This window comes from Dermacentor variabilis, chromosome 9 (assembly GCF_050947875.1).
Source record: "Dermacentor variabilis isolate Ectoservices chromosome 9, ASM5094787v1, whole genome shotgun sequence".
Lineage (NCBI taxonomy): Eukaryota > Metazoa > Arthropoda > Arachnida > Ixodida > Ixodidae > Dermacentor > Dermacentor variabilis.
Window position 1 is genome coordinate 59,584,788 of NC_134576.1, and position 72,089 is coordinate 59,656,876.

The following is a 72,089-nucleotide window of genomic DNA, read 5'->3' on the forward strand; positions in this document are numbered from 1 at the left end:
TGCGTCGCGCTCTTCTGGGGTGTCTTGAGCGCGTTGTCTCTTCCTCGCTTCATTCTGCCGTTGTGGCGTCTCTTTCGACTTCTCCATAACGGCTAAATACACGGAGGTGACGTGCATATATATATATATATATATATATATATATATATATATATATATATATATATATATATATATATATACATACACACACGCCCCGCGAGGCCTCATCTCCTCTTCCTCTGCCCCAGCGGAGCACATCTGGTGGAGCGAGTGGCGACGGCGGCAGGAATCGACGGTGGCGCCATCTGTTGGAGCGCGGCTGCGGCATTGCTAGGCAACGGCGGCTCAAAGTCGTTCGTCGGCCACGGCATATGGCATACGGCATACGGATGCCTGCATAAGGTATACGGCGCGATGAGCCGGAATGGCTCGCTGGCTGGCGTAGTGAAGCTTTGGCTTTAAAAGCATAAAGAATGCTTGGATTGATGTCAAATTGGTCTGGCAGGTTTATGTAAACAAAGTGCATTACTGCAGTCGAAACGAAAACGAGGTAATGTTCGCCCTTGGTCAGTTCGCCACGAGAGCTTTCTTTCTGTATTACCTTTACCGAAACACTACGTATACACGTATAAAGCAGGTCACTTGGTGCTAAACAATATTACCAGACGCCACGGTGGCTCCGTAGTTGTAGGTGACTAAAGTTGTGCAATGCATCCGTCATTGTACACGTAAAACGTGGAGTGCGTTAGATTTACTTTATTGGCCTCACCATTTGTGACGGGTGGGCACGACATTGCAAAAAAAGATAGCGATGCCTTGGCTGGCAACATTCAAGTAGAAAGTACATGCAGACGTAAGCGCAGTCGCACAACACTGTCACTACCGACATTCTTGCACGCACACCAAGTTTTACCGGTAATGTGCGCACCATCGCCTTCCACTCATTGAAAATAAAGTCCTTGGACATTTTTTTCCCTTTTTAATGCGATAATGGTATGGAGCTCGTGTCGCAGAAAAGCCGGTGTCTGCGGCGGCGTTGGCCGTGAGCTAAAGATCCCGGTAGGCAATTCATAAATAAAAACAACTTGGAAGATGGGCTGGGTTGGAATCGAACCAGGCTCTCCGGAGTGTGAGACGGAGACGGCACCACTCAGCCATGATTTCGATCTTAAAAAGCGCGAAAAAGCGCCTCTAGTGAGTGCGGTGTTGCCTTAGGAACGGGCCGTAGAAAGTTATACTGCGGTGTATGTAGATAATTACGAGCATGTAATTTGCAGAAGTCGCAGTGAAACGAGTAGCGAAGTACGTTTGCGCTACATTTCTTCTGCGTTTGGCGATCACGCAGAGCCATCTTGTGGCAAACCCAGAAGACCCCCTCCTCGCAATGTATGGCGCTGCCCCGACAGGTGGCGCGCCACTCACCCGCTTCTCCTCTTCGTCTCGTTTGAGCGATTGGGGCCGGGCGGGGACCGGTGCGAGGATGCCCCAATACCGTTGCGTTTATTGTTTTCTTGCTCTCTCCCCTCCCAACTCCCAGCGTGTGTCACTCGAATCCTCGTGTTTGGGCGGCGCTGTTCCTCTTTCTGCTCACAGCGCGATTCTTAGGTGCAGCGTCCGATGCTGGACGCCTCTGACGGGAGCGCTGCACCGTAGCGCGTCTAGTGGGGAAGCATCCCCTGCGATGTGTGCCGTACTGCTGGCGAGGGTCATGCTTCTGCGTGGGGCTCACAAGCGAGATAGAGGACGATCCCATCGAGGCCTCAGTCCCATGATCGCGTCCGCCTTTATGGCGCGTCGCGGCCCGGCTGTTCGTACCGATCACGACGTTTGGCTTGCGTAGATCGTTTCTGCCTGCGAGACACCGAGTTCTTTGCTTTGTTCCACCTGCCCAGACGCAAGTTTCGTTGGCGTGCCGAACGCTGCTTTGCTCGCGCTCACCGCGTGATTGGTGGGAGCAAAGTCCGATGCCGGGCGCCTCGTAAGTGATCACTGCGCCGTAGCGCATTGTCTTACACCCCATGGAGGGTCGACGGGAACGCTATCGCGTACCACTCTTGAAGGCGAAGCTTAAGCGTCCCCTAATTTTTTAATGTAGCAACCAGCTCTAAAGCGCTGCCAACGAGTCTCATTGGGCAGCGTTTATTTCCGGCAGCCCTCTTACGGTGTTCTCTAGCTGTCACTTGCACACTGCTACGAGCGAACTTCAGGGCAGGTTGAAGACGCATTATAGTCAGTAGTGTTTCAGTGCGCGTGTATTTTTTTTTTTTTGTCTTTTCCTTGCGCGAAAGATTTTCTGCGGTCCGGGCTACCAGTCTCGCAAGTGCCGTCTAGCAGCTCGTGGAACCTGCTGCTTCACAGCGTTTTACGCTTTCGACCATTCAGCGTCAGTTTTGCCCCATTTAAGATATTCATTTGTGCAGATCTGTCGCCGCCGCCTTTTAGCACGTTTTAGTGACGCGTAGCTTTAGCGATGCGTAGTTTCCACCTTCAGTACATAGCTTCCCAATCTGCTATAACGCGCATACTCGGTTCGTGCCTCGGTGGCAGCGTGTCCGTAGAAGCGGCGGAGGCCCCTTTGAGGAGATTACCAAGAGCATGGCATCCGACGCCGGCAGCGTGTGAGGGAGGCCGGAAGAGGAGGTAGATGTCTCTACTTAAAGGAAAGCATATAATGTAGGGATTTTAATTGAGTGGGCTCATGGCCGGGGCCACTTAGCCACCGCCCGGACCTTTAGATCGAATGGGAGGAGAAGAAGGATGAAAAAAAAAACTTTACTGAAAACTAGGGGATGGGGAGGTGGGAGCCGATATAAGGTGGCGGTGGGGATTGGGGTGGTGTACTGCTGGCAGCAACTTTCGCCACCTAGTCTGCCAGCCCGGCTTCTGTTTCAGTGTTTGCGGATTTTATTATGGAGTCCCAAACCTCCTGTAAGGGAGTTTGCTGCGGAAGATTTCATGGGGGTGGTTTGTTCCTGCAACCACATACAATATGATGCTGATCGGCTGGATCTGCGTCATAATATTTACATTTTGAATTGTAGCGACCTTTGAATGTATGAAATAGAATTTTGGAGGGCATAACAGTTCATGTTTGCATCCCGCGGACATCAATGGTTTGCGTTCTGCTCGAGGGGAATCCGGTGGTGGATTTATCTGCCGGTCCTCCCTGTAGGCGGTGTCAATTTCATTGTAGCCATGGCTGGGTGTCGTTCCACCTGGCAGCCGTCCCCGATGTGCCTCCCTTCCCGGTTAATTAAATTTTGGGCAGCACGGTGCGCCATTTCGTTCCCGCTATTCTCAGAGGCTGCCAGCATCCAGATAGGCGTAACCTTGCCAAAGGGGTCACTCTGTATATCGGAGACTCGTGCGCCTATTGACCCACGCACATAACGTTTAATAGCGTACATGAGGTCCGACATAATGAAAATGTATCACGGCCCCAAACGCCTGCGGTTGAGTGGTGCATTCTGTAGGCGCTGGTGTGAGGTCCATTTTGTGCAGGACCCAGTCTTAGTTTGTCTCTTTGCCCACATCACACTCAACATAGCACTTCCTAGGCTGTCTTCAAAGTGTCGGCAGTAAGCCAGAGTTGTCAGAGCACCGGCTTATACTTCGAAGAGGAGACTCTTTGCAACACCATTAACATAGAGTTTGACACTGATCTCTTGTTTGCATTCCTTATTGAGAATGTGTGTGGACTTTCCCTCCATGTTTCGGTGCCAAGTATATGTATATGTGTATATGTATATGTATATGTCCTTCGTAGCAGGGCCTCAACTGCTCTTGGCCGCTTTCACTTCTTCCTCTGATGTACAGGCTCGCGAATAAGCCGCATTTCTTGCAGAACTGATGCAGCCTTTCCGTCCACGTGCCATTAAGGTCCACGTAGTGAAACATTCCCCGTGTCCAGCGTTTTGGCTGCATCATGTACGACAAATTGCTGCGTGCATGGCGAGCATCAAAACGGGACCAGCCTAGGATCACTTGTTTCCGTACGTTGCCGTGGCAGCCCGGGGCCAGTCTCGCTACAGCACTCTGGCTGCGTTCCACCCATTCTCGAGTTGGCGCGCGGGGCTAGCGCCTGCTTTGGAGAACAGCAACGCAGAGACGTGCACGGTACTCCAGAGCTTCCGGACCATAGTGAAATGGCTGAAACAAGACAAGCACTTCTTACGGAGTATTTGTCCGGCCCTCAAGGGTATTCGTCTCAGGTGCGCCTCGTGGCTTGCCGTGTAATCCTGCTGTGCGCTGAAATTCACACCCAGGTAGCGGTACTCACTTCTTTGGGCAGCAGTGTTCCACATTGTAGTGCCAGCGAGCAGCGCTGGATTAAGGCGGCTGCAGCCAATGGCCTCGCCTCGGACAGTAAAAGAACGGGTCCCATTTACTCTAACGTGCTTAGTATACGGAACTTCGAGCGACATGTATGAAGCGAAAAAACCAGAACGAGCAGACGGGGCCCCCCGCCCAATGGAATAGCGTGCGTTTTGCCTGGTCATTCGAGGACAGCTTGTCGTGCTGCGAAAACAGGAATCCCCCGCCACCCCGGCGGGGCCCTATTTCTTAGGAAGCGACGTGCGTTTGCTTGGAAGGGTTTACGTGGTTTCCCGTCAGTCTGTTCGTCCAGTGCTCTCTGGAGAGGAGGGGCAAGGAAGAAGCACCTAATCATGTATTGTGGAATGAGGACCTAAAAACACGCCACCCTCCACCTCTCACCTAGTCTCGCCGCTGTCCTTCTCATGGAAAGGATGCGCAGCAGTACCCAACGGTCCATCGCATTAGACTTTTCTTTAAGGTGATGGTAATTTGGGCGGGGCAGGATGAGTCCGATAACAGATCATGATGAGTCTGATGGCAGAGTCTAGGCAGGAAAGAAAAGAAGACGTCGCATGTGCTTTCGTCCACGTGCCGAAGGGCATGGAATGTTCACTGTTCGGGCTACGGTTGTGGAAGAGTGAAGGGGTAGTTTGAAGTTGCAGCGCTGCACACAAAGGCCTGTCTCCAGGCCCATTCCTGCCTTGTGGCTGTGCACCCTCGCGCGCGCTCGACAGGAAAAAGTAGGTCAGACTGGCCGCCGAACTTTCCAGAAAGAAGTAGAAAAATATGACTCAGAGGCGGCAGAGGCGCGTAACTTCGCCCGCGATAGGAGTCACCCTCTCCCCTTCGTTCTCGCGCTCTGCGTCGACGGGGCGAAGGAAAAATCGAGAACCTCCCAGAAGAGACAATTGCTCCTAGCCAATCGGAAGAGAAATCGGAATAGAAAGGCGAGACCGGAACGGCAGATGGAGTGAGTTTGTAAGGAGAAGGAGGGAATTTGTACAAGAAACTCTATGTGTATGTGATTGCCTGCTTTAGTGCCAGTAACAGACAGACGCGGCGCGCATCTATAAAAGAAAATTGATTGCGGCCTGCGATTCAGCCCTGAGCCGCCGGTTAAGCTTACATAAGCCCGCCCGCTGAGCAGCTCCCGGCGGACGCACTACACTCGGCCAGCCACGGACCAGCCAGGCAGCGTGCGCCAGTCATCGGGACGGCCACCGTTGGACACCTGCGGTCGAGTCGGACTGACGATGTGCCCGGTGAACAATTAGCATCCATTCATGCGAAAATGCTCGGTCGGAAGCGTCAAAGTGGTGTGTTTAAACTAAAGGTGAAGGTAGAAAGAGAATAGCGTGAAATTAAGCTACTAAAGATGACAACGTACCTACTGAATGCAGTTTTAGTGGAGCAGTATGATCGCCCTACCCTGAGTCCGTGTCAAACTCCGAATAACACCGACTGTCCTTCTGTGGAGGACTTGCCAACTCTATTACCATGGTTTCCTGGCAAGACGCAAGGCTAGACTCATCTTCGTTGTCTAAATCCTGTAAAAACGGTGCCAACCTCGGTCGTCCATATTTCTGAGCAACCGACGCTAGCCGAGCCCTGTCCTGTTCCCGAGTCAGTAACGTCTATACTACTCGGCCGGACCCCTACTACAGAGTTACAGATGTCCGGTCCGCCACGCTCGATTTCTACTACTGCTGATCAACTGGTGCCAAACCTCTCCAATGAGCCTCCTTCTACTGACGAGCGCGAGGAAACAACACTCCAAGAACCGACTCACTTGTTTCCTGTTAGTTTGGCACTTGTTTGCTGTTAGTTTGGCTTCAAATAATCATGTTCCCACCCACAAAGTGTGCCTAGAGAGGACGAAAGAGACGGCTACTTTTTGCGGCAACAGAGAAGTGCAGACACCCCCACAGGAAGAGGTACGTTGTGAAGTTCTCAGAAGTGACCCTGCTAAGTGGCCGGACGTTATTACTGACAGCTTTCGGAGTGTAGGCGGGCTGGACGCCTACAGTCCGCCGACAACGCCACTCTACCCAATAGTAAGGCCGGTTGAGCTCCAAGAAACGGCGTCCTAACAGTAGGGGCACTGAACCTCAGATGCACCTTGTAAGCACATCGCTCCAAGCCACGTACATTAGCACGACGATTAGGAAGATAAAGTTCTGTGGAGGACCAGGTTCTTGGTAAAGTTATTCAGTGGGTACATGGGTTATGCTTCTATAGCATCATGTTCGATTAAATAACCGAGGTATGTCACAAGTCGAAGTTGGGCCTTGTCCAACAGCACGTACACAAGAATGAGATACGAAAATACTTTCTCTATTTAGTCGGCCCGCGTAGTGAAAGCGAGGCCAATGTTATTGAGCCCATCCTGACAGGCAAACTACTCGCTGAAATGGTTCTAGAAATGTTGAGAAGCCTTGAACTCGACATCGGCAGGTGCGTTCGCTTAGCGAGGGATAGCTGCAGCGTCATGGTGTCAGATCTATGTCGTGTTGTGTTCGAAATTGAGTGGTGACCCAAGCGCAGTTGATTCCTTTGCTTTAAGCACACCTGCAGCTTCTGTCTATCGAAGTCAGCTCGCATTCAAATTATGATGAGCGCAGTAGGAAATTTGAAGATGATTTTCTTCTGCCCCATGTTGCCAAAGCATAAAATTTTACTGGAATACACACTAGGCCCCCAATATAAATGCCTTTGCGATACGAGGTGGGTCGAACGACACGACAATGTCGCCGTTTCGACAGAATTGTGACCGTGTATCTGGATCATGAGACTCAAATAATCAGAAGAATAAGAATGGGCTGGTGTGCGTTAGGAAGGCATTCCCAGATCATCAACAGCAGGTTGCCACTATCCCTCGAGAGAAAAATGCATAGCAGCTGTGTCTTACCAGTACTCATCCACAGGGAAGAAACCTGCAGGGTTACGAAAAGGGTTCTACTTAAATTGAGGACTACCCAATGAGCTGTAGAAAGAAGAATGATGGGTCTGACGTTAAGGGGGATATGAAGAGAGCAGATTGGGCGAGGGAAGAGACGCAAGTTAATGACATCTTAGTCGAAATCAAGAAAAAGAAATGGGCACGGGCAGGCCTTGTAATGAGGAAGGAAGATAATCGGTGATCACCAAGGGTTACGGAGTGGATTCCAAGAGAAGGGAAGCGTAGCAGGCGGCGGCAGAAAGTTAGGTGGACGGATGAGATTAAGAAGTTTGAGGGGACAACATGACCATAATTAGCACATGATCGGGGTAGTTAGAGAAGTATGGGAGGCCTTTGCCCTGCAGTGGGCGTAGCCAGGATGATGATGATGATGATGATGCATGCATGTTTATTTCTAGTCTAAGTAATGTCATGCTTTTTGATGGAATAGTTGAAAATAGGGATCAGGTGCCTCAAAAAGGCTGCCTAACACTGCGGTAGGACGACCTACGTTCGTCAAAAACAGCCTTGTCATTCTCGGGTGGTGAGGTTTTAACTAACCTGCTGAGGATGACAAGGCCGGCTTTGATGAAGACAGGTACTCGGTATATATATATATATATATATATATATATATATATATATATATATATATATATATATATATCCTTTCCAGGAGGTCGACACTAGGCGACTGCGTTTAAAACGCCAACGCTGATTGTTAACGAGCGCAGTCCGGCGGAGTGCGTGAGCACGGCATAACGCTCTTTATTCGCTTGTGTAGGCGAGAGCAGCGTTTCATAACAACATATGTGTTTGAATTTAAATTCTGCTCCACAAGACTGCACAAAGTTGTGTTCACAATGTCTAACAATGATTGCCTCGCGTGTCTGAAAGCTGTTGCACCTGATAGCCAGTGCATTCGTTGCAGCGATGGTGATAACCGTTATCATGCCGGCAAATGTTCTGGTGTCACAAAGACTAATCTAAAAAGCATGCCAGTAGAAACTATCCGTATTTGGTTGTGTCCCAAGTGTGCAAATAACAAAACGCGATTCTCGAACGCTGGAGACAGGGCTGGCTCTATGCGTAAGACCTGAATGGCGGACAGTGAGCAATCTTCTTTGGTTGACGTCATGTCGAAGCTAGACACTATGCTACGCCGTTTTGATTAGCTCGAAAGAAACGAGGGGGAGCAGCTGGCTCGACATGATACCACCAACGGAAAACTTGAGGAGCAAGCATTAACAATACAGAGCACAGAAAAATCACTCGATTTGCTGTCTTCTAAGTATGATGAAGTGCTTGAAACTCTTGAAACCCAGATTCAAGCAGGAAAAGAGCTAAAGAAAAAAACGACAGATGTGAAGGATCAGCGGCTAGCAAAGGACAGTAGACTTTCTCAACTGGAAATGGAGGTGAATAGGATAGAGTCATATTCAAGACGTAATAATTTAGAGATACATGGGGTCAAGTGCCATGAGAGCGAAGACTTGAGAGCGGTTATATATTCAATTGCAGGGAGACTCGAACTCTCCATTCCCAGCAATGGGGAAGTCGAAGCAGTACACAGGATTAAAGGCGAAGCAGATCTGAGGCTCCCATACTAGTCCGTTTCACCAACAGAGAAACACGAGAAAAGTGGCTTGCGAAACGAAACACGCTGAAACATGAGAACATTTACATAAATGAAAATCTGACACCTCTAGCCAAGAAGCTTCGCGGGATGGCAAAGCGCCTGGCAACCGAAAAACACTATGGATGGATGGAAACAACTTTATTCTGAATCCGGCAAATTTGATGACCCGGGCTCAGGTCTCCCATGAGGGGACTTCGAACACTACAAATATGTTTGGGTCTGAAACGGTCGTATATTTGTTAAGAAAAATGAAGGTGTCTCAGTGATTCTTGTTGAGAACGAAGCGGAACTGCGCAAGATAACGTGATGATTTACAGTGTACTTGATTTTCTAAATGGATGAAGATACCTCGGTAATTCGTGTCAGTTGAATCTTGTATAAGTTTTGATCTTATCCATGCGAATGTGAGAAGGCTTCACAAGACGGGGAACATGTTACAAATGTACTTGGAGAATGTTAACTTTTCTGAAGGTCATAATATTTGCTGAGATCAATGTCAGCGAGTTTGAATGCGCTCTTATAATATACAGAACTATCAATCGTATGCCTTGTGCAGAGAGGGCAAACGTGGTGGGGATGCGTTAGCATTTGTGAACAATTGCTGGTTTTGTGAATGTTTGAATATTGAATTTGATAAAGCGGAAGTTATAGCACTTTACCTTTCAAACAATGAACAGGAATCGTTAGTTTGTGCGATTTAGAGACTTCCTAGCCTTAAACCTGGTTACAGACATTTCGGTACCTTCTAAAGTAAGTGGAAGTGAATACTTAACGTTGCTGGCCAATTTTGGCTTGAAGCATAAAATTCAGGGCTACACGCGAGAATTTCTAGGAAGTAAATTTACAGAGTCATGCATTGACCATATCAGTACAACCGTAACGCAACAGGAAACATTCGGCAGTATTATTAAAGAAAACGGTGCTGATCATTATTTTCTTTCACTTAGGTTGTGAAAAGATAGTAAAATGGCGGCACAGGCAAGACCTGCAGAAAGGCTTATAATTAACAATGAAAAAGTAGATAAACTAATTAAGTTGTACGAATAGAATTCCCTGTTCCAGCACAATCACTATATGCTTAAGAACTGCTTGTAGGGCAAAAAAATCAATTTACATTAACTCGAAAACTAAGGTTAGGACTAAACGGCGAGATCAGGCAAGTCCTTCAAAAAACAAAGAAATTATTGAGCTATCCTACATCAATAGTAAACTTTCAAGAAGGCGCAATGAGAACCTTCAAGACTTTTGACTAAGAGAAGAATTCAGGCAACTGCGAAATAAAATTACAGCAAAAATACGACTGGCAAAAGAACTGAACCAGCTAAATCAATATTCGGCATGCAGTAGGTATGTAAAAAAAACTTGAAAATTAGTGCAAAGCACCATAAGAAAACTATCCAAGAAAAACATTGATGATACTTTAGAGCTGGCCTTTCCAGATAAAAACAAAGTAGAATTCGCTACTTAGTTCAATAACGACTTTGTAGAATCTGTTACTTTCTAGTGTAGACAGGGATGCAAAATCTGCAGTCTTCGAGCATTCATTCAGCTTACATGCCTACTGTCAATGAGCCGGAATTGTGGGATGGGTTACAAACAATGCCATTCACAAAATCACCACCTTATGATAGTGTTATTATAAGGGATTCCACATTGCATTTTTACCAACCTAAAACTATATTACTTTTCATTATCTACGAAACTTTCAAAACTAGGCAAATTTACACGTGCATGAAAATAAGTGTACAAGACCATTGCCCAAAAAAAAGGCTCCAAAAAGGATTATATTAATTATAGGCCAATCGCAATTTTGTCCTCCCTCGCTTGTATCATGGAGAAAGTTATACATGCTAGCATGACATAATTTTTGGTTAAGTACCATCTACTAAATGCAGCCCAGTATGGTTTCCGCAAAGGCAAAAATACGGTAAACTTACTCGAGGATGTTCATGACCTAGTCTGCAAAAAATTAGATAAATATAACACTGTCCTTACACTTTTTATTGATTTGCGAAAAGCTTTTGATAGTACCAAACACAATCTATTATTATATATCTCGACAATAATGGTTTCAGATGTCCCTACATGTTATTTTACTGATCGAACCTGATTTTGCAACTAGGCTTACTATACAGCTCAATTTTGAACGTTTTGACATGTGTTCCTCAGGGCTCAATTTTAGGACCCTTGTTATTCATTACTTACGTCAATAATATCACCTGTCTTCCATTGAACTCAACGCTGTTTTTATACAAGGATGATACTGCCCTGGCGATAAAAAGTAAAACCTATGATGAAGCCTCCGACAGTATGCAACAGGATGCCCATCTTTTGCTAGAATGGTTAACCGCTAATCAGTTCTTTACAAATACTGCAAAAACCTGCCTACTTTGTTTTCATAGCCCATATGAGTGTTTCCATATGAGTGCCCATATGAGTGTTTCATAGCCCATAAGTGTTTAGATCATTATCAAATATATTTCAATTTCATGATCCGGATCCGGGGTGACTACCTGTCCTAAGTAGATGTATCCCTTATCACATCCAGTACATCGCTACCTATCGTAACCTGATGTTCCCTTCCGAGACTTTTGAACATTACTTTATTTTCTGGAGGTTAATGCTTCGACCCACCCTTCTGCTTTGCCTCTCCAGGTCAGTGAGCATGCATTGCAATTGGTCCCCTGAGTTACTAAGCAAGGCAATATCATCAGCAAATCGCAAGTTACTAAGGTATTCTCCATTAACTCTTATCCCCAATTCTTCCCAAACCAGGTCTCTAAATACCTTGTGTAAACAGGCTGTGAATAGCATGGGAGAAATCGTATCTCCCTGCCTGACGCATTTCTTTATTTGGATTTTGCTGCTTTCTTTATGGAAGGCTACGGTGGCTGTGGAGCCGCTATAGATATCCTTCAGTATTTTTACATACGGCTCGTCTACACCCTGATTCCGTAATGCCTTCATGACTGCGGAGGTGTCGACTGAATCAAACGCTTTCTCGTAACAATGAAAGCTATATATAAAGGTTGGTTGTATTCCGCATATTTCTCTATCACTTGATTGATAGTGTGAACATGGTCTATTGTTGAGTAGCCTTTACTGAATCCTGCCTGGTCCTTTGGTTGACAGAAGTCTAAGGTGTTCCTGATTTTACGTGCGATAACCTTAGTATATACTTTGTAGGCAATGAACAGTAAGCTGAGCAGTCTATAACTTTTCAATTCTTTGGCGTCCCCTTTCTCATAGATTAGGATTATGTTAGCGTTCTTCCAAGATTCCGATACGCTCAAGGTCATGAGGCATTGCGTATATAGCGTGGCCAGTATTTCTAGAACAAATAGCCCGCCATCATTCAACAAATCTGCTGTAACCTGATCCTCCCCAGCTGCCTCCCCCTTTTGCATAGCTCCTATGGCTTTCTTTACTTCTTCCTGCGTGACTTGTGGGATTTGAATTGTTCTTGATTTCTCGCTTTCATTATCGTCGTGGGTGCCACTGGTACTGTATAAATCTCTTTAGAACTCCTCAGCCACTTGAGCTATCTCATCCATATTAGCAATGATATTGCCAACTTTGTCTCTTAACGCATACATCTGATTCTTGTCTATTCCTAGTTGCTTCTTCCCTGATTTTAGGCTTCCTCCGTTCACGAGAGGATGCTAAATTTTATCCACATAAAACTTCCTTATGTCAGCTGTCTTACGCTTGTTGATTAGCTTGGAAAGTTCTGCCAGTTTTATTCTTGCTGTAGGGTTAGAGGTTTTCCTACATTGGCATTTCTTAATGAGATCTTTCGTCTCCTGCGATACCTCACTGGTATCCTGTATAACGAAGTTACCACCGACTTGTATTGCACACTTCGTAATGATGCCTATAATAATAAAATTTCTTCAATACTAAGGTCCTGTACCTGATTTAAAGCCGAATACCTGTTCTGTAGCTTGATCTGAAATTTCTCTATTTTCCCCTTTACCACTAACTCATTGATCGGCTTCTTAAGCACCAGTTTCTTCCGTTCCCTCCTCATGTCTGGGCTATTTTCGAGGCCTTACCATCCTACGGTCACTGCAGCGCACCTTGACGAACACGTCCACATCTTGAATGATGTCAGGGTTAGCGCAGAGTATGAGGTATATTCCATTTCTAGTCTAGCCATTCGGGCTCCTCCACGTCCGCTTTCGGCTATCCCGCTTGCGGAAGAAGGTATTATCCGCATATTATTCTGTTCTGCCAACTATACTGATAACTCTTCCGTACTATTCCAAGAGCCTATGCCATATTCCCCCACTGACTTGTCTCCAGCCTGCTTCTTGCCTACTCTGGAATTGAAGTCGCCCATCAGTATAATGTATTTTCTTTTGATTTTACCCATCGCCGATTCATCATCTTCATCGAAGCTTTCGACTTCCTCATCATCATCACTGGATCTAGAGCATAGGCCTGTACGACCTTCAATTTGTACCTCTTAAGTTTCACAAGAAGACCTGCCACCCTCTCATTAATGCTATAGAATTCCTGTATGTTACCCTCTATATCCTTATTAATCAAGAATCTGACTCGTAGTTCTCGTCTCGCCACTAAGCCGCGGTAGCACAGGACGTGCCCGCTTTTTAGCACTGCATAGGCTTCTTTTGTCCTTCTAACTTCACAGAGCCCTATTTTATCCCGTTTACTGCCCTCCAATTCCTCCATTGGCACTGCTAGGCTCGACTCACTAGATGAGGTTCTAGCGTTAAACGTTTCCAGCTTCAGATTCCAATGGCGGCCTGTTCAAAACCAGGTATTCTTAGCACCCCCTTCTGCATCACAGGTCTGACCGCCGCTGTGGTCAGTTGCTTGGCAGTCGCTGTAGTCTGAGGGCCGGGGATTGATTGTTGTATTCATATAGGAGGTTGTGGCCAAGTACTAGACCAGGGTGGCCAATCCTACTCTGGTGAGGGAGTGCGTTACCAATTCTGGTCAGTGGTGACCGGTTCTCGTTAGCAATTCGGGCCTGTTTATGCAATTTTATCAACATGCTGATTTTCTTTTTTAATCCGGGGAAAAATTGCGTGGCACCGGGATTCGAGCCCCGGTCCTGTTGCATGCGAGGCGGATATTGTACCTCTACGCCCCCGTAACTCTCATATATAACTATATATGCTATCTAAATAGCATATATATATATATATATATATATATATATATATATATATATATATATATATATATATATATATATATAGCACGAGCGACGTTCCCCGAGCAAGCGCACTTGAGACGTTTACCAACCAGAAAGCACTGGAGAGGTAGGCCCACTATAGCGTCCCTCTTCTTCGCTACACCTACCCCCTTGGACGAACGAAACTGGGTCTGTCCGTCGACGTAACAGGCTCTCCCTATAAGTTGATTATAGTACGACTTGAGGCGCTCGACGTTGGCCGTGTCTCGTCTACGAAGGCCCTTGTTCGAAGTCGGTTAAACGGATTCGACCAGGTAGCTGATGGGAGAGGCGCATCCCAAGACATGGCATGGCCCTTCATACTTCTTTAGTAGTTCTGAATAGAGACGAGGTGCACAAGAAGGAAACGAGATCTGCGCAATCGCTCCAACTTCATGATGGAATTGGGGCTCACGCTACCGCAACGACAGTGGTCACAAAAGTCCCCTTCTTGACGCAGGTTTTCGTCCTGTGGTTCGTTTTGGCGCTTCAGCTGGGCTTCATGGGCAGCCAGCTGTTCCTGGCTGATCACAAAAGCGCACCCGCCCAGATGCTATCCATGGCCCTTAGCGATTCTTCGTTGTCACCTCACAAAAGCCGTTCCTTGCGAAATAAAGTCGGCTTTTTCATCTGGCAACATCGAGCAACTATGTGCGAGAGACAACCGCATCCACTACGTATTCAGCCACCGGACTTGGGCGAGTTGGGGCGTGCAACCGCAACGACAGTGGTCACCAAGATCCCCTTCTTGACGCACGTCAGTTACCTTACGAACACGGCTTGTCAGCTCTGAAAAGCGCTGCTTTCTTACGGTGTCGTGCCCCCCTTGTGTTATTGGAACTTTTGGTGGGCTGTTGTGTGCAATCTTAACTCACTACATCAAAGCTCAAACAGTTAACCAAATGAAGTTTCACTGCCACCCATTGAAACTATTCGAAGGGCTATATCCCATCTAGAAACATCGCTAAGTTCCATTCTGCCCGAAATTTCTTTAATCTGAGCATCACACAATACCATCAAGACCCTAGTGAGCAGCCCTTGGGCTCGTGCAGATGCCCTGGAGAATGTTTTCCAGTTGACTGAGTTAAACGAAATAGGTTTCATGGCGGATGTGAATGGTAGCCTTGCAAAACTTTCCAATGAAATCAAAGTTCTTACGAAAAATGCAATTATGCGGAAAATCGCCTGAGTCGTTCGAACTTACTTTTTTTCTGGAATTCAAGACCCAAAACGGCAGACTTGGTTTCAGTCGCAGACAAAAGTAGTATAAGTCTGCTCCAAAAAAACTCGGTGTATCCTTAAGTACAGACGGCTTGGATCATGCACACCAGTTTGATCGCTACCAACGAGACAAAACTAGGCCTATTATTGGAAACTATGCAATATTTAAACATATGTCAAGAATCCTTACAGTGGCCTCTGAGCTCACAGGCACGAATTTTTCGATTGGCGGGGACTTCTCAGCCAGAGTTCGACAGGGGCGCAGGAAACTATCTTCATAAACAACAGAGCTGCAGAACATTTAAACTTCGCTTTTACAGGTTGCTGCTTGACGGCAAGCAATTCATGTAGAATGCTGAGTCTGATTGTATAGTTTACCTGAGGGCATACAGTCAGCTGCGTTTTTGCATGTGTGCGGTTCCCTCTTCCCCTCCCCCCAGATCTGCCTCGCCCCGATCACTGTTGTTGTTTATAAAAATATGTGCGCTTGCTCACAATCGTGCGTAGTTATCTGCCTGAAAAGATGCCATATCTATTTAGAAAGAAAACAATACTGACATCACCATACCTGCATAAACTTTTCTGCATCCAAATATTGCTGACCACGAGCTACTACATGATTTTTATTTTAATAATTACAGATACTGCAGACCCTTTCCGGGACCAAGCAAGAGTTGTACATCAGTGAGTACGAAAACAGTACAACGCATAAAAATTAATCAAAACAAAGGCAATCACTGCAGAAACGCAAACACTATAGAGATAGCACTGACACAACAATGGCACCAGAGAAAAAACACTCAGCTAGACGGAAATGTAAACTATTAAAACTTAGAAAACGCCGTTGCCTCTCTTTCCTTTAGAAATGAATTAAGTGGCATACAATTCACTAAAATGCTCGGTAATTAATAAAGGGAAAATCAGACATCCACCTAATCATAACACTTGCTACAACGGAAACCACCCATACGGGTTTCCTAGAAAGAAAAGCCTAGCAGTGGAAATAAAATTCGCCCTCGTCCGAGAATCGAACCCGTGACCACCGCTATGCCGGGGCAGCTGCTCTGCCATCCACGCTAACCAGGCGACTGGCAGTTGGCAGGGCGAAGTCGAAATTGTTGAACTCTAAGCAAGGACAAGCCTTTCACAGAAAAGTCTTGCGAAAACCCGTAAGGTGTAAAGACGTTTAAATAAAGGGAAAATGAAGACCTGGACCCAAACATTTCGACAACACAAGCGGGTACATGTATGGGACCAAGAAATTATATTTCCACATGCCTCACGGGCTCAAAAGAAACCAAACAAGCATGGTGCAGCGGATTTACCTTGGTGTGAGCATTCACCAGCTGTTATAGACACCTGATAGGTTGCAGTGATACTAGCCCAAACTGTGAATACTGTAAGATACCAGAAATACTTCATTATATATTTTGCGTTTGTCCCGCGTGCGCGCAATAACGACAGCAACGGCTCTCTTCCATTGCAAACATCGATAAGAGTGCGCTATCAGACGAGTTTCCTTTATGTCCTCGGCCTAATGCAAACAGTGCATCCCTGACAACAGGTGCCGCTATAACCTTTCTTCAAGCCACTGGGCAGGCAAACGATGGTCCTGTGGCGTTACGACGCATCATCCTCCAACCATTATCAACGCTGCAACTCCGCAGGCGGTATCACCGCCGCTATCTCTGGTGTCCGCTCCAGCCTTTTATGATCGACCTCTCAAATCTAGGAAACATTCAAGCGTGCTTTTCCATGACGAAATTATTTCTGTCCTTCCAGAAAAAGGCTTTTATGATCAGCCTGGACCTCGATCTGTCAGGTGTGGGAAAAATTCAAGCGTCCTTTCCCATCTTGAGATGATTTCCCTCATCATTAAAAATGCTGTAATGATCAGCCTGGACTTCGACTTGTTAATTGTTGGAAATATTCCAGCGGGCTTTCACATGTCGAGATAATCAACCTCCTTGCAGAAATAGCGTCACCCCTCTACGCCCTAAAGAGGCACACAGGGAAGGACCCAAAATAGAACACACAAACGGGAAAAGATAGTGGACTTCGCAACCTGACAAAGGCACTCACACTTCCACAAGTTCCACAAGCTTTCCAAAAAAAGAACATCGACAAACACAAGACTGCGAGGAATTATTTACTGCCGTCTTGGCCCCCGTGCTAGGCAGAACGCTGGAAACTCGAACAGAGTCACAATTATATACCCTTGAAGTGAATAAATTCTTGTCCACACTGTTTCTTCATCACCATGCCCGCCTTATTCTCTGTCTCCTGATTCTTGCGGTGACGAGCCACTTCACCTGATCCATATCCTATCAGCTGGTTGGCAGCAATAGGATACCCCACCCTCCGTCCTGGCATGAGCAGGATCGTGAGGGCTTCACTTTCTTAGAGAGTTTGTCACGTTTGATCTCGTGTGTTTTCTGAAATGCAAATTAGATTCTGTACATGCAGGCTCGCTCCGAACGTTTCCACAAGTCACCGCAGAGTAGAAGTCCTCATTCGGAACTGGCCACGAATTTGGGCGAAATGAGAATGCTAGGGTTGTTATTACTTTGTGAAGAACTGGGAACTAGGTTCCGGGAAAGTCAGAGAAAGCCGCAACTTATTGAGGTGATTTAGAAGTGCAAGGACGAAATTTCAGAAGGATGGGGAAGAGGTAGAGAAACGCGCTAAGAAGCTCAACAGAACACTGCAGAAGAAACGACAGGAATAGAAAAAGAAAAGCAAGAAGCTGTGCAAATGCGGCAGAAGAAAAGCAGAGACCTGATCAAAAGGAAACTGCAGAAAGAAAGGAACGAGAGGTACAGAGAGCCCGCAAACTAATGTTAAAGGAACTATACGTTCAGCGGGATCTGGCGAGGCACTCTGCAAATAACCTGTCAATCGATGAAAGACGTTCAGGCGAATAAGGAGTCAAAATAAGGGATCTCATGCCATCGCACACGGTGAGCGATGACACAGGCTGGCTTCTCGTCACTTCTGAACGAACCTGCGAGAAAAAGGGGTTGTCACTAGAAAGGCGCCCACAAAAGATTCTGACCGTTCTTCCTGGCGAAGCAGCGGAAATAACTATAAGGCTAACGAGAGGCGATGCATATGACTAGTAGAAAGTAAAAGCTGCGTTACTAAGGAAATATTGGCTCTCCACAGTGGCTTTCGGCCGTCGTTTTCAGGATGAGGCTAGGACATCAGGGGAGTCTTTTCAAGATTTCACTTCTAAGGTGAAAGCCAATTTTAGTGGCTTAAACAGGAAGATGGATTCGGCTGTCACGACAAGATTGTTGAATTAAACTGCAAGAAGCGGTTCTATGGGTCCTTGAGTGTATTCAAGATAGGTTGGGCGAAAGAGGCTCGGAACGTGCTACAGTTCTAGCAGATGAATTGGCCGCACATCACAAATGTTTAAATATACGTGTTAGGCCTTTCACTTAGTTCAGCAAAGACAAAAACCGGTGCCCCTTTCACAATAAGAAAGCTGGAGGTGGCACAAAAGACATGCAGACCGATAATTCAGTACAAATTAACACTGCAGGAAAGGACGAAAGAAAAACAAAGAATGCGTTTCAAGCTAGAAAACCGGTTGTCTGTTTTGGTGCCACGAGCTTGGACACCTTGCGATCGGCTGTTGGAAGCCTAGAATTGTTTTTTTTTTCTTTCGTGAATGGCGACGACGCAACATGGCGTGGACCCTATGTTCGCGACCTAGCAGTGAATGGAATGCCATACAAGGCACTTCCAGACTCAGCTGCGACAATCTGAGGACAAACCTGAGAATTTCACCGGGGAATGTACGTGGATCGGCAAGTGGCCGAGCATAAAAATGTTTGACTGCCCATAGCCAGGGCGAGGATGAGGAGCCACACTACTGCTGAATGAAGGGGCTATATTGTAAAATGTGTCGAAACATTATATCTACTTGTTTTGAAATTGGTCGGAAATGCTGTTGAATAATAAAGGGCTGAATTTTTGCGACGATACGGTCCAAGCTGTCTCACGTTCCAAGGCTCAGGTGGTGGCGGCGGAGATAAAGCACAGCAACGAAGGGAAAAATATGCCTAGTGACATACACACTCAGGAAGCACAGCAGATATCAATCAATCAAATGTTTTATTTCCAACAAACTTGTTGGGGGTCCTCCAGGCGAAAAGCTGCGACATACAGCTTGAATGTGCCTGAAGGCCCTCACATGGCAGCAGTACAAATGCAATATACAATGCAATGGGTTACATTTACAATAATTACAAAGATCACATTTCAAAAATTTCTTTACAAAAATATGTCCTAAGCTGTTTTCGAGTCAAGGTATTTGTCATAACAATTTCTTTCCCAAATTTATTAAACAGTGAAGGTAGGGTGTGTCTTAGCGACTGCATGAGGTAATTTGTACGCCTGTACGGTACTAACCACCTGTCTTTGCTGCGGGTACGCGCATCACTTTTGTCATATTCAAGTCGTGACGTATTTTTTAAAATTTTCGGAGCCGAAGTAGAAAGAATGCAGTAGCCTGTATTCGTAAATGTTAGTTACTTGTATTATGTTATAACTTTCAAAAAGTTGCGCAGTAGAATGGAAATAAGGTACATTCGCTACATGTCGAAGTGCTCGTTTTTGAAGTTGAAGAAGTGCATGAAGATTACGTTTCGTGGTGGTAGCCCATACAAGCGCACAATAATTCAGATGTGATTGAAACAAGGCATAATATATGTACAACTTTACTTTCTCTGGGAAAAAATGACGGCAACGGGACAATGCACCTGCGGCAGATGACAATGATTTCATAATTTGTTCAATGTGATATGTCCAGTTCATATCTTCTGACAGCGTCACGCCCAATACTTTGTATTTGGTTACAATCTCAATGGGCGCGCCATCCAACAATAATTCTTCATTTAAATAAGACTGCCTGCCTCTTGCCTTGAACAGTATGGCCTTTGATTTGGAGCTATTAATTGTTAGAGCGTTATCACGAGACCAACTCGACAATATAGAAAGGATACTGCGCGATCTTCGTAACAGATCATCAAGATAATTGTCAGAGACAAACAGGCTCGTATCATCAGCGTATAGTACAATACATGTGTCACTTACTATTTCAGCAATATCGTTAACATAGATATTAAACAAAATCGGGCCTAAAACGCTACCCTGGGGCACACCTGATTTAATTTCCCTATATGAAGAGCAGTATTTTTCGATAGCAACGCACTGCGTCCGCCCAGACAGATAAGATTGAAAGAGCTGATTTGCCACGCCACGGATACCATATCCTTCTAGTTTACTTATTAAGATTTGATGACTTAAACGATCAAATGCCTTGCTATAATCAATAAATATACCCAACGTTAGTTTTCCCGCATCAATATTATTAATTATTAGTTCTTTTTGGCGTAACAAAGCTGTTTCGGTTGACCTGCCCGAGCGGAATCCGTGTTGACATTCAGAAAGAATGTCATTCTTCGCAAAGAAATTGTTAATGCGTGCAGAAATCAGTTTTTCTAAACCCTTAGAAAAAGCGGATAAAATGGAAATAGGCCTATAATTCCCCAGGTCATTTCGGTTCCCACCTTTGAAAATAACTGACACCCTTGCTTTCTTCATATTTGTTGGAAAATGTCCCGATTCCATAACAAGGTTAAACACAAATGCGAGATGAACTGCGATGACATCGATTACAAATTTTATAGGCCTGATTTGAATGCCGTCTGCATCAACAGCATTGCTGTTTTTTAAGCCCAAAAATATACGACAAATTTCGGCAACGTCAGTCGGCTCGAGAAAAATGCTGTGCGTACATCTCTTAACAGTAGTACCACTGACCGTGTTATTTGATGATGTCGTCATGTTCACAAAGTGTTCATTGAAACGTTCGGTTAAGAGGATGCCCGACACCTTTTCATTATTCACGGTTATCTCACGTAAACTGCGATTCACATTCCCCTGTCTGATTGCATCATTGATAATTGTCCAAGTCTTTTCTGGATTTTTTCTCTGCACGGCTGCAAAGAGGCTCTCGTAATAGAGTGCCTTAGCTTTTCGCAGTTCTTTATTTAGTGTATTCCTTAACTTCCTAAATGCAACGAGATGACTTTGCTGACGCGTACGTAGAAATTTATTGAACATCCTATTTTTTTTGTTAATCATTCTAACATGCTGTGGTTGCACCCACGGCTTTCTAATGAGTTTTTTTACCTTTCCTGTTTTAAGCGGGAAAGACAAATTGTATAGGCGACTGAAAATGGACAGAAATTCATCGTACGCTTGACTAGCATCTTTCTTGTTATAGAGAGAAGACCAGTCTGTGCGCAAAGCAAGTGCGCGAAAGTGTTCCATATTTTCGCCTGACAGGCATCTGTAGCTGAACGTGGTATCAGGTAAAGTTCTTTCGTGAATATAAAATGAGCATATTATGAATATCGGACAATGATCACTGATATCATAGCTGATAGTCCCGGCTGTGTAAATCTCTGCACCAGCGTTAACAATGAAATTGTCGAGACCTGATTGACAAGATGGTGTCACGCGAGTAGGTGTCGTAATAACGCTGCAGAAACCGGAAGAATTGATTACATTAGTCACTGCACGAGTTGGAGCGCTTTCATCAAGCACGTTAATGTTGAAGTCACCACCAAGAAGCACTTTGTAATTGTGAAAAGTAGCATGCTCTGATAGCTTTTCAGTAAATTCTAAGAAATTAGATATATTACCAGTAGGTGGTCGGTACATCACAACAAACAGGTTATTGTCAGATTTAACGCTTAGCACTTCGTAATGTGGCGTGACGCAGGTGAATTCCTCAAGCACATCACACTGTATGCCGCGCTTGACATGCAATGCTACACCGCCCCCACGTTTATCGGTGCGATTAATAAAGAAATGTCTGTAACCATCTATGATCAGCATTTCACTGTGTTCCTGATACCACGTTTCAGAGAACATGATAATGTCAAATGGAAAAGTAAACTCGGCTAGAAACATAGTTAGTATGTCGTGCTTATAGGCAAGTGAACGCGCATTCACGTGAAGCGCGGAAATGTTTTTTGCGTGTGCGGGCAGAGCAATTTCGCTTGGAAAGCTATACTCACGATACATCATGTAGTCAAAAGAGAGCAAAGTTGATATTCTTTAGACGCTGCAGTTTAGGCGATCTTTTGAAGGTCAATCTCTGAGGCAATGTGGACAACACTAGTGGCTTCAGTCTTGCGTGCAAGTACTTTCCCATTTCGCGTCCAGACAAAGCGCCACTTACATTCGCGCTTTCTTGCTAATGCCAGCGAAAGAAGACGTTTCAAGGTCGGACAGAGGTGCTCATTAATAAATACTCTGGTATCATCAGGAATTCCAACCTGATTGTTTCGCAACCTAGCCTTCCGCGCTTTTTCAAGAACACTGTCCCTCTTCTGTTTGCTCTTAAACTGGACAACTATATTAGATTTTCCAGCTTCTCGGGTGGGCACACGGTGACAGACTTCAATGTCAGAAGTAGTTATGGGCTCAGCTAGCGCATCGCCAATTTTTCCCAACAAGTTCAGTAACGCGTTCATTGTCCTGTTGCACAAGTCCCTTAATTTCTATATTGGACCTGCGCGAGTATTGCTCCGATTGAACAACTCTCTTCTGAAGTTGTTGAATAACGTTTTCATTTTCCATGCACCTAGCACATAATTTTTCATTCGCCTTTCTCCAGGCTTCCCTATCTTCTGTGGCTTCTCTAAGCTTCTTTTTCATGTCCTCAAATTGATCGCTCATAAATTTAACACTGTCCACGAGAGACTTCATTTCAGCACGAAGTTCTCGGATTTCGCATCGGCTTTCTCTTTCAGCTGTAGATTTGGTCATGTTTTCGCAAAGGAACAGTACCAATGGACAGAAAGTATAATAAATATACAATAGATACACAGCAATACAGAAAGGCAGCAGCGACAGCATAAACTATCTAGTTACAAAGCACGTATAATTTGGACACCAACCTGCAGTACAGGGATCAAGTTTTTAGCGTTGCGCCGATCAGCTGTCACTGCTGCCAAGTGTTGGTCCAGCGAAGGCAGCCGGCTTTTTTACCGCTTGTCCTGATGACGTCCGCAGCGGAAGAACCGTCAAGGAAGTGACGCAAGCAGACCAAGGCTCCTGGTGGTCAGCAAGATTCGCGATATCTGCAGTACAGGGATCAAGTTTTTAGCGTTGCGCCGATCAGCTGTCACTGCTGCCAAGTGTTGGTCCAGCGAAGGCAGCCGGCTTTTGTACCGCTTGTCCTGATGACGTCCTCAGCGGAAGAACCGTCAAGGAAGTGACGCAAGCAGACCAAGGCTCCTGGTGGTCAGCAAGATTCGCGATATCTGCAGTACAGGGATCAAGTTTTTAGCGTTGCGCCGATCAGCTGTCACTGTTGCCAAGATAGCTAGTGAAAGCGGGGGAAAGTGAAAGCGCTAGCGAGGAGGCGTCCACGTCATTGAGAAGCAAGGGCTAGCCAACGAATTAGAGACTAATTTGGAGGTGCCACATTCGAAAAGCTCCTAAGACTTACTGAAGGTTGTTAAAGAACTAATCGCGGCGGAAGAATTGAGCAATCACGCGGCGAATGTAGAAAGAGTGACTATTCCGGAGGACGTTCCTTGTGGAGACGAGGCTTGATTAAGCAGCCCCAAAAGTCCAGGAGGCGTGGGGGAAACTCCCTGGTACCTCCGCACTTTACCGACGTTCCGGAATCACTAAGGAGTGAAGGCCATGGCGCTGAAGCAGGACAGGAACGCGATGCTGGGGAAATTCAAAAGCGCATTCGGTGACCACCAGGCATGGCAACACTTTTTCAGATGGCGCGAAAAAAAAGTGAGCTAAGTGTTCGGCGCAGCGACGAATTGAGGAAGACGCCATACCGCAGCGCGTTAGATAAGGAAACAGGCCATTGCGCAGAACTTCAAAAACTTAAACAAATTATTGGGTTTTACGTGTTAAAATCACTTTCTGATTGTGAGGCACGCCGTAGTGCAGGACTCCGGAAATTTTGGCCATATGGGGTTCTTTAACATGCACCTAGATCTAACCACACGGGTGTTTTCGCATTTCGCCCCCATCGAAATGTGGCCGCCATGGCCGTGATCTCAAAAACTTCGTTGTGGTGCGTGAGAAATTGGAGGCGTCGCCTAAAACCAAACAGGGTGCGTTTCCGCGAATTGTGAGCGAGGAGTTATGGAGTCGCCATCTGTCGGAAGCGCCTCCCTTGCACAGTATGAGGGATCACGCGGCGCGCTCCTCATAGGTTTCGCTTTCGGCGCTCAATAAAAACACCACGCGGCAGCCCTCCTGGAAATTTATGTAGGTACTCGCAAAATGAGGGAGGTTTTGCACTGTCGTTATAACAATCACGGGCAAACTGAAAGCACAGAATAGTTTACAGACGCTATTTATTTACCGAATAGCTACAGTGAACGCCACTACGCGCGGTCGCCTTGATGAAGTCTCCCGAACCGGCTTCTTGCGTGAATGGTAGGCAAACGCTGAAAGTAAACTATGTGAAATATGTTCTTATAGTGGGTTGTCTGTGTAAACAAAGGGTGCATAACAGAATGCTGCCTCATTGCACCGATCGCACGGATTCGCAACGACCGACTGCGCGTCTGCATGCATGTCTGCGCACAATGTTTTGCTTTCACTGAAAGCACGTTTTCGTAACGTGCCGTGAGCTTTAGGCCGCCGCATATGAGCATTTCGCAGCACAGTAGCAACCATTGTTGCGAAGACGCTATCAGAACTGTTAAAACGATTCGTTATAGAGACTTTGGCGCCTACGACGACTGTGATGTGCCGTCGCGACGATTCAACCTTCATTGCGTTCTAAATTCTTGGACATTTTAATATTATTTCTTAAGGTGCGTCGCACTGTACGTTTACTGGTCTTCTCAGCGTTCGATTTCTCTCTGCTTCTTTTTTGCTATCCAGTGCATTAATTCATAACACAAATATGACCATATGCCAGGCCTTTCTTTAATTTGCGTCTTACCGCTCCCCTTCCGTTCCAGTGAACTTGCCAGTACCTAGCATCAACAAGTTCATAGACCGAACTGCCCTGACATTAGCCGGGCAGCGAGCGCGGGCGACTCTCTCACAGAGCGTTTTCTGCTACTCACCGAATGTCGCGCAGTCCCGGCGCCGTAGCAGAAATATTCCTCGCGACTGAGCTTACTGCATACCCGAATTGCAGCCGATGGCTGTCTGCCGTTTCTAAGTTTCGCCAGCCAAGCGTGACGCAGCTCCTTTCCCTGCGGCTACGTGTGAATAAGGCTGACACCGGGCTCCGTTGCGTGCGTCCGGCACTGCGGCACCGAGCAGTAGCCTACCATGCTGCACGCCTCCAAAGGCAGCCACTACCTATTATAGTAGTTTCAAATGTTGCCAAGTTGACCCCCAAGGTGGTAAAGCCTTACCATTTAATCAGAACAGCGGCGCATGTGGGACTATAATGTTTCGTTTTCAGCTCAATTCGGCGCTTCCGAAGCAGCCGACGCGGCCGCTGTGTTCATGTCATCCCTCATGCCACGTCACGCCGACGGGGGCGCCAGCTTTTCCAGTGGTGGAGCTCGCCCCCGAAAGCGGTGTGGCTTAAATGTTCAACCTAGCAGGGTAAGACAAACAATTAGTACAGTGAAATGCGGCGCGACAGTAAGGAGAAAGAGAGAATGACTATTCTTCGCGTGTTTATGGCTTCCCCTGCAAGGGCAGGAAAGGCAGCCGTGGGCACAGAAAGCTGCAAGTGATTGCAGAGGGTAGTGAAGGCCTGGCAAGCTTTGTTGCCCTCAGCGAGGCCCAAAGGCTTCCAGACTGCGGCCCAATTGGTTGTGTAATAAGTGGCCGTAATTGTCTAATTGGGGATATCCATAATTTTCTTGTTTGTGCATATAGCGCCTTGCAATTTTTCTGTTTGTGAGTTATTAAGAACCTAATACTTTCAATTTCAAAGGTTTCGCGTTCAAAGGTTTCAAAGGAACGCTCAGAGGTTCTTTGAATTGTTTGTTGTGCGACCCAGTAACAAAAGTGCGCAGCCAGTATTGTGGCAATGGTGGCTCGTGGTCCCAGTGATTTTTTTTCCAGATAAGCGTTGATATTGGGGGTATGTAGTAACAAAACGTTTTGTAAAAGGACTTCTGGTTGGGCAAGTTGGCGTTTGCTTACTAGCATAATGTGGCGCGAAGGTACAAAGGCACAATTTCAAAGAAGAGACATGAAGCATTGTGAGCTTTGGGATAGAAGATGAAGACCTGCAGGAACCTGGGTAGAGGAGAAGACGAGAATGAAGTGAGAATCAAGGTAGGCAAGATGGACGCCAGTTCCACAGCAATGCTTTACGTCTATTGTGTCCTTTAACAAGCAACGCTACATCATTTTGGCGCAGCCGACAGCCGACTCCAACATCTGGGTGACATTTTTTCTTGCGCAGACCTCCGCAGAGAACATAATCTTTTCGAGATACCAAGCTCAAGATGAGCCAGCAGTGCAACTACCTCGCGAACTCCAACGCGGCAGAACTCGCGAACCCGGTTTCAGAGAAGGCTTCCATGGACACTGCCGAACTACGTCGAAAGGATGCTGTGAAAGTGAACTTGCGTCTGGCGACCTTCCACGAATTATTTCTTTAACCAACGCATCGAAGGGACTCTGGATCACTGTCTTCAACGGAAGAGGTGATCCTCGTTTTTGAAAGCTCTTCAGCTACAGCAAGAACAGATTGGGCAACGAAACCAACTGGTGACACCGATTATAAACTTTCTAAACGCTGAGAAGCCGATGTCTAAATATGTAGAACCCGATGCGTTGGACCGCATGTCTTCAACTCACGAATGTTGGCTTGAATTCTATTAATATGCCGCTGGGAAGAACAACTGGCACTCTCATAAGGACAAGATTACTAACATGTGTAGTTACTTAAGAGGCGTTGAATGGAAGTGGTACGATCTGCAATTATTGAAGAAGCTAGCAACTCTTGGAACCAGTGGACGGAAAAAATATTGACATTCCAAAGCAACCCAGTCCGAAGAATTTCAAATTCAAGCAGGGCTCCCTCGTCGACTAGTTCTTTTCAAAACGCCGCCTTTTAAAGTCAGCCAAACCTATGCTTCCTTCTGCCGTAGTAGCACTAATAATGCTTAGACTGGACGCAGAATTCCTGAAACAAGTGCAAGTACGATCACCTAAAACTATGGACAGGCTCATGGATCTCTTTCAGGACAAACCATCTGCTTCAGAAGAAAATATAACCGCTAACTCAAGCAGTCGCTTCAGGCGGACCGGCGCGCATTGGTTAAGCCGTAATCAGCGAGAACCGAGCCACCTTGCAGGCAGCACAGAGAACTGGGTTGGCGCGCTCCCAGAGGTTGGGTGAATGACGGTGACAACGACCCTGTTCCCCTACCTTTGGAAGCTCAAGAGTTTCCGGCGACAAAACACTAATAAACGAAGGTGATCAGTCCAACCCGATGACCATAACTGAGACTGTTTATTTAACTTGCTTAGCCGACTTCACATTCCTGTCAGTGGGAAACAGACGTATGATCGCGTGGGTTGGCAGCGGTGCTTCTGTGTCTCTAATAAATACCAAGATTGTAGATGCAAGACCCCTGCATAATGGAAGAATACTACGGGTGCAAGCGACAATGCATAATCAGCGGGCATCGAGTTCCAAGGTCATGAAATAGAGAGTGAAGTACTGGTGAGAGAGTGGGTGACGTACGATTTTCTGCTGCCCAGACCTGATACAAAGAAACTAAAGAATCAATGAATACTGGGACGATGCGGTTTTAGTGGAAGGACTATCAAGGGAAGAGACACAGCAGGGTAGAAAAGATAACCTGCGAGTTGTCGAGTGCGCGGAGGATATTGCAACGACCAACCCTGAACTGGTATGCATAGGAAGCTATCCACAAGCGATGAAGTCACACAAGGTGCCTTTCGAACTAACTGACAAGACCGTCATCCGAAAATCACCTCATACCATGTCAAGAAACCGCAAGATGCGGTAGAAGAAAGAATTGCAGGAGATGCTAGAGGCCAATACAATCCGGCCTGCGGTGACGCCTTTCGCCTTTCCCATAACAATTGCGCCGAAGGAGGATGGAACTTTCAGACTGTGCACAGATTACAGGGTACTCAATCGCCAGACAGAACTTATACCATTTTTCCTATGCTGAAGAAAGAAACGATTATAGATGAGACAGGTGGTTGCCGAAAGTTTTCGCATATTCACTTGTGCAAAGGTTTCTGGTAGATCCCGCTAACCGAAGAAATAATAATGTATATTTGACGTGCTAGTTCTGCGCGAACCGGCAAGGTGGAGAAAAGTAATTTATGAGGGAAAATCAGACATCCACCCGTTTGTAAAAATTGCTGAAAAGGCAACCCATACGGATTCCTCAAAAGAAAACCCTCACAGTTGAAGAAAAATTCGTCCTGGTCCAGGACTCGAACCCGAGACCACCGTCTTTCCAGGGAAGCCACTCTACCATGCGAGGTAACCAGGCGGCTAGCAGATGGCAGGGCGAAGTCGAATTTGTCGACAACACGAAGCAAAGGCAATAGTTTGACTTAATAGTTGTGCGGGAACCGGCAAGGTAGAGAAAAGTAATTGAGGAGGGAAAATCAGACATCCACCTGTTCGTAGCAATCGCTACAAAGGAAACCCATACGGGTTCCTCGAAAGAAAAGCCTCACAGTTGAAAAAAATTCGTTCTGGTCCCTGACTCGAACCCGGGAATACCACCTTTCTGGGGCAGCCGCTCTACCATATGAGCTACGGAGGCGGCTAGCAGATGGCAGGGCGAAGTCGAATTTGTCGACACGAAGCAAAGGCTAGAGCTTGACGTAATAGTTCTGCGGAAAACCTCAAGGTGGAGAGAAGCAATGAATAAAGGGAAAATCGGGACATCCACCCATTGCTAGCAGTTGCTGCAAAGGAAACCCATACGGGTTCCTCGAAAGAAAAGCCTCATAGTTGAATAAAAATTCGTCCTGGTCCGGGACTCGAACACGGGACCACCGCCTTTCCAGGGCAGCCACTCTACCATCTGAGCTATCCAGACGGCTAGCAGATGGCAGGACGAAGTCGAATTTGTCGACAACACGAAGCAAAGGCAATAGTTCTACTTAATAGTTCTGCGGGAACCGGCAAGGTAGAGAAAAGTAAATAATGAGGGAAAATCAGACATCCACCTGTTCGTAGCAATCGCTACAAAGGAAACCCATACGGGTTCCTCGAAGGATACGCCTCACAGTTGAAAAAAAAATTTGTTCTGGTCCGGGACTCGAACCCGGAAATACTGCCTTTCTGGGGCAGCCGCTCTACCATATGAGCTAAGGAGGCGGCTAGCGGATGGCAGGGCGAAGTCTAATTTGTCGACACGAAGCAAAGGCTAGAGCTTGACGTACTAGTTCTGCGGAAACACGCAAGGTGGAGAGAAGTAATTAATGAGAGAAAATGAGACATCCACCTGTTTATAGCAATTGCTACAAAGGAAACCCAAAGCCGCTGGTTAGCTCAGATGGTCGAGCGGCTGCCCCGGAAAGGTGGTGGTCCCGGGTTCGAGTCCCGGACCAGGGCGAATTTTGCTTCAACTGTGAAGGTTTTCTTTCGAGGAACCCGTTTGGGTTTCCCGAATGTGTACAAATCAACTCACAAATGCATTTCGTGGATCATGCGTGAAATAATTCATACTAAACGTAAAATCAAGAGGTTACAAAAAACTAGCAAGCAACGGAATGTTTCAGCCTACCATTCTCAAGCAAATTTATTTACTAGATTACTTGAGGAACAAGTGCGTAACGCTAAACACAAGTCCTGTGGCTCTGCATTGCACGAGTTTATTAGGAATGCGCCTCACAAATTCTGGCACTATATGAGTGCAAACCTGACTAATCCAGCTTCACCATATGCGCTAGATCAGGCTGGAGCTCATGATTCTAACGACTATTTTTGTTTGGTTTTCACAACTGATAATGGTACTGCAAAAATAAATCCTTCCTTTTACAATCAGGATAATAGATTGCTAGGCACACCTACTTTATCGGAGGCAGGTATCCGTTCACTCCTATCAGGCATCAATGAAAGGAAAAGTAGCGGTCCAGACGCAATTCGCAACAACTTCTTGAAGTGGTACGAGGAACCACTCAGCAAATATATTTATCTCATATTTACCAAATATTTGAAAGACTGTTGCCTTACTGCTGAATGGAAAATTGCTCAAATTACCCCCGTACTCAAATCAGGTATTGCAGCGTCTCCTAATTACCCGACTATTTATATCACTTGCACTTGCAGCAAAATTCTAGAACTCACTGTATAAAACTTTTTAATCAGTTTTGTTGAGTCGACCAATACCCTCAACGTGTATCAGCATGGCTTTAGATCTGGATTATCCACTGTTACACAGCTTGTCGAAACACTGCATGACCTGTCCCTCGGCATTAAAGAGCGCATTCAAACTGACGTCATTTTTCTCGAATTCTCGAAGGATTTTGACCGCCTCTCGCGCACTAAACTACTCCTTAAACTTAATTACATATTAGGTGATGGCCCAATTTACCAATGGATTAATTACTTAACTAACCGCTACTAATTTGTACAGTACGGCTCTCACTCTTCCGGCCTTGCTTCAGTGTTATCAGGCGTTCCCCAGGGATCCATATTAGCTACAGTTTTGTTTTTAATATTTATAAATGACATAACTCACTGTCATGCTAACATGAAACTCAGGCTCTTTGCTAATGACTGCATGCTGTATAATGAAGTAAAACACCGCGATGACTAAGTGAAATTAAATTGTGCCTTAAATAAAATAGCTAAGTGGTGTGCAGATTGGCAAATGACAATAAACATTGATAAAACCGTATTCATGTCCATTACAAATAAAGCGTCTAAGCTTGATTTTCCATACCATTTTAACGATGCGCCACTTCGAAGCGCAAACCAGTATAAATACCTAGGTCTCATAATGTCGTCTAATCTCATCTGTACAGAGCACGTTCATCAAGTGCCAAATAAAGCAATAAACAAACCGTTCTTCATTAAACGGGCCTTGTCATATTCTACAAGTCAAACAAAGCTTCTCGCAAACGTCACTTGTGTCCGCCCAGTTTTAGAATACGCCAATACTGTCTGGTTCCCTCACACAGCTAAAGATATCACAACTTCGGAAAGGGTGCAGCGGAAAGCGGTGCATTTTATCCTTAACAAATACGGAAGACTTGACTCGCCTACTGCTCTGTTAAGCATGCTGGTCTATCTATCCTCGAAAGTCGCGCTAAGTTTTTTGGGCTAAAACTTATACACGAACTATTTTACAGATTATTCCGTATAAACCCTGACTGACTTGAAAGTTCGTGATACTAGACCGACCAGAAGAGGGCATGCATGGGAACTTGTAGAATATCCATTTATCCGTTTCGCTATTCTTTCTTCTCACGCTCAATTCGTGTACGGAATACACTGGATGTAGCTGCAAAAGAGCGGCCAACACTAGCAAAATTTACGGAATCAATTTAGCATGCTGTATTTGCCTAAAAGTTGTCAATAAAAGTAATTAAATTGCTTTGCTAATGCAATCCATCCCCATTCAGTTTGTGATATGAAAGCACTCGCCTACACTTTTTGTTCGGTGCATTTTGTATTTGAATGATGCTTGCTACTCTGCATGTTTTTCTCTAATTTCCCTGCTGGTTGATGTACATTGGCTTCGTTGTGTGTATTATTATGCATGAATTTACTACTGATATTCTTGTATAGTCTCGAATCGTTATGTGCTCTTCTTCTATAGAATGTTTTAGTAGTGTTCATTGACGTGACTTGTTGCTCACCCCTGCAAACATCCCCATGGGATATTGACGGTATTCTATAAATAAATAAATAAAAAGGGGAGGAACCAAAGTAGAAGACACGAAAGGGAAGAGGTCGTCGACTTCACAAGCTGAGAAAGGCACTGACACTTCCACAAGTTGCCGAAGTTGTCCAAGAAGACGCCCACGACCACACGACCACGAAGGGTTATGCAAGGCCATCCTGACCCCCGTGTTAGGCAGGACCACACGATATTCGAATATAGTCCCAACCATATACTAAATAAATGAATACATTCTTTTCTTTTTTTTTTCAACATCACGATGCCCGCATTGGCCGTCATCTCCTGACTGTTGCGGCGAAAACCCCGCTCACCTGGTCGACATCCTATCAAGCCTGTGGAGCACTGTCGGCATCGCCAGCCAACATCACGGCAGCTATAAATCCACCGCGTCTGTGAGACTTGTTTCATGGGCTCGGTGGTTGTGCCGCTACAATGTCCACTAACTCGCTGCTCTTCGCCATGCAGGTTATTGTTCTTGTTGCCTGGGGAACTGGCGCAACCCACTCTCGGGGATCGGCCATGAATCGGGCAGTGAAGGACTTGTTCTTATTTTTTCATGTAATTGAGTGTGACTTAAAATAAGTGTATTGCAGATGGAATTTCAAGCGTCTAATGTTACAAGTATGAATAATCAATTATCTGGATATTTTTGTGAACATAATCTGTATATACAAGAATTCTAGGAGGGAATTTGTTTTGTCTCACACAGAAAACAGCGGATGGCTTCACAGACGTTTCTGTGGCTGTAACCCAGTACGGTAGCCCGAAAGGAAATAGTTACAGGAAGAGTAAAATTCACGCCAAGCTTTTATAAGGGTTCTTCTGAAAATCTTTTTGGTTGAATGATGAAACTACAGCATCTCAAACATAAGTGTTCCAGAGATTCACTCTCATTGCATAAAAGGCACAAGGGCGATATAGCCAGACCAGACCTGTGGAGGTACAAGTTCAGTAGGGGGACTCGGCACCGTAGTCTTGTAATCATTACATCAATTTTACTAGAGGAGCACCATTTGTTGTTCCAAGGAAAGCTGATATGCGGGAAATGCGACGTTGCCAGGGATGATGTGCGACCTTATTTGTAATTGTGTAATTTCGGAAACGCGCATCAGTGGTGAAAGCTGACACAGGTAAAATGGGGATTATAGGACCATCGTGGGATGCAGCTGGACCTTTGTGGCCTGGCACCCACACTAAACGGACGAGACGGATGTGCCTTGGGAGAAGAGAATAAAACGTTTTTAAACAATCTGACAATTTCGGTGTGGTTATAGTCGAACAGACATACAGGAAATCAGTTGAAATTATGGCTGATGACATAGATAGGGGTAATTGCGTAATGCTAAGACAATTTCCTATATTTCCGCCTGAAAGGTAGGCGTGAAGTCAGGTAGCGGAATAAAAAAGACGAATTTAGATCAGATGGTACGACGCCTTCGCCTGCCTTTCTTCACAGACGGAAGCATCAGATGCTATAACGGTAATTATATCCAGGCGTGCGCGGTGGTCTGCCAGAATAGTATGCAGGTATTGATAGGGAAGATGTTTAGCATCATTTGGAAAACTATCATCAAATTCAATTTCAACATCTGGAACCGAGAAATTTAGTAAGATTGCTTCGGCTTAGGTGAACGTTCAATGGGTCCAATAGTTTTTGAGCGAAAACAACTTGAGGGCGACTTGATCGATACCAAGGATAGTTAAAAAATGAGGCCGTTTCATTAACCAAACTTATTGTTATCCCCTCAGTGGTGATGTATATATCTTTAGAAAAGTTTGTACTGTTACGATATGAAATCGCAGAAGGCAGGCGTGCTCCTTGATATAAGATATCGTTAGCGACGAATTTAGGAAGGCCCTAGACATAAGCGTAACGCCACTCGTTCTAATAGTATCAGAGGCCGAATTCAGTATGCAGGTCCGCTAGAACACAAAACGTAGCCAAACTCTATTATCGGGTGAACATACATGCAATAGATCATAATTACATCATGCCGACCCAACTCTGCTCAATTGCTGCTGAGTTTACACAGTGTCCTTACTGCGCGTGCTCCCTTTGAGGTAATATGTTTTATATGTGGACTCCAAATCAGCTTTTCAGTGTACATTACTCTCAAATATTTAATTGAATTATTTTGTGGAATACAGTCTTGTCGATAAAGAACCGAAATTTGCACAAGAAAACTTTGAGCGAAAACTAGGACGGCGCTTTTTTTTTATATTTAGAGAGCTAAGTGCCATCAAACCACATTTCTAGGTGGTTCATATGAGACTGTAGCGTTTGATACAAAGCATGTAAGTCTACTGATTCAGCAAAAAATGCAGTGTCATAGGGGTATAAGTACACGTGCGCACCCTGTTGCAAAGCTACAGTACTCAGTAGAGTATAAAACCCCAATGGCGATAGGAGTGAGCCCTGTGGTAGACACATTGGCTGTTGGTCAACCAAATCCATGTAGGGAGCAGAAAATTCCCAAAAATTCTTAAACGCACGCGCCAAAATATTTTGCCGGACCAGCATTCTGAAGCGCGTTTATTAGCTTTTCATGTTCTACGCTGTCATACGCCTTAGTCATGTCCAGAGTGACTAAGGCTGCATTTTTTTTCTCACATCGAGCCAGATGAATACGACTTTCGAGATGGACATGGGCACACGAAATTGAGCACCTACGTCTGAAGCCAATTTACCACGGGTTAAAATAATGTTTTCTATCAGCGAATTATCGCTGCCGTCATGCAAGATTCTTTCGATGAGTTTTACTAGGTTAGATATAAGAGATAACGGGCGAAATTATCTGATTCGTAACCGGTACCTTGCTTTTTTAATAATGGAATAACTTTTGCAAGTCTCCATTTCGGGGGAATCCACGAACTTCTTTATAGAATGATTTACCATTGTAAAGAACGCGTGTGATATCTTAAAGGTTTTTATTATAGCAGTAGTGATGATATCGGAGCCTGGAGGTCTTAATTAGGCAGCTCGCTTAGTAAATTTTCCAGCTCTGAAATCGTAACCTCTTCGAAGAATTGAGTAGGCGGCTTAGCGTGATTGGGAAAAGTCGACTTAAAGCGACATTGTAGACATTTAGCAGTATGTTCCAGTAACTTGGCAAATTCGCAGAGTGTTGGAACGACAGAGTCGACGTTTATTTGCGCCGGGAGGACCTTTTTATTTCTCAGAAATCGAGAAAGTGGTTTTTGTTGGTCGCCTTTGCAAGAAATTCGAACTGCTCAGAATAACAGTTGTCATTCGCATTTGCAACTGTTCTTTAAATGTTGCTGCCGCGAAATTATAGTCTCTCCAATTGCTAGGACACTGGTTATGAAGTAGTTTTTGCAACGCTGCTTTTCTTAGCCTGTAATGACGTGAGCACTCCGCGTTCCACCAAAGGTTAGAAGACCCGCTTTTAGTGAAGGGCACAGTCAATTCAGTTTTTTATATATTCCTTTAAAACGGGCAATAAATTTTTGGGTAGTTCTTCTTCGTTATCTAATTCTTGATCCGATAAAGCAATGTGTAAGACATTTTTGAATGTGCTGAAATTAACAGTATTTAAACGCGTAATAATCTGAATTATTGGGCATACAAGTTCAAAAATAATAAAAAGATGGTCACTGCTTGCGCCCGAGTTTATAGCACACCAAGTGGGGATAGAAGAATAGTACTAGCGAAGGTGAGGTCGATTGCGGAGGGAGACTTACTACAAATAAATGTCGGTGTTCGTGTGTTCATTCATGATAAATTATTGTTAGCAGCCCAATCCCACAAAGGTTTACCACTAGAATCGATCTTGTACCCCCCGAAGTATGGTTGGAGTAAGTCCCCGGTAAAAATGAATCCTTTTGTACAGATCGTAATTGCTGTATCTAGGACACGAGTATTCAGAATACCTCTAAAACTGAACTAAACTTGAACTAATGTGAGTGAGATAAGGACTGAAATAAAAATGTCTATAGCAAGAATTTCACATTCTAACAGCATAAGCTGGTAAGCAATTTTAGCTTGGTGAGCAATTTTTTAAGAGATGAAAGTAACTAGGCCGCCACCACCAGAGGGACGGTTCAAGCAAAATCTACGGTAAATTTAGGTGAAATGCCTTTTCTGCTGTTGACCATGTTTCTTGCAATGAAACGATATCCGGTGAGTGTTACATACAGAGGTAATATAAGTCAATAGCAGCACAATTAATGCAACGGCAATTCCACTGTTATACTTTCAGCGTACCTATGTTGTGTTAAGACCGACAGCAAAAACTGGGCTGTCGAGGATGCTATCCCCAAAAATTCCTTTTAGAAAATACCTTTCTGGCACTATTTAGTCTTCATGTTGTGTGCCATTGCAGATCCTTGTGCGACAGGAGGTGTGCAACGTTTAAGTTAAACCATTTGGGACCAGTGTACTTTTAAAAGTACAGCTACGATTCCATTTCTTTTTTATTGGAATATGAGTATTTCGTTTTGAGTAGTTCGCCATTCCGCTGGCAGGGGGACAGGCAACACTCCCAAATCAAGCAAGCGCGTTCGTAGCGCTCCTCGGAGTATATGTCTACGATCAACTATCGTTAATCTTCATTCCCGCCAACCGAACAGGTAAGCGCTTCGTAAACTTGTTCTCCTGGCTAGAATAATCAATATTTCATGAAACCTCTTTGTATATAGCTTCAAGAAGAACAGTAGTAAGGATTGAGTGCGGTGAAACTTTTATATCTTTCACGCTTTTTGTGTTATATGAGAGTAAACCTTGCTTTACTATATATAGGACAGCGGGACTTCGTGTGCGCACATTGGCAGTCGCTCTTGCAGGCAGCCGATACTATGTATCCGGGTCTTTTCTTCGGAAAGAAACTGTTCTGTCGGCTCAGCGAAGCACTCGAGGCTGCAGCAGATATTGCTCAGAAAGTTGGGGATGATGTTGATGTCATAATCCCTCCAGACCCATCAGCAGAAACAGATGAAGAGGAAGCCGACGAAGACTGTATGGGTACTATGCCAGTGAATGACGTTTCTGGTAAGAACGTTTTTTCTGTTTAGTACGGTAGCGCCTAGTTTGGCACTTTGCGTATTCTCCTTGTTCGGCGTCAATGACCGCGACACCAACAAACACTATTTTTCTTCGTTATTTTCATCCGTAGTAGCCTCTACTGTATGCAGCGGGGCTGAAGCCGGGATAATCGAACAGGGCTTGGAATACACGAAGGTTGGTGATTCAGTGTGAGGGGGGGGGAGGCACAGTGCACTGTGAATATGTGCATCAGTTTCAGCAGATGTCTCCGAGTGTACTCCGATGCACCTTCGAGGTGCAGTTCACCCTGCGCGGGAGCAGGTTCTTAGCGATGTCACGGCTTCCTGTTTTCAGCGAAAAAGACTATAGACATAGCCTTCAAAATCGTGTAAGTCCTTTACATCAAACCATTTTTTTGCAGGAAAACTCGAAGTTCATTGGTATCGAAATGAAGATGAAGATGACGATTGCGCCCTTGCGTTGAAGCGCGCAAAGGTTCCTGCCGTGAACTGGACCAGGAATCAACCTGAATATACCTGGGAGAATTCAACTGACGCGGCAGCGGAGCGCAAAGCCATGTTGCGGTCTTTCAGCAACGGTTATTCTCCGGGTCAAGTATTCTGCACCATTCTTAATGATAAAATACTCACTCATATATTAATACAGACTGGCAAGTATGCAAAGCAGAAAAATGAACACGGCTTTGCTCTCGATTTGGATGATCTGAAGAGGTTCATCGGTATTCTTTTGCTGTCTGGGTACCATAGGCTCCCTCAGAAACTTTACTGGGGCGTTGATGAAGATGTTGGAGTGCCCTACGTAGCTAAGTGCATGAGCCCAAATAGATCTCTTGACATAAAACATTTTTGCACCTACCCAACAATGACTTGATTGGGGAGAGGACTGATCGGATGTTCAAAATACGTCCCCTCATGAACCTACTGAACGAGCGTTTTCAGCAGAATGGTATCTTCCACCGAAACCTTTGTATAGACGAGTCTATGGTAAAATATTTTGGACACTATCCTTCCAAACAATTTATGCGTGGCAAGCCAATTCGCTTTGGGTACAACAACTGGATGGTGTGCAGTTCTGGCGGCTACTGTTATGGTTTTGATACCTACAGTGGAAAATCTCTGGAGAATCTGCTCGGAACTCGCGTTGTTCTCTCTGTGCTTGAGGCAATCTTTAATCCTAGTGACCACATAGTCTTTTTCAACAATTTTTTTACAAGTGGGAATCTTCTTGTTACTCTGCGTGAAAAGGGGTTTAGGGCAACAGTCACTCTTTGCGAGAACCGCCATTTGAAGTCCCCTCTTCCAGCTAAAAAAGAAATGGAAAAAAAGCACAGAGGAAAATTTTTTTATTGTTTCAACCCCGTCGGTGAGGTTCTTCTCGTAAAGTGGAAGGACAGCAGTGTTATAAGAATGACTGCGAACTACGACGGTATTGAAACCACGTCCTTTGTAAAGCGGTGGTCGTCTGCAGTTCACGAAAGGGTGAATCTTCCGCAACCGAAGCTGTTCAGCAGCTATATCAGTGGCTTGAGAGGCGTAAACCTCTTAGATCAAGCCGTAAACCACTATAGAGTTGGCATTCGCGGCAGAACGTGGTGGTGGCCTTTGTTTACGCAAATGCTAAACGTAGCCGTGGTGAATGCATGGAAAATTTATCAAGTTGTTGCAGATGACCTAATCTACCTCCTTGCGTTTCAGAAAAATGTCACGCGGTATGACCTGCGTGTCGGCACAAAACATCACGCGACTTGCAAACGGCCAGCCTCCATCGTAGGTGACATTGTACTTGACAAGGGAGGCCACTTTCCAAATAAATTAGAAAAGCAGCTGCAATGCCAACATTGCCACAAAATGTCAATGCGGGCATGTGTGAAGTGCAATGTAACACTTTGTTTGAAACACGAGTGCTTCAACAAGTTTCAGGCGCCTAAGTAACAGCATGGAGCAAGTGTTTGTCTTGCAATGGGAAGAACCCAGCGTACAATAAGAAGTACACCTCTGTAAGTTTTGAAAGAATAAAGATATTTTTTTGATACTGAAGGAATTTCCTCTATCCACTAAAGAGACACTGTACAACAAAAATAAACAGAATTGGTTGTGTAGATTTTTCTTGGTCCCTAATGGGTCAGTCTTCAATCTTCATGTGCGTTTCTTGAGAGCCACAATCTGAGCTCCAATCAGTGTCCTGTTCTCCATGATACACAGGAGAGGTCTCGCTAGGTCGAAGTTTAGAAGGGCCTGGGTTGTACCTTTCTGCATCATTAGCATTTCAAGGCACTCAAAGTTTGAAGACCATGGTTGGAGGGGCAACCACCTGAAGGAACTGGTTAATGTGGGTGGTAACCGTTTCTGCTAATGACTCCGATAGGCTTACAAATAGATTTTTCATTGCCTTCTGCGTTGCCCTTTCTACTACCAAAACTATAACACCATGAACCGATGAGTCAACTACATGAGGTAGTCGGTTTGCTGCAACAACATACCCGCGAGATCGCTCCGCAATGATAGAACTGGCTTCCAGTCTTGAGCATCTCTTTTATTCAGTTACTTCTAAAATTTGTAATTCCTGTGCTCTTGAAGGGCAATTAGTATGGTCAGTGAGTGAGAACCACTGAAGAGACAACAGCGTTGTTCATGTGATGAACAATCTTTTAATTCGTGATGTTCTCCATATTTACGATGCCGACGAACTGATCAGCGTCTCTTAATGCTATGCCCATAGCGCCAACACCTAATACACTGAATGGGGCGATGATACAGTGATTCAACCCGGTAAATGAGTCGTCACGCTTTGATCTGTCGGATGAGTTGTTCCAGCGAAGGTAATAATAACCGAGTCTGTGGGTATCTTCTTGTTCTCAAATAAGCGAGAACAACGGAATGCGGAAAAGGATCCGGAACCAGAAAACATGTCTAAAATTGCTTAAGGGGACAGGCTCGAGTCGACCCCACCAGTTACTCCTTTAACATAAGCTAAGTGAGCAGAAATTAAGGAGCTCCCCGGATGTGAGGCAAACGGTATACATTTGTTAAAACTTCTTTCTGGGCGAGTTGGTTCATACTTGAAATAAAAATTGTAGCAGCGCAAACACATGCAACCACAAAGTATCAAGGACGAGACAAGCGCTGACTGTCAACTAAATTTCATCGACGGAAGACTTATACCTTATGTAAGGGTTAAAGGCAGAAGCGAAGGGGGAAGGGAGTGATAGAATCAGGGAAAATGACAGTGCGCATGGATGAACGAACGCGCCAGCAATAAACGGAATCAGGCGCAGAAGAACAAGAAATCGAGAAAAAACTACAAAAAACTAGAAAAAGGCGAGGGATAGTAACAACTATCACATCAGTAAACAGTCGCTTCCAAAAAATCTAGCTCTGCAGCAAACAGCGAAACAGATGGGGTGCTTACGCTCTTGCTGCCATATTTCTGTACGTGGAACGCTTCCGAACTGACGCGCGTCGGCACTCTCGCCGAGAATCTTCGTCTGTCCCAATCGAGCCTCGCATCCTGTGCATTCAATTACATGCGCGACCAAATGTGCGTACTTGTCCCTTAAGTTACTTAAATTTCGGGCATGTTCCCCCAAGCGTTCGTTATTGCAGCGGCCGGTTTGGCTGACATAAGCCTTTCCACACTTCAAGGGAATGGCGTAGACCGCGCCTCTGGAACACTTGATGAACGGCTTCTCATGTCTTAGCTAACAACCTCTTTTTTTAGAGCAGCAGATGCGTGGGCATAACTGTGCCAGCTTGCTGGGTGCCGAAAAAACAACAGACACCCCATGCCTGTTCGCTATCTTCTTGAAACTGTGCGAAGTCTTGTGCAGGTACGGCACAACCAAAGGCTTGTCGGTCTTCCGACGGTCATCTTGTCCTCGTTTTCCCAGTTTTAGTTTCTGAAGAAGGGTCTAAGACACAGCAATCAAGACCGAATGGGGGAACCCGCTGCCAAAAGTCGGCTGGCCCGACTCTCAAAACTTTTCTGCATTATGTGCGGGCACGACTTCTCAAGGGACGATTCCAAACAATGTGACACTGTAGATCTTTTTACAGTTTTGGAATGCGCTGAATCACATGGTAACAAATCTTTTGTTGCGCGAGGGAAGTAGCCCCGGACATGTTTGCTTGGGCTACTTCCCTCGCGCAAAAAACGATTTGTTACTATATGATTCAGCGCATTCCAAAACTGTAAAAAGAGCTATAGCGCCGCACTGTTTGGAATCATCTCTTCAGAAGTCGTGCCCGCACATAATGCAGAAAAGTTTTGAGAATCGGGCCAGCAGAGTTTTGGCGGCGGGTTTCCCCCATTCGGTCTTTATTTCTGTGTCTGACATGCTCGTTCAGAAGCTAAAGCTGGGAACACGAGGAAAAGATGACCGTCGGAAGAGCAGCAAACCTTTGGTTGTGCCGTACCTGCACAAGACTTCGCACAGTCTCAAGAAGGTAACCAACAGGCATGGGATGTCCGTTGTTTTTTCGGCACCCAAGAAGCTGTCACAGTTATGCCCGCGCATCTGCAACTCTAAATGAAAGAGGTTGTCAGCTAAAACATGTGAAGCCGTTCATCAAGTGTTCCACGGGATGGTCTACGCCATTCCCTTGAAGTGTGGAAAGGCTTATGTTAAACCGGCCGCTGCATTAATAAAGGCTTTATTTATTTATTTATTTAAAATACCTCACAGGCCCATTTAAGGGCATTGGGTAAGGGGGGACACAAAGTAAGTGTTTCAACATGAGTAAACAATATAAACATCAATACAGGCTTTCAAAAGATAAGTAAAGCAGTATAAGAGTAAACAATATAAATATCAATACAGGCATTCACAAGATAAGTAAAGCGAAGTTCAATAAATGTTTGTCTAGGCTAAGGTTTAGAGAGCGTAAACACAGTATTATACTCATGCACGCAAAAATGAAAAACTACAAATGTGAGAAAGAGGGAAGGAAAGCTGGTCAATAACATCCTTAAACAATGTTTCTACAGGAAACTTTGGAATTCTTCGCGAAAAGCGTCACGATCTGTCATGCTCGCAATGTTATCAGGAAGAGTGTTCCATACGGTTATGATACGTGGCAGTGCTGATGCGTTAAATGACAGTGTATTGCCGAATATGCGCATGAAACTATGGCTATTGTTAAGGCGACGTGACGTGCGCGCTGGTACTTCAAGCGGCAACACATGAGGTCGATTATCATGGACGTATCTATGGAAACGGCAAAGAAGGCTTATCGTACGAGGAGTTTCAAGTGGCTGGAGCGAAATATCTGCTTTAATCTTGGTCATGCTACAAGTTCTGTCGTAGTTACTTGTGATGAAGCGCGATGCCCTGTTCTGAATTTTTTCTAGCATATTGTTACGCGACGCGACGTCAGTGGCGCAACTGGTAGGGAGAGCTCGCGTGATAGCGTATCGGGTGGCGTAATCAGTTGCGACGGCTACCCATTAGTTCCCAGAGGATGACGTGGGAAAGTGACCGAGGAGGTCTAATCCAACACGAAAGAACGGTTCCACAGGGACGGTGATCGGCTGTAGATAACCGGAAGGTGGCACCTGAGGTGTTTTCCGACGGTGGCAGGGATCACAGGCAGCAACATAGCATCGGACGGAGCGAGCGAGACCAGGCCAATAGAAGCGGCGGCGGACGCGATCGTACGTGCGGGTTACCTCAAGATGTCCTGCAGTGGGTGCGTCATGCATCTCAAAGAGCACAGTCTGTCGTAGATGTTTTGGCACGACAAGAAGACCAGGGCCATCAGGGAGGAAGTTCCTTCGGTACAGAATGCCGCCCTGGAGGACATATCGGCGAACGGATGCGTCGGTAGGTGTAGAGCGCAGACGCTCGATGAGTACTCGCAGCGATAGGTCTCGGTACTGCTCATCGGCGATGTTAGCGAAGGCAGACACAGAGAAAATGCCGTCGGCGGTACTACTGTCGGCGTCGTCAGGCTCGACTATCGGGTAGCGAGACAGGCAGTCAGCGTCCATGTGTAGTCGGCCAGATTTGTATGTGACAGAGAAAGAATATTCTTGGAGGCGTGAGGCCCAGCGACCAAGTCTTCCTGTAGGGTCTTTCAATGAGGATAACCAGCAAAGCGCGTGATGGTCTGTGACAACGGAAAAGGGTCGGCCATATAAGTATGAGCGGAACTTCGCAACCGCCCAAACTAAACCCAGACACTCACGCTCAGTGATAGAATAGTTGCGCTCCGCGGGCGAGAGGAGCCTGCTGGCGTAAGCCATAACACGGTCGTGGCCACGCTGGCATCAGTACGGACTTCGGTAGGCGCAGAAGGACCGAAATGGGCCAGAACGGGAGGCGTTGTGAGAAAGTCGATTAGAAGCGAGAAGGCAGAGGCCTCGTTATCGCCCCACTGGAAAGCGACGTCTTTATTCAAAAACTTGGTTAGTGGTCGTGCTATGGCCGCGAAATTTTCGGTTTGCCTAAGCAAATCACTGCCCGATATTCAGCCGCTCCCAGAGAGGGTATGGAAGATACCAGGAGGGGGCCTCTCCCATGCAATGGTTGGCAGAGTCGCGTGGCGAGGATCCGTCAAAGAACCAGGTAGTCTGAGCGGACGAAGGGATCCTTCTGCTCCTGCAACGCTAATGGCGCCAGCAGTAAGGCGTTAATGCTTTCATAGCAGTTATACTGAAGCTTTTTTCGTTCTCCGGCTGCCCTCACTTCATCGTGCATGCCAGTTGCGTGTCCATCGTAGCCCCACGAAAACGATCGCCCTGCGGTGATTACGACGCATGATCGCCGAAACACTATCAATACCTCAACGACGCAGACGGGACTACCTCCGCTGCCACAGGTCCAGCCTGTCAAGCACCACCAGCAACGACAGCCGCCTTCACGGCAGCTACAAAACCACCGTATCCGTGCGACTCATTTTGTGGGCTCGGTGGCTGTGCCGTTCCAATGTCCGATAAGCCGGAGCTCTTCGCCATGCAGGTTGGTCCGTCACGCGCTTGATTTGCTAAAAAAACGAGCAATTACCTTATGGTACACCTACCAAGCCCCCAGTGTTGGTTTTCCAAGACTTGTGAGTGCTTTCCTGTTACAGGCTGCCTGCTGCTGCAATAAGGAGATATTAAACTGAACCTTGGTCTCGAGACAGTGGCAGTGCTAGCAGAACTAAAATTATCTGCTGGGCAAGCCAAACTTCTCTCGGAAGCCCCGGATCTTAAAAATTAGCTCCTGGCCACCAATAACACCCTGACCGAACTCGGCGAACGTCGAACTAGTGTTGATACAAACTGCCAGTAAATTCAGCCCTTGAGAATCTTCTCGAATGGCCGGAAGCTTAACAACGGTGCCCTGGTCCTCGGCTGGGAATGCCATGCTTTCTCTCGTCATGTTGGCGTGCTCTACAACGTTTCGGTAACCACGGAAGCAAGTGTTCAAAACATCTATGCCTCACCTGTCTCACCTTATCCTGGCGACTGCTGCTTGCCACCAACTGAGATGCTCCCTGTCGACCAGTGCCTCATCGGCAATAGTACAGTTGACGGCCCCTGCGACGACGCGGCGATGGCGGGTGCTTTCCCAGCTTCCGAGTCTTTGTGCGCTGTTACCCTCCTCTGGCAGGGCGGTTTGCGTCACGGGTCAATTCTCACGTGATATCCACTCTACACCTTCAATGTCTTCAGCTGCGCCGAGAGCGAGTCAGCCTAAAGCTGTGCTCCGAACGAAATCTTTAGTGGGCACGACAGGAATGATGGCCTGACGTATCTTTTTGTTCATTCCGCAGGTCAGTTGCCTTTCCATATCAAGACTAATATCTAACGATCCATTTATAATCGTGCCTTTATGCCCAGAAGCGGTTCCCTTGTCCTTTTTGTTCATTGTTATTGCCTTTGTGCGGTGAAGTTGAAAGTAATCCCAGTCCTCCGAGGGAACAGCATTCGGACACATTAACCAAATTACAGAAAACTTTATCCGATTTGAATCAAATGTTCAAATGAAGGGAGGATAACCAAAAAGCAATCTTGGACACTTTTACAGAGTTAAAAACACGTACGAAACGGTGGCGGATGCAATATCTGATATTAAATTAAGATTTGCGACCATATAATTTCAGACCGGTAGTTTTGAAAAATGGCAGCATGAACTCGCTGACGTGCATGAAGCGGTTTGAAGTATAGCAAAGGACGCTGCGTTCCTACGCTCCGGATTCGATGATGCGAAAGACGCCTCTCGAAGGAATAATCTACTTTAATATGGTTTAATGGGCATAGCCACCAAGACTGCTGTTCAATGAGAGCAAAAAATATTGGTTATTCTAACTAACACTCTATGTCTAGTATTAGCATATCGCGCGCACATCATATTGGTAGATTCACTCCAGGGAAATCACGTCTACTGATATTATATTTTGCTGCCTATATAACGAAAGAAGAAATTTTATCGAACCTTCCATGTTAAAGAAATCATTATCTCTGTTATTTAATATTTCCGTGCCGCAACACGTCACGCTAGAAAAAGCCATACCGAATACGGAAGAAGTCAGACTATACCATTTAAGTTAACATATAACAAGCTACAAATTGGTAGAGAATGCTATGGCTACGACGCCATTGAACAAAAGGACTATGCAATAAAGCCTTTAGGTAGAACCCCAGATGATGCCGCGGCGTCTTTTCTACCCTTAAGATCGGGCCGCAACTTTCCAACAGCGCACCCATTGGATAACGCCAGGGGCAGGGACCTCGATCCTATAATATCGAGACTACCGGTTCTTTTTACTAATATTCGTACCTTCTTACCTGACAAAGATGATCTCTGCAGGCTAACAAATGATTGTGATGCTGACATAATTGCATTAACTGAAACGTGATTGACGAGTAAAGTAGCAAACTTTGAGTTATTCCTCTGTAATAAAAAAAAAGTATAATGTTTGCCGTAGCGATCGCGCAAACATATTAAGCGGTGGTGTTTTAATGGCTGGACTGTTTGCTTTAGCCATATCATGTAACATTGAATGTGTATGGTGCTGCGTTTCTATAAATTTCAAAAAGATTGATCAAAAAACAAGAAAGGGGCTGACAGATGGAATAGCACACTGTGGTATAAAGTTTGTAAACAGGGATGAAGTGCCTCAGACAGGCTGGCCATTGACGAAGATAGGTCCTCCTATCGAAACGTTGGTCAGCCTGTCTGAGGCACTTCATCCCTGTTTACAAACTTTATACCAAAAAGATTGATCGGTATTTTTTACCGAACACCATCAGCAGACCCGACGTTTTGCGATAGCATGTACGATTGTTAATGCCAGGCTAATAAGGATTTGCTTCCCCGGAGCGCCATTATTATTTATGGGCGATTTTAACTTCCACAACATTTCCTGGTCAAGCAGGCGTGCTTTATTAAATACAACTTCCGCAATATCGAAGCGCTTTGTCGACATATGTGCTGATTTCAACTTGGTTCAGGCCGTTACTTCCTCTACACGTCTAAAGAACCCCACGTCATCTCTTTTAAATCTTGTTTTAGCGTCATAGACACATATCATATCTAAGGTCACACATTCACGTGGCTTGAGCGATCGCGACGTCTTGCATTTTTCAATTACCCTGGCAAATCTACCGTCCCATAACAGTATTAAAACCATTCGTAATTATAGAAACGGCAACTTCAGTGCTATCAACTACAATGTTGCTATTTTTCTTGATATTTTCCTGCCTAATGTTGCTGAGCGCTCACTGGATACGAACTAGAATATATTCAAAGATAAAATGCCCGATCTCGTCAACAAGTTTATCCCGAAGGGGCGCGTTTTTCGAATAGAATTGCTTCGTGCTGTATTAAATCATTAAACGTCTATCTAACAGAAAAAAAACTACTTGTTTGCACAGCTAAGCAGATGCGAAGCCAGGCTAAATGGTCTGCTTACAAAGAAGCTGCCTCGGCCTACTCAACTGCGGTAATGAATACTATATTTTATTCTTTTAATGGTACCCTTCCGAACACGCTTACAAATAATCCAAGAAACTTCTGGAATGTAATTAGGCCTAGTTAATTGAAAAAGATTTCGCTTAGCACGCCTTCCGGTGAGCCTATACCTCGGCAGCACTTCGTTACAATTGTAAATTATGCGTTTATAAAAGCTCTCACTCCTTCAGCACATGATGACAAGCTTCCAAAGCTACATTGCTGCAATTTTTTTACATATGGATTCCATAATTTTTAAATCTACTCGTATAAAATAAATAATAGGCACTCTTAAGCTTACTTCTTCTTGCGGAGTAGATGACATCACGACGAAATTATTAAAAAGTAATAGTAAGTGTTTATCATCTTAGAGAGCATTTTTTCACAGTAACCTGCCTTCATCCTTTCCACATGACTCGAAAACAGCAAAAATTATTGCGAACCACAAATATGGCGAAACTCAGAATCCTTTAAATACAGGCCCATATTGATTACGCCAGTACCGTGCAAAATAATGCAGGACATTATTTTCTAACCCTGTCAACTTTCTTGGAACAAATGATTTTTTCTCTATTAGTCAACATGGCTTTCGCAAGATCTTTTCTTGAGAGACTCAGCTGGTAACTTTCACTAATGACTTACATGTATATGCTAATAGTGGTTTTTTAACTGATTGCATATTTTAGAATTTTTCGAAATCTTTTGACAAGGTCAAATATATATTGCTACTACGCAACTTAAGCACACTCAACATTGACCCGGGAGTACTTAGCTGGATCCAATCGTTCCTTTCGTCTTGGCTCAATTTGTTGTGACTAATGACTCTACAACTAACGCGGCTCCTGTTGAATCCGGTGTTCCACAAGCGTCTGTCGTTGGTCCACTTTTATTTTTAATATATAATAAAGATGTACCTGTTCAAATTTCCTCACAATTTGCTTATTCGCTGACTACTTTGTTATATATCGAAAAATAACTAACGCCTCTGATATCACTACTCTTCAATCTGATTTAAATAGTATATCTAATTGGTGCCTCACTTGTTTCATGGAACTTAACATCAATAAATGCGAATCTATACGGATTTCTCGTTCTAAAACAAGTTGCCGTACCAACGCCCTCACTGACTGCGCCTTTCAAACTGCCGTTTTCTTGGCGTTAAAATACCTGAATGAGTGGCCCCACTCTCTATAACAATTCACTAATCAACATAAAACAAAGTATGATGGCCAATGGCATAATTACGTACTTATTCCTGAATTTTACCTGCTTGGTAGAGTGTACTCTTTCTGTATTATCATATTATGGAAGTCGCTTTCTTTCTTTTTAGGAATACATTATTAGATTTTTTATCTCTCTTTTGTTCCCGTCACTATGAATTCCTAGAACTAATCCTGTCTTTTTTACTCTTGGAATGTATTATCGCCGCTCCCCCCCCCCTCTGCAATGTACAAATACGTAAATCGAGGATATCACAAATTAATAAATAAATATATGAATAAATAAATATAAAATAAACCTTCATTCCACTATTGGCGATGATTTCCCTAAACATGTAGCCTACTAATTGCTTTGTACGTCCGCTCTAAAGCATTGTTCATAGGTCCTAAGCACTATGTTTTTTATGAAATATCTTAATCTTTCATCAGATCATGTCATCAGCAATCATCTCGCCATACTCCGCTTGCTGCACGAGCGCCTTTTTCGATGTTACATTTACTAACTTAAAAAGCTTTCTTCCTAAACCTTAACAAGTATCTCATTTTGTATCTTCAGATTAACTGAAACATGGCTTAGTAATCAAATCAGTGACAGTGATTTTCTGAGTGAACTACAGAACTTTGATGTTTTCCGTGAAGATAGACAGGGTACACAGGGCGCTGGCATCCTTACCGCCGTAAAAAAAAAAAAAAAAAAAAAAAAACTAATGGGCTCCGAACCTATGTGGCAACTAATCCAGAAATTATATGGCTCATCTCGCGCGCTAAACGGAAGCTACCGCTACTCGGCGTCTGTTATAGTCCCGCCACAGTTATTCAGATCACGGGGGAAGTCAGGATCACTGTTGCGGAACTATAGGACACGCCGAGTAGCACTAGTTCCGTTTAGCGCGAGAGATTAGCTATATAATTTCTGGATTAGTTGCCACACAGACTGTGAAGCACATTAGTTTATTTTACTGCGATAAGCATGCCAGCGCCCTGTGTACCCTGTCTATCTTTGTGGAAAACATCAAAGTTCGGTTGTTCACTCAGAATATCCCTGTCACTGATTTCGCGTAGGTAGTGACGGAGGGCATGCTGTCAGGATGAGTGATTAGTATGAGATCAAGGATGTTACCAGTACCATGAGTATCTCGCGTTGACTCTCTTATCATTTGGTGGAGGTTAATATTAAAGGAAATATCTAGGCATTCTTTAGCACCAGTGTTATTCGTAACTATGTAGAATAGTTTGAAGAGTTGTCATGGCGGTAATTGAATTCCCCAAATATCAAGTTGCCAGCGTTCGGGATTTTTTCTTGAATGGTTCCAGGAGTTATCCTGAATTCCCCCGAGATCTGAGTAACTCCTCGAACCATCGCAATAGACCATGGCTCAAGAGCGCAGCAAAAACTCGAAAACAAGAAAAAACGTACATTTCGCTCCGCTAAGCTGAGGCCAAGCCCTAGCTCCAGGGGAAGATAAAACGTATCTGAACAGGCCTACGTGATAGCTATCCGGCCACAGAAGCACTATTTTTGTCCATTCAGATCTACTCTGCCTGCTCAGCAATAACCTCATTAATTCTTGCAGGTCACCAATCCAGGAGTCATCCCCTGGTATCAAAATCTAGAAAGATGGAGAAATTTTGTCTGACCTTGACATTGCCAAACTGTTTAACAATGTTTTTTCATTTGTTTTTAATGTCGAGCCACAAGTGCGTCTTCTTGCTTTCCCTATTTCAAAAATGCCTCAATGTAGCATTTTATTTTTTCACCAGATGAAATATCCGCGTTGATTGATAATCATAAACGGTCCTCATCACTCAGTGCTGAAGAAATCACTTCAAAGCTTCTTAAAGAAAAACAGGAAGTGCACCTATGCTATTTATCTAACCTTGCGGTTTTCCCAATCATTACCATCAAGCACCCTCTAAAATCTGTGAAAAAGAAGAGGGGTCGTTCCTGGCTACAAATCAGATAGTTATAATTCACCCTTAAACTATCGTCCTATACAAATAACTAGTGCCCTATGAAAAATCACAGAACACGTCCTATACTCCCACGTTATTAATTTCCTAGAAAATAGTAACTGTTTCATCCTTCGCAAAACGGATTCCGTAAATATCTGTCATTCAGTACTAAATTAGGTACACTTCTTCGTGACCTACACTTAAATCTCGATAGTAACACTAACCGATATCGTCTTTATTTATTTTGCAAAAGCGTTTGATAAGGCAGCTCATGAACGCTTATTATTTGAAATTTCTCACTTCCACTTTAAACCTAACGTCCTAATATGGATGAAAGAATGTCTTAGCCGATAAAAGTCCGACAGTGCAACACTACTTCAGAATTTATTCATGTAACATCAGGCATATCTCTAGGTTCTGTTCCAGGTCCCCTTCTCTTCCAACTATACATTAACCATCTAACTCTGTTTCCTCTCACCTTCATATGTTTGCAGACTATTGCGTCGTTTAGCGATCTACTACTAACCTGCATGTAATCTTCACCAGATTTACCTCAGTAACGTATTAGAATCCATACAGAATCGCGCCGTAACACACATCCACTCGTCATGCTCACATGATATTTATTTATTTATTCATTTAATAATTTATTTATTTATTTATTTATTTATTTATTTATTTATTTATTTATTTATTTATTTATTTATTTATCACAGTACCCACAGCGCCAGTTTGGCATTACAGTGGGGGGGGAGAAGTACATATATCACTGACAAACAGCAGTTATTATAGAATACATGAAAAAAAAAGATACAGATCAGGGCAAATCGCCGTCACAAAAAAGAAGAAACAAAGAGGCAGAGCATAACCGTACATGTGCGAAGTTAAACAAAGCGGTTCTGTTGACGCAAGCACAAAGTACAGAGAACAAAAAAATTTCAAGTCATACGGCTCAAGCAACGGCATCATTTGAATATAGCCAGACAACATCGCTGGGCTACCTGTTCCACTCGCTGACCGTCTTAGGAAAGAATGAAATCTTAAAAAGCTCCGTTCTACAACTATACTCTTTAACTTTAAGTGGGTGATCGCACCTGCCAGAAGTGTACTCCGGTGGCTTTATGTAGCTATCATGATTGAGGCCAGATATGAGATATCAGCGTTTCACCATAAAATGTGTAATTCTGGTATAGACCCGTCAGCGCACCGTCGCCGTATCGCGAGCTTATCCTTAGTCTGAAAGTTCTGCAACAGTTTGCTTCAACACGCAGTTACATTTTACCACCTTCGCGCGTATCTCTGTACACAGGTCACCACCAAATGTTCCTCGCCCTAGTGCACTCACTCTCACCTCCTCGTCGCAATTTTTTCATCGCCCAGCTAAATACTCGTCCGACCTTCCGCACCATACCGCCGTCATTACAATTTCATCTGCCTTCACGGCAGAAGTAGCAACAATCGTTCTATAAAATAACATCGTGAACAATCTTCTGTTATAAGGCTTCTTGAAGATAATAAATTAGGTCACTGCTCGCCCTAGTAGTCATTGATGTGCCGTAATTTTTACTGCAACACCCACTTTAGTTTGGAGAGCATTTCAGCTGCTGGCAGCTTTGTAATACGTTAGTTCGTTCATCTCATATTAAAGGTACTTCAAGCACTTTTCGGGGATATATTTCTGTGTTTGTGTCTATTTATATATGTTTACATGTATCTAACCGTTTTTCCGCGCACCAGGGTCACTTGGTAGTCTGTAGTCGCATGGGTAGAGCATCGGACTGCTGAGCCGAGGGAACAGGGTTTGAGACTAACCATCGGCCAAGTGAGGTCACTCAGCCAACGGCAATGTATACATACGGCACCGTTGTAGCGAGATAAACCCTATGACGCCGACTTCGAGAATTGGGTATCAGTTAATCAGTTTGCGGTGATCCTCAATCAACCTTTCTGATGCCAATATGGGTCACTGAGTGTGTGCCAGTACGTGTGTGCCGCTCTTCAATGAGCGTCAATGAGGCCAACTTCAGTAACTAGGTAATTGCCACAGGAAAAACTCATTCCCATTTATTCGATGCTCAGCAGAATCGTACTCACGTAAGAGTGGTCGCTCAACGACAGCAAAACGATGCGTAACAGGCTGCGCCATGAACACACCGCGTATGTGCTGCTTTGAAAATAATGTCTTTCACGCCAACACCTTAGCCAGCTGCGCCATGAATGCCTTCGTTATGTGCCTCTCTTGAAACAATATCTCGCCAACTTGGGTCACCGAGTGTGCGCCACTAGGTGTTCGGCAAACCATGGAACGATTCTGAGCCTCGCGGCAGGCCCTGGTGCATCACACTTCTTTTCTCGGAGGCTACATATCGATTTCTTGACAGCCCTATGAGATGGGGCAGCGTGTCCTGAAAGAAGCGCGAACGAGGAGTCCCGCTGCAGCACGTTCTTCATACTTACCTTATTTCAACTGTTGTGAAGGTTTTTGTCGCTATATTTATTCAATGTTGAACGCTTTGCCGTTGGCCGCCATCGTCACACACGCTCTGCTGAATCTTTTTCTATAAGAAAATGCTGGAAGATTGCTTGAGACGTGCTTAAAGCGAACTTCCGCGTAATTCTTCCGACCACAATCTCGAACTATGATCTGCGGACAAGTAAAAATGTATGCTGCATACGGGCGTACGTTGTACTTTAGCAAACCTAACCTATTTCAGCGGATCAGCCGACCCTTAGTAAATAAGGTCATTCCAAGCCGCATACCTCCCCTATCGTAGGCAATGAAGCTGCGTCCTGAAAACCGAGTTTTAGTCGTATAACAAAGTGAATCAGTGCATCAATCATGGCAGCTCTCCCCTTTACGTCTGTGTTGTGTTCGGCCGTGCCACGATCTAGAGTGCGAATTTAGTTGATCGGTCTGGGACAGCCCAACCTACGCAAAATAACTTTCCGTGGCGACTCCGGATCTTTTGGCTAGGATGCAGGCACTTTTGGCTAGGATGCCGGGTTATTTGGTGGCTTATACAGACGACGGATATCACCGTTCTGATAATACTGGATTTCTACGAAGCGACATGCGGTTTCTACTCAAAACCATCATTGCCGCTTTCCAATATGTGTACTGAAGTGACGCTGAAGGGAAGGGAGGCTGAAAGGGAGCACCGCACGCTGATAGCTCGACTAATTCGTTGGCGTGGGTTACGTGACCATTTTGAGCGAAGCCATCAAAGTGAGAGCAGCGATAGTGATCCGTTCCTTCTACCATTAACCTAAGCGCCATTATTACCTGGAACGTGTTGCAGGGAAGGCCAACAAAAAAATTACTACTGTAGTTTATTTGAAAATAAGTCAGAATAAACCACGATACTGCTCATGTCTTTCAAGAAGCAGTTGTGGAAATTGTATAAGGATCGCCTAGCCCTGCTATCAAGTGGTTCAAACTATTTGTGGCATTGTCAAAAGTACTTAGTGCTTTATTTTGGTCACAAATACCATGCGGTATTCTAGCTACACATAGTTTCATGTTCTCTTAAAAACAAAGCACTCACGGTCTGTACTTTTGAACTTCACATAGTTGTCGCTGTTTGAGTGTTTGTGGAGGGGCCCTGATTCTCAGAAGTGGTGCTCGCCCTCGCCCTGTACAGCAGTATAATTGCGATGAACACCACGACGAATCCAGCAACTAGTGCCAGCAGAATCCAAGTGATGACGGATGGCTCGTCATCAATGCCTGGCTCTACCTCGGCCGGTGTTGTGGTCGTTGCTGCGTCTTTGTCCTTGTGGGGCGTTTTCGGGGCTGTCCTTGGTGGTACAGGATTCGAGGGCTGCCGACTAGTCCACGTGGTGGTGTCAGATCCTATTATTATCAAATAGGCAGTAAAATTTGAAATTGTAAATGTTACAGTAGTAGTACTAGACGGCTTCGACTTCAGCCCTTCCGCGTTAATAACACGAGCCGCTAGGTACGCCTCCAGATTGAAGTCGTCGCCTTGGGCCGACGTCGCCCAGTTGCGGGGAAGAGCAATGGTGACTTCATGCCGCGAACCGGGGGGGAGGGCTTGAAGGTTGCCTTCCACGACATTGGACATCACCTCATGGCTATCGAAGTGCGATTCAAGGTAGCGTTCGTCAGTGCCACCTCTGATCTCCACTTCCGTAGCTGTAATTGAAAGTACCGAAGACAGCTGTCACCTAGAATGACGTGGCGTTGATATCAAGAAAGAGACGCTAACACCTCTTAGCTTACTCGATCGTCGAAAGATTAAATACGCGCTGCGATGTCGCTACATTTTTTCATAGCTGTAACCGACGTATAATATATATATATATATATATATATATTGATTCGAGGACTTGTGCACCTTTCTTGGCGAGCGCTTTTCACTGTCGTCAAAATTTTATCGCTATGCGCGGGACGCGCCTGCATGTATCGGAACTTTCTCGAATGTTATCAATGGTTCTATCCTAATACCGTTGCTGAAATTATTTCCGACGCCACAAGTATTGAGAAGACGCTGGATATGCGGAGAAAAGGAACGTGTGCAGACTGTTCGGCGCATCAGCCGGTGCGCGCGCCACCACAGAAGTGTGGCATATATATACCGCACGTGCATTACATCGGCAGTGGGCACGGCGGCACTATTAGCATGCGGCGCACTAATACTCTCGTCTTCATCGAGCAGGTTAGAAGACCGTTTGGAAAATGCTTCCGCTCTAGCGACCGCTTTTTGATGGTGCTGCAGTGCTCGCAGCTATTTCAATGGGTGTTTCATATAGCTGTATTTCTGTAGAAGCTGCTACTGTTATCAGGAGACTTAGAAACTAGCCCCGGCCCTGATGTAAAGGGCAGCCAGCGTTAAGCAACTGAACAAAAAATTGCTGCCGATATCAAAAAAATAAAGGAAGAACGTCTTGCAGATATAGAGACCAAATTAGATACCATAGCTTTTCTAGAAACTAAAGTACAGTCTTCTCAAAGCGAGATTTCCCGCACGAGTGGCGTAATAGAAACCATGGAAGAATATCTATGTCCTGAGAACAGAAGCAGTAGAGCTAATTTAATAGTTTATGGCATACCGGAATCGCAAGAAGAAACGAGCGACAGTCTTGAGCGGACAGTTAGCAGAGGTATCGTACAAGATCTCCTCGAGCTGAACCCAGTTACTATAGAACGCATATATTGGTTAGGCAGACCGTAAGTGAAAAAGACAAGGCCGGTGATGATTAGACTTCTAAATTCTCACGACAAATCGGCAATATTGAAAAAAATTTGTTGACTTAAAGGCTTAAAATTTGCCATTGGGGAAGATTTTTATACTAAAATTCGGGACATTGGGAAGAAACTGTGCAGCAGTGTCAAAGAAAATTGCGACAAATCCGACAAAGTCTCCACCGGCTTCGGCAAACTGTACATCAACAATCGCGCCTTTGTTTGGGACGACGAAACCAATGACAAAGTACCCATTAAAAAAGAAGCAAAATCAGGCAAAAAAAGCAGCCTGCCAATGACGCGGAGAAGAGCTCGATAAGACAACTAACAATAATAAATGTAAATGTAAATGGGTTGGTAAACAAAATAGAATCTTTCGAAAACCTGTTAACTGATTGCAAGCCTGATATAGTAGCCGTCACGGGAACGTGCCTTTCACCGCATGTTTGCAGTCATGAAATCTTGCGACCGAACTAGTCTGTCATTCGCAAAGATCGGGGTTCCCGTGGCGGTGGCGTGGTTCTTGTGATAAAGAAAAACCTCCCATTTGTTTGCTGCCAGATGTGTCCGGTATGAAAGCCTGTTTTGCAGGCTTCTGTGCAACAATACTACTATTTGTGTGGGTTGCTTCTATAGAAGCCCCTCTTCGGGTGACGACGGCATTTTTGCAATTCATGACTTTCTACACCGATATGCTAATAACTCTAGAATTATCCTTACGGTAGACTTACCCCTTCCGGACGTAGACTAGGTAACTATGCATGACACACCATTTTCTTGAGAAATTTGATATTCTTGACAAGGATATTTTTGAGCAAAAAATATCCTTCATCCTATACTTGTCAGTGATCATTTTTCAGGGCACCAAGCACAAAAAGAAATTATTGAAGGCATTTCTGACCACAACATACTGCTATGCTTGTTGCCGCTGGACCACTCTATCAGAACGCGTTGTAGTACATCTACAGTACCCAACTTCAAGACGGAGCATGACGCCCGCATACTAACCCAACTTGCGCACGAATTTCAAGTCTTTTCTGAATAACCTCCGACCTGTCAATCAACGTGAAGAAAGCCTGGCTTAATTTTAATAATTTAGTTTCCTGCTGCCTAGCTATGATCCGTTAAATAACAAGCGACCACAAAGAACAAGCCCGTGGATAACTCGGGACGTCAACCACGCCAAACGTCATGTAAAAATGATGCATAACTCTATTAAAAATCATGGATCATGCCCATCCCAAACTAACAAACTAGCATGCGCAGTGGCACATTTTCGAGAGAAAGCCAAGAAAGCCAAGGAACATTTTTTTCATGTAACGCTGCCTAACTTTCTGACATCAGCGACTCTGCAACCATTTCCACCCTACTATCGGACTTGTCTCCTGAGGAAAAAAAACGCTAATGCGTACATAGCTATTTTCACTCGAACTTCAAAAAAGGTGACAGCAACCAGTCAGACTTGAGTAGCAGTTCAACATCGCGCATCCATCCTATAATCATATCTGACGCGGGTATCCTTAAAAGGACACTAAAGTTCACACTAAGTCAACGTGGACTGTTGAAATATGATCCCAGAAACCTCGGAATGCTTGTTTCGTGCGAAGAAGAGACTTGTTTTAAGATAAAATGCGTTCTGAAGCGTCCTCGTACCTCTAGCGCAGTTTAAATCGCCCGCCCTCCGTTCGAGGAGTGGTGACGGCTTCGTCTCATAGTTACGTTGCGCCATCGGTGAGGAAAACGGCGCCCGCAGACGGCGCTACGGCTTTTCTGCGCAAAACGCAAACTTGCGGCCCGAAACAAAGCCAAGACCGAGCCGAAAGCAACGCGAAGAAAGCGTAACTATGGCGGCTAGTGAAAGGGACAGCGCGCGACGATAAGCTGGCTCTTTGTTTTATGACGCCAACTTTGACCCTCGTTGCGATGGACGACTCTGACAACGACACATTGGCTCGCGATGCTGGGTTCGAGTTCATCGATTCGAACACTGATGAACGTCACCTGCTGCTGAGGGCTCGCGCTGCCGGCGTCCTTGCGTACTATCACGACGGCAACTGTATGTCATGGCTGTGCATATTCGCAAATTTTAGCATTTCATTCGTGAAAACCAAATGCCGCACTCACTCACTCACTTACTCTTCGACTTGCAGTTGTTCTTGCGCTTCGGATAATGCAGACAAGACCGACAAAACAGCGCTACGGGAAAGCATTGCTTTGAAAAGCACTCCACACGGCTTCAGCAAGTCGGCGTTGAACTCGTAATCCTCTGGACGAAAGTGCAGCGAACACACTATGCGATTTTTCGGCTCAACGCCCTGTGGCAGAGGTATGGCACTTAACCACTTCGAACAGATAGGTTCACTCGTTGGCACACAGTGATAAGTACCGTTGTATTCGCCGCTGCAACTGCCCTTGACCAAGTTCCGCCGATCGTTCGTGCATCCCACGACATCACATGGACGTGGCGTTCTCGCTGCTTCTTCCAAATGCAAGTTTAGCGAGCCAGCAGAGCCAATTCAGCACGACGCGATAACGAAACAACTGAAACCCGAAAGCGCGCGGCGCAGAGTCGAGCTCTCAGAGTCGAGCGAAACCGAAACCTTTCGACCACCCATACTACTGAAGGGTAAATTCAAAATGTAATTTTTCTTAGAATCGAACAGAAGTAGGCAAGCAGCATTTTCTTATGACTTAAAACCTTACGAGTAGTTAAGTACTAGTGATATAAATTATGATGAGGAGTGCCTTCGTCATCGGGCTACTACCACAATGTCGCTGGCGGTCTCAAATTGTGTCATGCATTTACCTCAATTTCTCGCTTACTAAAGCTCGGTTCGCGATTATAACGGCTCCTTAATGTTCTAGAGCATTGTTTTATAACTTTAACTTGTAACCTTTAGTGTCCCATTAATATGTTTCTCAACCTTCACCCTCAAAAATCTTGCGCACCAGATGACATTCCAAACCATTTTCTAAAGAGATACGCAGAGTGGTGCAGCCTATACTTGGGCCCGATAATTCTAAAATCTCTATTGCAATCATCTTTACCTAACCACTGGAAAAAAATGCTCAAATCATCCCAATGCACAAAACAGGAGTTACCTCATTGCCCCCCAATTATCGACCAATATATCTCACTAGCACCGCTTGGAAGATGCTCGAGCATATCATCCTTAAACACCTAACAAACTTTTTTGACACTCACAACTTTTTAAGGCCACACCAGCATGGATTCGGCCATGGATTGTCAACCGTCACGCAGCTTACGGAAGTTTTGCATGACCTCGCACTTAACATCAACTCTAGCCAGACTGATTTAACATTATTAGACATTTACAAAGCATTTGATCGCGTATGCCACAATGAATTGTGAACAAAATTGCAAGTTTTATTGGGAATGGGACAATTTTGGACTGGGTAATAGATTTATTATGAAACCGAACACAATTCGTACTATTTAGCCATGTGAAATCTGCGACAGTGCCTGTAACATCAGGCGTTCCCCGAGGATCCGTGTTGTGGCCACTCTTATATTTAATTTTCGTTAACGACATAACCAGAAATATTGACTGTAACATCAAACTGTTTGCTGATGACTGCTTCATTTACCAAATAATTAGCACCTACGAAGAGTATGTTTCGCTAAGAAATTCATTAGACCAGCTAAACGAATGGTGCAAAAAATGCCAAATGATGATAAACACAACTAAATCTGTTTACATGGCGGTAACAAAAAAAACGACCGTACAATTTTCCATACTTTATTAACGGCACAATGCTAATAAAAATTCAGCAGCATAAATTCTTAGGCATCTCTCCAACTGCTGACCTGAGATGGGACGCACACATTGCCTTCGTGACCTCAAAGGCATTACGCCAGCTATTTTATCTACGAAGATGTCTCCCCATCGCACCCACGTCGACTAAGCTTATGGCGTATAGTACTTTCTTTAGACCTGTTTTGGAGTACGCTAGCATAGTTTGGTTTGCCCGCTCAGTAACTAATATCACGAAACCTGAAAAACTGCACAGAAAAACACTGCGGCTCATTTCCAACAAGTGTAAGCGCCCAGATTCACCCACTAACCTTGCGGCTATATAAGGTTTAGGGACGCTATCATCATGAGTGAGACACGCACGGCTAAAATTTTTATTTAACATGATTCACAGCCATTATAGGATAGACGTAACAAAATACATGTTTTTCGCAGTCACGATCATCGAGACACAAATATCTACACGCTTTAACAGAATATTCATGCCATAATTTTACAATCATGTACTCTTATTTCCCCCTCGTGATAAGGTAATGTAATGGCCTCGATCCTTCAGTCATTTCTGCAGACTCATTATCTCAGTTCACAGCACGGTTAGAATCCATATCAAGCAATCAGTAACGCAGTCTTATTCACATGATATGGTCTGCAACCCTTGTAAGCCATGCTCCATATCGTAAAGATGTTTGCTGTTATTTTTGCTCCCATTTGCTGTCCTTTTCATGATGTATTCTATGTATTGCTGCGCATGTCTCCTGCACATGTTATATCTATATTACATTTTATGTATTCTTACCTTGCTCCTTCGCGTTTCTTGTTTGGCTTATTCACACGCAATTTGTACGTGCTCGTTTATTACCATGTATATCACTTTTGTACGTTCACAAGCTATGGTCCCTCATGGGACTGACAGTATTGAAGATAAATAAAATAATTTAATAAATAAATAAACAAATAAGTAACCGCCTAGTGCCGAGCGCAAACTACACCTATTCTCTAGCACTTGGCAGCGACGACCTGCGGGAGACGATCAAAGCGGTCGTTCGCGAGGAACTGCAGAAGCTTTTTCCAACGTCGCAGAATCAAGTGCTCTCAATCGCCGACATTGCTGAAGAATAGGTTCCGCGATGGCTTGGAGTACATCAAGTGCAACCAAAAGCATCGCAACACCAGCCGGGAGCAACGACCTGCGCCGCCGTAGGCCGCCGTCAAAGACCGCCTCCGCGACTGCACCAGTGCCCTGTAACGTCGCGATACCATCGTCCACTGCCGCCACCGCCAGCATATCCACCCGTCGCCCAGCGCAGCTACGCGAGGGAGACGGACATTTGGCAAGCCGCCGGCCAGCGCCCACTCTGCTAGCATTGCAGAGAAGCCGGCCATATGCACCGCCCATGGCTATACCGTGACTTGGGACTAAGACGGTTCGCAGTCAACGCGCCGCGTCCAAAGTTTGGGGAGAGCGCACATGAAAACCCCGACTACATCACCGCCACTCAGTGGAGTTCTCGACGGCCGTTCCATTCGCTCTCACCAGGGCGCTACCTGTCGCCGTAGCGCCGACCATAGACTGGCCCAGCACGAGGCCAGTCTGCAAGCCTATATCCAGAAACTAGAAGCAGCAACGGATGGAAGTGCGGTTGCAGTTCGTTGAACTGACGAATATTCTACGCCACCGACGAAGACGCCGAAAATTCTCTGTCGACGACATGTTAACAAGACGCCGCCAACCCATCGAAGTCTGGAAGCAGAGAATACATCGACGAAGGACGACCTGACGACGCCACGCACCAGCCACGGGTCAACGCGGTGCAACCGTGATCCAACGCCAAGTCCTAACATCTACGCAAGATAAAAAGTCACCATCCTCGACGTGCTTCTCGATGGCCACGCAATCACCACATTAGTCGACACAGGAACTGATTACTCCGTCATGAATGGACCCATCACCGCCCAGTTAAAGACATTTAAGACTGCATGGGAAGACCCTCAAATTCCAACCTATGGAGGACAACTCATAAGGCCGACTGGAACCTGCTCGGCAAGAATCCGCTTTCATGACCGCACTTGCCCTGCCACCTTGTCAGCCTATAAATGTATCCACGAGACGTCATTCTCGGCATGGACCTCCTCAACCAACACGGCGCAATCATCGACCTGAAGTCGAAGTAGATAGCGCCGTCACAAGATTAAGCAATACCGCCGGAGAGCTGTGGTAGTCACCGCGCCTTGAGTGTGCTGGAAGATCAAGTGAGCGTTCCACCTGGCTCCACCATTCTCATTTTTCTCGGCACCGAAACACCCGCAGACATAGAAGGCTTCATCGAGGGCGACCAGCGTCTATTGCTCGGCCGTCAAATATGCGTCGCAAGAGCGATCGCTCGACTGCATGAAGGGAAAGCGGAAGTAATGCTAACCTACTTCAGCCAGGAGTTCATGTACGTCAATAAGGGTACCACAATCGTATACATCGAGGAAATTGTGGAAACCAGCAATGCGCTTGCAGTCTCGGATTCTGCCGCATGTAATCCTAAGACCATTGCTCCCCAACCAGATTTCAACATAAATCCTAGGCTCCCCATGATTAGGCACCAACAGCTCACATGTCTTCTCCGACGATACACAGACTGCTTTTCAACGTCATCGAGTATACTAGAAACACCAGTCGCAACGTATCGCATAATAACCGTAGAGGCACCCTACGGTTAGAAGTCGACGAGACAGATCGCAAAACTACCGCCCCCATCACGCCAGATGGCCTCTATAAGTTCTAGGTCATTGCCATTCCGACTGTGATTGGCGCCTGCAAGGTTCCAGCGCCTCATCGACACGGTGTTAGCAGGATTGAAGTGGTAGAGCTGTCATGTTTACTTGGTTGACGTTGTCATCTACGCCGGAAATTTCTCCCATCGCCTTAGGCGGCCTTTAACTGCACTAGAGGCAATCAAGTCATCAGGGCTCAGTCTAAATGCGGAAAAGTGCTGCTTTGCCTACGATTAGCTTCTGTCATTAGCGAATTTGCAGTCTGATCTGACCCGCAGAAAACCGCTTCCATCGCGAGGCAGCGCGAAGATTAGTTGGCATGTGCGCCTACTACGGGCGTTTTGCAAGGACTTTTCACGGATCGCTGAGTAGCTGACACGTCTGAGTAATTGTGTTGTCGAGTGAGAAGCACCTTGGGCTGACGCATTTCAAGAACAGAAACGTTGATGGTAGTCCCCATGGGTACTCGCGCAATTCAACGAGGATGCCGATACAGAGATCCACACTGATGTCCTTGGTGCCGTCCTAGTCCAGAGGAAATACGGACTTTACCGGGTGATGGCTTACTCTAGCTGGTTGCTGTCAAAATCACAAGGCAATTGTTCTATGATGGAAACGGAATGCCTCGTCATGATTTGTGCTACAGAAAAAATTGCCCTTAGCTATGCGACAGGTCGTTCAAAGTCGTCAGCGACCATCACGCGTTGTGTTGGCTAGCGATATTAAAGGACCCTTGAGCGGACCCTTGGCGCGGTGGAGCCTCAAAGTGCAAGTTTATGGCATCACTGTTGTGCACATGTCCAAACAAAGCACTCTGAGGCCGATCGCTTATCACGCGCCCCGCTTCACACGCCGCCGTAAGATGACAAGGATAACGACGCCTTTCTTAGAATAATAAGCGCGGAACATTTAGCAACGAGCAGACCAGGGGCTAGAAAGCCTCGTCGACTATTTGGAAGGACGCATCAACGTTGTCCCTAGGCCATTTAGGCAAGGATTTCTTCGTTCTCACTTTAAACAACCTATTCGTAAAGAACTTCTCCACAGTGCGTGCCAACTACCTTCTTGTTGTTTCGTCAGGGCTTGTTAAGAATGGCGAGCTGCAAGGAAAAATTGCCACCCAATTACGACTGGGCGACAAGACGCGCATCCCCCACTCTCCGTCGCTGCAGCTAGGAGGCGTTCGAAGAACCGGGCTTTGTGCTGAAAACCGCCTCCATCCACCAGCCCCATCGCCATTGTGACGAAACGAGTTCGGTGGGCGAACTATGGTGCCGGAGCTCTCCAGCGCGGACCTGATCTGCTACGCATGAGCAAGCTGCCGCGGCAAAGCCGTTTTTTGTTGCTTCCCATGCCCCGATCGGGACGCAAGACAACGAGCTACCCACCATTGGCTCCGATGCTTCCCGGAACGTCACCCCTCCGACGCCGGCGTCGGGCATCGGAATGTGTGTGCCTTTGTGTACGTAAACTGTTCTGCGGGGCGGCGGCAAGTTGACGATCAGTAAACGATCATTCGCCGCCTTGTATCGCCGGCGGACCGAGTGTATAAAAACTGCTGTTGTGCAGATGCTCGATACACTTCTCTTGAGCAGTCATGTTAGACCGATACACTTCTCTCGTGCAGTCATGTTGGACTGACACTCTTTTTCTCAAGCAGTCATGTTAGACTGATTTAAATACTGTAAATAAACCCATATTTCTCGTTCTCGATGAGAAGCAGTTCTTCCCGTCATCAACGTCCTCAGCGTGGATAAGTTCGATGACGGCATGTGCCAGCTACCTTCGAATTCATGCCGGACTCCAATCTTGGCAACGGATCTCGAGCGATGGGATTGAGCCCCCAATCCTGACAACTGGCTGACAGCGGTGAGATGGACTTTGCGACATGGTGCTGTATCTGCGGTGAGTGCTTGGTTCTTCCTTTGACTCTCTTGGCTTCGTTTTGTGGTTGTTCTGTTTAGAACAGTAGGGAAGCTAGATTGTTGAGTGTTAGCTAGGCTCTGTTTTCCTAGCTAAATTTAGAGAGCAGAATCAAGGCAGTGAAGCAGCAATCATGGAGTTAAGGACAATGCTGAGAGACGAGTTGTTGATTGTTGGTGAGGAACTTGGCCTAGATGTGCGCAAGCAAATGCTAAAATCGGAATTATTGGAGTTAATTTCCGAAAAGGACAGTGAGGAAGAAATTGAAATGGGGTTTGAACTTCTGAAAAAGAGAGGAGAACGAGAGAGAAAAGAACAAGAGAGAGAGGAACGCGATAAAGATCGCGAGTTAAGAAAAATGCAACTTGAACTTGAAAGCAAACGTTTGGAGTTGTCTCAAGGAAGTGAAGGCCCTCTGGGACGATCAAGTGAGGCAGAATCATACCGCATGGACAGGCTATTAAAGCCATTTGAGGTCGGGACCGACATAGGCTTGTTCCTAAGCAATTTTGAAAGGACTTGCGAAAAAATCAACTTCGGCCCGAGTACATGGCCACAGCGGTTGCTGTCTATGTTGCCGTGTGAGGCGGCGGAAGTAATCGCCAGATTGAGTGCACAGGATGCATATGATTATGCAAAAGTTAAGGCTAGTCTCCTGAATAAATACCGCCTTTCAGCCGAGGCTTTTCGGCAAAGGTTTAGGAGCACAGGCAAGAAAGATAGCGAGGGCTATCTGGAGTATCTGAAGCCAACCTAGTCGAGTGGCTTAAAAGCGCGGAAGCGTACGACAGCAGAGACATGATCATTGAATGCATGTGTCTAGAGCAGTTTTACAAAACCATCCCCCAAGCTGTGAAACTGTGGGTGCAAGACAGAGGCAATGTAAACACTGTGGAAAGGGCGGCCGAATTAGCCGAAGAGTACGCAACCCGTAGAAGGTTGGACGCCGAGGACTAAAACTTGGACGGTCGAAATGGACCGCGGAAACCATTTCCGTTCAAATGGGGTGCGCAGACTAGACGATCGGAGCCTGTAGACATGGCGGAAAAGCCCGCAGAAAAGAGCGAGGAGAAACTTAACGGAGAAACCGCACGAAAAAAAAAACAGAAAAGAAAATTCGAATCTTTTAGACCAATTCGCTGTTACAAATGCCACAAACTGGGACATATAGCTGTAAACTGCGAGAAGTCTAGCGTAGTTTTCTCCTACGTGAAGGAAAAAGATGAGAATATGGAACTTTTAAGTCCATATCTCCACAACCTGCAAGCTAATGGAAAACCATGCCGAGTGCTAGGGGACAGTGCCGCCACGATAGACATTGTCCATCCGTCTTACGTGACGGTAGATGACTTCACCGGAGAAGTAGCATGGATAAAACAGGTTGTAGAAGAACACAGCGTGTGTCTGCCCATGGCCAAAGTCAAAATCAGTGGACCATTCGGGGAGCTAGAGACTGAGGCTGCAGTTTCCAAACTTTTGTCACTGCAGTATCCTTACATCTTTTCGAATCGTTCGAATCAGTTACTGCGTGACACAGGGCTCAAACTGGGAGAGGGCATAGTACAGGCATTGACGCGAGGCCAAGCTCGTAAGATCGCGGCGCTTTCGACTGAAAATGCACAAGCTCCTCAAGCGGAAGCAGAAAAGGGGATAACTTCAATACCCGAATCCGAGCTAGGCCCGAGGGACAAAAGAACAGTTGAGGAGAGCCTGCCAGCTGACCAGCTCAATGAAAGCGTAGCACTAGAGTGTCAAAGTTCTAGCCTGCAGGAAGAGCAAGCTAACACACTCACAAGCGAGACAGGGTCGTTATTATCACCGCCCTCAAAGAACTTACGCGTGGATAGAGAGTCACTGGCAGCTGAGCAAAAGAATGATGAGAGCTTAGCTAAATTACGTGGCACAGCTAAAGAAGGCATTGCTAGGCGCAACGTGACGATACATGAGAGAGGAGGATTGCTGTATCGGCACTACAGAGATCGAAAGGGTAGGATTTTAGATCAGTTAGTCGTACCTACTAAGTATAGGGAGGACCTTTTGAGTCTGTCTTGGAAATGGGTGGTCCGGCCACCTAGGCATAAACAAATCAAAGGAAAGATTGCTTATGCAATACTACTGGCCTGGCTGTTTCAAAGACGTAGAAAACTTTGTAAGATCATGCGACGCCTGCCAGCGTTCTGGTAAACCAGGAGAGACATGGAAAGCTCCACTGAAGGTAGTGCCCTTAATAACAGAGCCTTTCAGACGACTTGTAATAGACACGGTAGGGCTTCTTCCAAAAACAAAATCGGGCCACAGGTACTTGTTTACCATGCTGTGTCCGGCTACCAAGTTTCCAGAAGCAATCCCTTTGAAAGAGCTCAGCTCCACCGAAGTAGTAGACGCGCTTTTGACAGTGTTTGCACGAGTTGGGTTTCCAGCCGAAATTCAGGCAGATCAAGGGTCAGTATTCACGAGCGCACTGACTTCCACATTCTTGCAAAAGTGCGCGGTAAAGTTAATACACAGTTCTGTCTATCACCCTCAGTCAAACAGTGTAGAGAGGTGGCAGTCGGTGCTTAAGCGAGTTTTGCGTGCGCTCTGTTACGAGCACAAGGAGGACTGGGAGAACTGTCTGCCGGCAACTTTGTTTGCTTAGCGAACGGTTCCACATGAAACGACAGGGTTCTCACCAGCAGAACTAGTGTATGGGAGGACACTCCGTTCTCCACTGAGAATGTTAAGAGAGATGTGGGAGGAAAGCGGGGAGAGTCCAACAGTGGTTGAATACGTGCTAAATTTGCTGGAACGGCTAAGTGCAACCCAAGAACTAGTCGGAAAGAACATGGGAGTAGCTCAAAAGAACGCCAAATTCTATTACGACAAGAATGCGAGGCTTCGAACGTTTAACGCCGGAGACCAGGTAATGAGTCTCAAACCTTCAAGAAAGAACAAGCTTGAAGTTCACTGGGCGGGCCCGTTAAAGTGTTGTACAAACTTTCAGATACTAACTATGCTTTGAGAATGCCCGGTCGCAGGAAGGAAATGAGGATGTATCACTGTAATTTGATGAAGCCGTATGTAGAGCGGAGCGGAGCCGTTAACTATACCGTCAAAGAGCCGGATGACACTAGTACTAAGTTTAAGAAGTATGGGACGACCTCCAACTCTGAAATCGGCCTCGAAGACGTAGTAGAACACTCGGTAAGCTCGCACGCTCTAAGACCCGAGCAGCTAGATGAGCTAAAAGGTGTGTTAGGGGAATATCTCAACAGATTCAGCGATCGGCCGTGTAGAACCGAACTGATAACGCATGAAATTGAGCTGACATCAACAGAACCAGTAAGATCAAAGCCTTACAGGGTGTCTCCATGCTAGAGTTGGGAGTTATTGAGCCCGCTGAGAGTGACTACGCGTCACCGCTAATACTCGTAGAAACCCCTAACAAGGACCCTCGTCCGTGTGTGGACTACAGGAAGTTAAATGCCATCACTAGGGATCAGCTGTACCCGATACCCAACATTGAGAAACGAATTGAAAGAGTTAGCGCTGCTAAATGCATTTCAACTATAGATCTCGTGCGGGGGTACCGGCAAGTTCTCCTTTCAGAAAGTCCCAGCCGCTATGCCGCATTCATCTCACCTGTGGGCACTTTTCGCCCTCTCGCACTCAGCTTCGGGCTGAAGAACGCGCCGTTTAGCTTCTCTAAATTGATGGATATTGTCCTAAAAGACTTGCAGGAGTTCGCCTTGCCTTATCTTGATGATGTGGCCATTTTTTCGCACAGCTGGGAACAACACGTATCGCACCTCAAACAGGTGTTCTCACGGTTCAGGGAAGCCGGCTTAACGATGAAAGCGGAAAAGTGTAGGTTTGGTTGTTCGCAGGTTACTTATCTGGGCCATGTTGTCGGTCAAGGCATGAGACGGCCGGCCGAGCTGAAAATAGCTACGATTGGAGAATTTTCTCAGCCGCGCACGAAAACAGACCTTCGTTCATTTTTGGGACTTGTGGGGTACTATCAACGGTACATTCCGAATTACTCGCAATTGGCAAGTCCATTAACAGACGCCCTTCGAAAGGGAGCACCGAGTAACGTACACTGGGATAAGGACAAAGAGAACGCTTTCCATAGTTTGAAAACGCTATTGGTTTCTCGTCCTGTGCTTCGCGCGCCAGACTACACAAAGGAATTCATAGTTCAATGCGACGCAAGCGACAGAGGTATGGGCGTGGTACTCAGTCAGGTCGGCGACGATAACGAGGAGCATCCTATCCTCTATGCCAGCCGTAAACTAAATGTAAGGGAGGAAGCCTACAGCGCTTCAGAGAAGGAATGTGATTGTTTAGTTTGGGCCGCCCAGAAGTTGTCGCGTTACTTGTACGGAGCGAAGTTCATCTTCGAGACCGGCCACTGTCTTCTGACGTGGCTCAATCAAATGTCACACAAAAATGGTCGCTTGCTCCGATGGAGCCTCACTCTCCAAGAGTACAACTTCTCCGTTAGATATAAGAAGGGAAAGTTGCATAGCAATGCGGATGGTTTGAGCAGGCTAATTTGAATTCTGCGTTTGAGGGTCCCACCTAAATTTTAGGGTTACTAGTGTTAATTTTATTAAGCGAAGAAGATCCCCTCTCATTTAGCAGAATTTTCTCCATAATTGCTGAATATGTCAGCAGGAATTTGCTTCAGAAATTGGCATAGCGAAATGCAGCATTTTTTGTTTCTGCACTTATGTTGTTGTTTTTTTTGAAGCCTAGCGGGTCTAAAGTGAGAGCCAAGGCACGTCATCTCGGCGCAGAGCCGTGTTGTGGGGTTCATTTTGCAGTTGCCTGTCCTTGTTGGATGTTTTGGGGCGGTGACATCAATACACAAGTGGTCGCTGCGAGCCAAGACATCATCATCATCATCATCATCAGCCTAGTTACGCCCACTGCAGGGCAAAGGCCTCTCCCATACTTCTCCAACTACCCCGGTCATGTACTAATTGTGGCCATGTTGTCCCTGCAAACATCTTAATTTCATCCGCCCACCTAACTTTCTGCCGCCCCCTGCTACGCTTCCTTTCCCTTAGAATCCAGTCCGTAACCCTTAATGACCATCGGTTATCTTCCCTCCTCATTACATGTCCTGCCCATGCCCATTTCTTTTTCTTGATTTCAACTAAGATGTCGTTTACCCGCGTTTGTTGCCTCACCCAATCTGCTCTTTTCTTATCCCTTAACGTTACACCCATCATTCTTCTTTCCATAGCTCGTTGCGTCGTCCTCAATTTCAGCAGAACCCTTTTCGTAAGCCTCCAGGTTTCTGCCCCATATGTGAGTACTGGTAACACACAGCTGTTATACACTTTCCTTTTGAGGGATAGTGGCAACCTGCTGTTCATGATTTGAGAATCCCTGCCAAACGCACCCCAGCCCATTCTTATTCTTCTGGTTATTTCAGTCTCATGATCCGGATCCGTGGTCACTACCTGCCCTAAGTAGATGTATTCCCTTACCACTTCCAGTGCTTGGCTACCTATCGTAAACTGCTGTTCTCTTCCGAGACTGTTAAACAATACTTTAGTTTTCTGCAAATTAATTTTCAGACCCAGCCTTCTGCTTTGCCTCTCCAGGTCAGTGAGCATGCATTGCAATTGGTCTCCTGAGTTACTAAGCAAGGCAATATCATCAGCGAATCGCAAGTTGCTAAGGTATTCTCCATCAACTTTTATCCCCAATCCTTCCCACTCCAAGCCTCTGAATACCTCCTGTAAACATGCTGTGAATAGCATTGGAGATATCCTATCTCCCTGTCTGACGCCTTTCTTTATAGGGATTTTGTTACTTTCTTTGTGGAGGACTACGGTGGCTGTGGAGCCGCTATAGATATCTTCCAGTATGTTTACATATGGCTCATCTACACCCTGATTCCGTAATGCCTCCACATTTCTCTATCACTTGATTGACAGTGTGAATATGGTCTACTGTTGAGTAGCCTTTACGGAATCCTGCCTGGTCCTTTGGTTGACAGAAGTCTAAGGTGTTCCTGATTCTATTTGCGATTACCTTAGTAAATACTTTGTAGGCAACGGACAGTAAGCTGATCGGTCTATAATTTTTCAAGTCTTTGGCGTCCCCTTTCTTATGGATTAGGATTATGTTAGCGTTCTTCCAAGATTCCGGTACGCTCGAGGTTATGAGGCATTGCGTATACAGGGTGGCCAGTTTCTCTAGAACAATCTGACCACCATCCTTCAACAAATCTGCTGTTACCTGATCCTCCCCAGCCGCCTTCCCCCTTTGCATAGCTCCTAAGGCTTTCTTTACTTCTTCTGGCGTTACCTGTGGGATATCGAATTCCTCTAGGCTATTCTCTCTTCCATTATCGTCGTGGGTACCACTGGCACTGTATAAATCTCTATAGAACTCCTCAGCCACTTGAACTATCTCATCCATATTAGTAATGATATTGCCGTCTTTGTATCTTAACGCATACATCTGATTCTTGCTAATTCCTAGCTTCTTCTTCACTGTTTTTAGGCTTCCTCCGTTCCTGAGAGCCTGTTCAATTCTATCCATATTATAGTTTCTGATGTCCGCTGTCTTACGCTTGTTCATTAACTTAGAAAGTTCTGCCAGTTATATTCTAGCTGTAGGGTTAGAGGCTTTCATACATTGGCGTTTCTTGATCAGATCTTTCGTCTCCTGCGATAGCTTACTGGTTTCCTGTATAACGGCGTTACCACCGACTTCTATTGCGCACTCCTTAATGATGTCCATGAGATTGTCGTTCATTGCTGCAACACTAAGGTCCTCTTCCTGAGTTAAAGCCGAGTACCTGTTCTGTAGCTTGATCCGGAATTCCTCTAGTTTCCCTCTTACCGCTAACTCATTGAATGGCTTCTTGTGTACCAGTTTCTTCCGTTCCCTCCTCAAGTCTAGGCTAATTCGAGTTCTTACTATTCTATGGTCACTGCAGCGTACCTTGCCGAGCACGTCTACATCTTGTATGATGCCAGGGTTCGCGCAGAGTATGAAGTCGATTTCATTTCTAGTCTCACCATTCGGGCTCCTCCACGTCCACTTTCGACTAACCCGCTTGCGGAAAAAGGTGTTCATTATCCGCATATTATTCTGTTCTGCAAACTCTACTAATAATTCTCCTCTGCTATTCCTAGAGCCTATGCCATATTCCCCCACTGACTTGTCTCCAGCCTGCTTCTTGCCTACCCTGGCATTGAAGTCGCCCATCAGTATAGTGTATTTTGTTTTGACTTTACCCATCGCCGATTCCACGTCTTCATAAAAGCTTTCGACTTCCTGGTCATCATGACTGCATGTAGGGGCATAGACTTGTACCACCTTCAGTTTGTACCTCTTATTAAGCTTCACAACAAGACCTGCCACCCTCTCGTTAATGCTATAGAATTCCTGTATGTTACCAGCTATTTCCTTATTAATCAGGAATCCGACTCCTAGTTCTCGTCTCTCTGCTAAGCCCCGGTAACACAGTACATGCCCGCTTTTTAGCACTGTATATGCTTCTTTTGTCCTCCTAACCTCACTGAGCCCTATTATATCCCATTTACTACCCTCTAATTCCTCCAATAACACTGCTAGACTCGCCTCGCTAGATAGCGTTCTAACGTTAAACGTTGCCAGGTTCAGATTGCAATGGCGGCCTGTCCGGAGCCAGGTATTCTTAGCACCCTCTGCAGCGTCACAGATCTGACCGCCGCCGTGGTCAGTTGCTTCGCGGCTGCTGGGGACTGACGGCCGGTGTTTGATTGTTGTATTCATATAGGAGGTTGTGGCCCAGTACTGCACCAGGGTGGCCAATCCTGCTCTGGTGAGAGAGTGCGTTACCGGTTCTGGTCACCGGGATCAGGCCGCACTCCAGGCCTGTTTGTGCAATTTTCTCAACACACGTTTTTTTTTTGTATTTTCCGGTGGAGAATTGCGCTGCACCGGGATTTGAATCACGGTCCTTTTGCACTGGAGACGGATACTCTACCGTCCCCGCAGGAGTTAAATTAAAAATTGGAGAATGGGGTTTTGCGTGACAAAACCACTTTCTGATTATGCACGCCTTAGTGGAGGACTCCGAAAATTTCGACCACCTGGGGTTCTTTAAC